Here is a 71,386-nt window from a genome sequence, read left to right as displayed (position 1 = left end):
CCCCACTCTTGATTCTTTGAGAATTAATTTGAAGGAGAGGATCTTGATCTAGGGTTTCACCAAATTGAAAAGTTGATTCCCCTTGTTTCCTTTGTGGATTTTGTTACTCTTGAGGCGAGTCGGCTACAGTCTTGGAGGCTGAGCCGGTCGTGGTATCTATGCCGGCAAAAGCACTAGAACCACGGAGATCTGCTAGATTGCAAAGTGCTCGTGAAGTATTACTGTTAGACACGGGGTAGAAACACCCATGCTCCTATTAACCTAGGCACATTGAGTAGAAACATCAATGCTCCTACCCAGTTCAAACCATTCATTTTATTAGGAAATTGAAATGAGTGAGACCTTCCTTACAGCCCCAATATCTAGTTGCTCATAATTGTCCGTAACCGGGGACACGGCTAAGTACTTAGTTTGACACTCTCGAGAGGTGGTACACTTTACCCACAAGAAATCGACATGTTAATCTCTTGCTGTCATCCAGGTGGAGTAGCAACGGCATCGATTACAGGAATTTTCAGAACATATTCCCCCAAACCACATGAGGGACGCGTTCCAACCTACACTGCTACATACCGATGTCACCTCGGATCCAGGTTCATATTTCTTACATCCATCCTGGCAGAGCCCATAATACCATGTGGTTGTACTGAAAGCTACTACACAGGAAACTAGTCCAGTCTCTGGTTACCCCGGGTGGTTGTTGGGAATATGCCCTAGAGGCAATCATGTATGATGTAATTCTCAATGTATTCATAAATATTATTAAGTTGTCCTTGTTTGAACATCTGATATGTATCATTGAATATGTGATTTGATTGTGGAACTATGTATTCATGTTGTTCATACTAAATTGTCCTTAGTCATTGAGGTTGTGCTGGACACATAACCTAGACTAATGTGAAAGTTGGCTGATGACTCGGTTCCACTTGTCATGGGCATGGTGATGTCATTCCAGCTTACACGGACTCGGTTAAAGAGTTTAGCGAGTCGGACTGACCCATATTGAGATGCAACGAGTAGGTCGTCATTTGCATGTCTCAATCAATGTAATCCTTAGACCTGAGGTTATCGCACAATCCGAGTTGTGGATCACCAACTTAGGTTCTGTCAAACGTTGTTCCGTAACAGGGCAGTTATAAAGGCAGAGTTCGGGTTGACTGAGAATCAAGCTGTGTGATGTGGATAACCAAGATGGGATTTTGCCCCTCCGACTGGAGAGATAATCTCTGGGCCCTCTCGAGTGATATGATTCGGGAAGCATGGCCATGCGCGACTTGGTTAACTGTTAACCGGGTCGATCGACTAAGAGTTAGTCGGATGAATCGTATATCACAGATCGAGAAGAGAGTTGAACTATTAAAGGGATGACGATTAATCGCCTATAGTTCGACAAGGTATATCGTGAGGCAAAAGGGACTAAGACGTATGTCACATTGGAAGGTACGTCGTCATGACTCGATGGTACTTGGGAGTCGGCACGTTCTGCTAGGAGCCGCTACCGATTGATCGATTGTGAGTTGGACTCCAATCGTGTCCAAGTCGCCATGAGCCTGCGGGGTCACACACTTAAGAGCGGGAGCAAGTATTTGGTCGGGTTGGACCCGAACTGGAATTGGGCTGACAATGCGAGTTGGACTCGCAGGGTGGATGGGCCACAAGGCTTGGAGCCCACTTCCACTCGATATATAAGCAGGGGCGTGGGATGCCTAAGGGGCACGGTTTTTCCACTCTCATGCGTTGAGAACCCTAGCCCGATTCAGTTCAACCGTCGCACCGGACCTAGCAGTCCGCCGCCAGAGCTCCTCCTCGCACGTGTGGATACCGGCAGAGGTGCTGTACGTTCAGCACTTCGACGATCGCGGGATTGGATCGGCTGGATCGGATCGAGGGACTGCACTGCATCAAGGCGCCGCATCAATAATCCGCAACTGCGCGTCTAGTGGTAATCCTCGTGGCCTTCTACCTCGGCTAGATCTTGGGAGTTCGCGTAGGAAAAGTTTTTGTTTATCTCTACGCGCCCCTTCAGTGGCATCCCACATTGTGACGCAGGCGCTCCCCGAATCGCACGGGGAGACGATCATGGACGCTCCCGAATCACACGGAGAGACGACTCAGCGGGCCCCATAGAAATGGACCTAACGTCACGACATCCGAAAACTCAAAGCAGCCCACCCAGAAAGGTTCATTGAATTACTTGTTTTGCCATACAATAGGAAAATCATATTGTAATTCAATAGTATCACATTGCAATAACACCACCCTCGTATATTCTCATAGCATAGCATTTTACTACTACGATGGCAATTGGTGGTAAGGTCATGACAAAGGGTATCCTATACTATTAGGACAGATCATAGCTAGCATATATACAATAATAATCCTAACAATGCAACTAATAAAATTTAGTGCATAATAAAATAATGGGATGATGGTCAAAGTGAACTTGCCTGATTAGTGTCTTTGTATTTTTCTTCTTTTCGATACTCACAGTTACCGCACTCCGTATAATCTATCGCGAAGAACAAAAATCAATAATAAATAACTATTCGAGAACTCCAAATCATAACTCCAAATAAAGAACCAAAGGAATATACGAAGTTTAAATTAAATAGTACCTAACTATTGTTAGGCTGTCCTAGGCATAGATCTAAGAGGTAGGAACAAGGTTGGGACAAAAGCGGAGTTGGAACGGTGAAGTCATTGGCTGTTAACAGATACAGTTTTCTAGGGGTCATGGGCTATGGTAGGTGAACTTAAAAAGGTGCACAAAGTGGTCCAAAATCAAGAGTTGGGTGTACTCTTGTCACAACAGAAAGAATGAACTGGTTTGAAAATTTGGATCAACATGTATGGGCTTTGGAACATTGCTAATCAATAAGACAGTGTTAACAGATATAAAGTTTGGTTGGGCATGGACTAGTGCGGCCAAGTCTGGAATTTAAGTCTATAGAAACTGTTATAACTTAGATACTTTGGCTGTTTGGCAAATGGTGTTAAATGGAAGAACATGGGATGAAAAGTATACTACGGTATAGTATTAAGATTGTACTTGCTAACCCAACAAGTCTCATCCCAAAAGGATCTACAGAGAATTAGCTACTGGCTTGCAAAGCTGGCTAGTCTGATTCTGACAGATTAAAAATACTAACTTATACTGAAAATCTACTGGTACTAATGGCTTCAAAAGACAGAGGACCAATGGCATTAATTAAACTATATCTAACAAGCTTTCAAAAGCCACTGGTTTAACCTAAATAAGAGGTGTGAGTCAAAATATACAGGCTTACAAAAAGGGCTAATCTATAACAAAGTTTCTGTAACTAAAGGCTTAGAATTGGCAGTGTGGGAAACTGCTGAAGGTACTGTTTTGCAAGGACGATTCACTAGTGTGGATGAACTTGGAAAGGTGTTAGAAGAGGTCCCGGATTTATATTTGGATTTGACCTTGACATGAAAGAAAGAATAATCTAATTTGGAGTAATGGCTCAAAAGATATAGGTTCCGGAAGGCTAACTAATGTGACAGTGTTAACAGATACGACTTTTGATTGAAGATGCACCTCTGTAGATGAATCCTAAATTGTGCAAGATGTACACTAATGTGTAGAAAATGATCTAATTGATGATATAAAGAAGGTTTGGAACCAAACGGATCAATGGAACAATTTATATTAATTTCGAAATGTGGCTAATCCAGAAACAGCATACTGTGAACAGCAATTTCCAACGAAGATGCCGTACTGAAGATCATGGAGACGGGGTATACAATCTGGTCTGGTCTAGAGAGGTGGACGTGCTCTAACTACAAAGGAAAGATTCGGCCAAAAATGATACACTGATCAAAAGATATGGGCTTCTAAACATGGCTAATCAAAACTGCTGCGGCTGAAAGTTGCTCACCGGAAAAGACACGGAGTTCGCCAGAGTTGAAGGAGGACGGCGATGATGTCGACGTAGGATTCGATGGGGCCGTGGAATACGTCGAGGCGGACACCGTGACGCGGTTTTCGAGGTCGAGGGCGTCTCTGGACGGCGACGGGCGGAGCTCCGGGCGCGGCTTTGGCATGGGGTCGGGGACGGCGCGGCCAATGGCGTCAAGAGGTCACGAAATCTTGTCACAAAGGTACGTAAGGGTCACATGAGTTTACCGGTGAAAGGAATCGAAGAACGGAGGTTTGGGGTGATCTCACCGGCAACAATGGTGGCGGTGACCGGTGGAGGAAGACGTCGACGTAGCCGGCTGTAGAGAGGTTTTGAGGGCAAACTTTCTACATAAGAATGGGAGAGGTGAGGCAAAGGCTCAAAGTGACGTGCTTGGAATCCTTTTATAGTGGCCGAGGAGGGAGATCGGGCGCGGGATGTTGTCGGCCGGCATTCGGAGCACCTCTTTTGGAAACTGCGATTATGAGAGGAAACTTCAAATTGATTTCCTGAATGGGTTCCCGGGATGGTGAGGATTGCTGGGGTGGTTTTCTTTTGAAGAGAGACGTGTGGGAAGGAAAGAAATCGAAGAAAGAAAATATGGAAAGAGGGATTTCCTTCCGTGCAGAGGAGGAAGAACCAGCACTCGTGGCTCGGGCGCTCGGTGGAGATGGGCCGGCCCAATTGGGTCTGTCCATTCTCTTTTTTTTTCTTTTTCTTTTTTTCCATTTCTGTTTTTATTAATAACTTTTGATTCCAAACTCTAAATAAGTCCAAATAAACTCCAGTAAATTTGTAAATTCAAATCCTCCAAAATGTGAACTTTTGGGACTTGAATCATTTCAAAATAAAATAAGTAAAAATACTTTTGCTTATATAAATGTCATTAGGGCTTTATAAGTAATACATAAAATAGATTTTGAAATCTATTATGAAACCTTTGTTTCATAAATTAGTTTAAACTCCAACAAAATATTGGATTGGCATACTTTGCACTAAAACCCTTTCTTAGATAAATACCCATTGGGTTGAACTCCAAATAAAATCTCATATTAATTACATGGTTCACTATATTCCCAAATAGCTTTATAACACAAAATCACAAATCATGTAAACCATCGCACGTTATCCCACTCTCAACGACGGAATAAATGTTGGAATAACATTTGCACATAAGGATGTCACGTTATCCTCTTCTCGAATATTTGATAGTTTTCTCTCGGAAACAAAATGAACACGACAAAGCAAATATTGAGAAAAACATAGGTGAATCATTACATATGTTTTCCAACCATATACTTGGGAAATTCATATTATTTTCTTTCTTTAACATTTAAATAAATATCGAAAATTATTTCTAATTGATTCAAATATTCCAACGATGCTCTCAAATGGTCATGGCATCCAAATTGGAAACTTAGTGTGCTAGTAAATCCTTCAAAAAGAACGTAGAATTTATTTAGATGCAAAGAATAATTCGGTGGAAATCATAAGATGCATATGGGTCCAAAATAGAATAAATTTGAACTTACATAAATGTTCCCAACCATGTTGTATAATTTGGATATTCATATTAATCCACTCTTTTGTTGAATATTCAAACATGGTGTGGAAAAATTTAAATAAGTCCCAAAAATTTCAAATCCTTCAGAAATTCACAACCAAAACATTTCCAAAGCCAATATTTTAATTAAAATAATTATTTTATTTAACATTCTAAAATTGGAAAATTCTGGGATGTTACAACTGACCATAGAAACGTTGCCTTCATTGGAAAGTTCTTGCCTACGAAGCATCCCATGTATCAACCTCGGCCCACAATTCCAACAAGTCATCAACTAATGGTTGCATCAAGACACCTAAATTCTTCCTTGGGTGATCAGGACTAGGTATAACAAGACTAAGGAAAATGTACTCTGGCTTCAAGAGATAAAAACACTGGCCAACATGTATAAGGAGCAGCACCTAAACTGTAAGGTGTAAAACCATCTGTTGATATTACTAGGCGCACATTTCTACGATCACTCCCAAACTCCACCTCAAATTCCTTATCAAAATCTTGCCAAGATTCACCATCACATGGATGGACCATCTTATCAGAATTCGAAGTAGAGTAGGACTGCATGAGTTTTCGTATGTCCTTATGTGCATAAAGCCTTTGTAGTCTATGCTTTAGAGGGAGGTGTCGCAGCACTTTGAAAGGGTCTTATTCTTGCCTTCTTGATAGCGTGCTTCATTGCAGAAGTCACATTTCTCTTTATGCAAATTGTCTTTGTAGTACAACATACATAAGTTCCTACACACATCAATCTTCACATGTGGCATCCCAAGGCCCTCTAAAAGTTTCTTTGAACAGTAGAAGCTTTCACAAAAATTAGATTCTGGAGGCAGCAGTTCATGCAAGATTTTCATGCAGCAATCATAATTTGAAGCTGACATATTGAATCATGATTTCATTTCTAGGAGACGAGATACAACTGATAGTTCAGTGTGTGTTGTTTTCTCATGGACTAATTCATCAGCACTATTTAACATCCTATAGAATGCCTTAGCTGAGGGGTTTGGCTCTTCTTCCATTAGTTGATGATGGGTATTACCAATGTCAGCTACCATATCATCCATATGGTCAATGTCATCACATGAATGATGTATTGGCACTAATCCACTACTGTTAGCAACAAACCTCTCCCCATGTTCAGACCATCTTTCATACCTTTCCTTAAATCCATTTTTGAACAAGTGGGTCTCTACACTGTCCCTAGTTCCTCTGAAATAATTTCTACAGATGCGGCATGGACATTTAATTTTACCATCTTGAACTACACTAGGCAAAGAGAAAGCGTGATTCAAGAATCGACCAGTTTCTGCAATCCATTCATTATCGGGAATTTTATCATGATGCCAACCATTATACAACCAAGCCCGGTCCGCCATTTACCAATTGTTGTGTTTAAAACATTAATTCAAACAGTTCAATGCTACTGTCAACCATTGCACATCATACATAACAGAATCAAAATTAACCGCAGACAAGTCAAAAGTGAAAAATCACACCTGTTGCCTATCGTCTCCCTTCCCAAACTGCTTGACCAGAGAAAAACCTAATCCAGCTGCCTTGCTCCTCTTCGGATGTCGGATTGAACTTAATTTCTAGTACAAGTACCATCCGTGGTGTGTATAACACAAAATTTAGAAGAGAAGGAGGAGTACTTACAGCCAAATTTTACGAGTGGGGGAGGAGGTGGACTGCACCATGCAGCTGCTCCATTCCGGGACGCAGATCTGGGGAGACAGGGGAATTCCGGGACGCCAAATTTTATGAGTGGGGGAGGAGGTGTGAGCACCGGACGAGGTAGGAGAGGGGAGGCAGGGGGCGCGATGGGGAGGCGGGGCCGGTGGAGGAGAGGCAGGGAGGCGCGATGGGGAGGTGGGGGGCGGCACGATGGGGAGGCGGGGACGGCGGAGGAGAGCGGAGACGAGGCTGGTGGAGGAGAGAGAGAGGCGAGGCCGGCGCCCGGGGGAGGAGGGCGGAGGCGGGCTGATGTGGGGAGCGGCGGCGGCTCGGGAGGGAGTGGGGAGTGAGAGTGTGAGGGAGGGAGTCGGGAGGAATCTAGGGTAAGGGAGAGAGAGCCTGGTAAAAAAATGGATTTGAGTCGGGAGGAATTGTTACGCCTGGGCTCAGCGTGGGATCTTGCCTCGTGACTAAACATCCCTATCAGGCCCGCAACTGCCCGATAGGGAAACACATATTCCTGTGCGTGTCGCCGACAGGCAAATATATATTCCTGTGCGTGTCATCTATGTTCACAAGAATAGAAAATCAAAATGAAAGATTACACTTGTTTTATAAAGACCGTGTAGTATATTATTTCATATATGTGACTAAATCAAACCAATTCTTGCTAGTACATTGATTTATAAATTTTGGAATAATATTTTTGGTAATTCTTTTATACAATACTTCCATTGAATAGTTTCAGAAAATCATAAACACATTATTTTATACAAATGGTACCAAATAAAAATTAAATTTAGCACATTTACAACCTTCTATGCGATTCTTATGTTACACTATAGGGCCAAATCATACTATATCCAACGATGAAAAATGTGTCGAAAGTTATTGGATAGAAGAGATGAACTCTAAGTTCGACTTACCTTGAACCATTTGGTAAGTCAAAAGTTTCAAAAACATTTTCAATTCCTATTCCTATCGGTATCCAACCCACGGGAAAATACATATTCCCGTCGGCCAGAAAAAAATCCCGACAGCAATAGAAGATTTCCCTGTCAGCCTGGCGAAAAAACCGACAGGAGGAGATTATATTCCTGTCGTTGTACAGTTGCCCGACAGGAATATATATTTTTCTGTGTGTTTCGAGCCGACCGACAAGAAAATGTTTTGTTCTCCTGTGTGCCATGTAATTCCTGACAGGGAATACTTATATTCCTGTCGGCCGGCTTCGGGCCCGACAGGAATAGAAGTCGCCCAACAGTGATATATCAGTTTGTGGTAGTGGCTCCTCTAGCTAGCTGCATGCTCGTCTATCTCCGAGCTCAGGTCGCCATTAATTGTACAGTTAATTACTTCACTCTGTCACAGTGTAAGTCGGTTTTATTGATGAGATAGTCAGCGCGCGCAGAGAAAGAGAGGTCAGAGAGAGTTTGGGGTGGGCAAGGCAAAACGAGCTGGTTTTAGTTGACATCTGCCTGGGTCAACATCCTGAAAAGCTCTATGCCACTTACAGCAAATTACATAATTACTCCCTTCGACCCGTATTACTTCCGTCAGACTTAGTACTAATTAAAGTAATTACGTACGGAATGAGTGGTATACATGTTATTGTCATGGCATTTATTGTTAGTCTAATAATTAGACCATAGGTAGTCAATACTGGAGTAGGCACAAATCTCACATTCACACAGTTCCTAGAAAAAGCTTGTGCTGCAGCTGATCACTCTTGTCTCTCGTCTCTTCCAAGTAAGCAAAAATACTAATACCTCAGTCCCGAATTGACTGACGATCTATACAAATTGACGTCAGTTAATTTTGGGACGGAAGGGTATTTTAATTTCTATAACCCGACGCCTAGGCCTCTTGCAGTGGGGTCTTTTATCATGTTTTTGGTTCCTTTAATTCGAACTTCTTACATGTAGTACTCCATTAATGATTTTTTAAGCTCAAACTTGTGGTACGTACTGCTCCTCCAAGTACTAGAGTAGTACCTAGCTAGTGGCCAGAGCTAGGTCGTGAAGCCGGCAGGCCGGCCACTCTCGCTACCTTCACATTCCATTATGTCGATCACTTCACTAACCAATCAATGCACTTGGCTTCCTAGCTCCTACGCAAGCTAGCTACAGTCTACTCCGATTCAAATGACCCAAATCGCAACCAAGGGATCGAGAGAGAGAGAAAGAGGGGATTAGTTATCCTAGTTGATAGTGATACGAATTAGTAGTAGTAACTGTTTGACTAATTAAATTAAAAATGGATGGAAATTACGTACGTACACAGCAGCATGCATTAATTAATTTTGCGGCTAATTAAGCTAGAGACATCAACCGTACTTCTCCACTGGCCACTGCTAGCTGGTAGTACAAATTGAGATATATCGCGGCTACCTAGCTACGCTACGCTACGATGCGTGCGCGCGTGCAAGGTACGGCTTGGATCCACCGATGAGCTGAGCTAAGCTAGGAGTAGTAATTTTAATCAGGCGAGCTGCTCGTCCTTGACGGAGGCTCCGGGGAAGAGCTCCAGCGTCTTCAGCGGCGGCCTGCAGAAGGACGTCGTCTCTGCTGCTTCCATCCTCGCCGCGGCCAGCTGCTGCTGGTAGTCGTATCCCGAGCGACACGTGTCGGCCTCTTCCTGGTCCACCACCACTCCGAAGCTCCCCAGCCTCCCCAGCGAGAACTCCGGCGACCCTCCTCCCTGCATCCATTCATTCACAATTAATTGTAACCCATCAGTAAAACAAGCTAGTCAAACAACTCAGTTGAAGTAATTGGACAATGTGGCATGTGTTTCCTAGCTACTCCCTCTGATTAGATAGGAGGGAGTAGTTACCTGCTGCTGGTACTGCAAGAACTGGTTGGGCTGGGCCGGCGCCGGCACCGGAGAGACGCCGCCGGCGCATCGGCTGCTGGGCTGCAGCTGGGCCGGGTAGCAGGCGGCGGCCATGGGCGACGCCGGGAGCAGCTGGTAGTGGTGCTGGTCGAAGCCGCCGGCAGGGCACGCCATTGCCGACGCCGCCGAGTAGTACTGCTGCTGCTGCTGCTGGGCCATGGGATGCCCGGCTCCTCCTCCAGCTGGGCCCCCAAGAAACTGCCCTGCAGCGGCAGCGGCAGCGTAGTAGTGGTGGTGCTGGGCCTGCTGGACCGCGGCGGCGGCGGCGGCGCAGGAGAGAAGGTGGTGGGTCATGCAGAGCCTCCGCCTGAGCTTCTGGCGGTCGCGGGCCTTGTGGTTCTGGAACCAGTAGAAGACGTTCTTCCCCTCGATCCGCCCGTAGTGGGCCAGGTGGGCCGTGATCTGCTGGATCTGCGACGCGTTCGGGGTGCGCAGCCCGCCCCGGTACATCTCCTCCAGCACCATCAGCTGCTCCGCCGTCGGGCACCACCGCGTCGTCCCCGTCGCCGCCGCCGACGACACCGCCGCCACTGCCGCCGCCGCTGGCATTTTGGTTGGAGCTCTAGCTTGTGTCTGTGTGTGTTGTTGGGTGGTGGAGAGACAAAAGGTGTACTAGGAATCTAGGATGGATGGATGGAGAAGAAGAAGGGATTGGAGTTTGTTTGTTGGTTGGTTTGCTCCCTTGGTGTGTGGCAAAGGCAATGGCCGGGGTGGGGGGTTTATATCGGCCGTGTCTAGGGAGAGAAGGAAAGAGAATCTAGCTAGACACAGAGAGAGAAGATAAGATCGATAGAGAGTGTGTAAAGAAGCTACTGTACTGTAGAGAGGAGGAAAGCTAGCCGGGCGTGCATTGATGGAGGGTGTACTGTTGCAGGAAGGATTTTTCGTGATTATAGAATCGATTGCACCATGATGGTGGCCGGCCGTGTCAGATCTCGATCGTTTTCTCTCAGACACAGTTTGGTTTCTGCTTTCTTGTTCTTTGCATGGTCCCTATGTACGTATGTACGTGTAGCTAGAGGCAGAGAGTCGTTATTTGTCATTCCTGGTACATCATATACGTACGTGGTATTACACACGTACGTACGATTCGTGTCTCTGTATTGTCACGCGCGCGCAGAATATACATGCCAGAGGGGTACATGTTTCATGCGTCCGGAGATCCATGCACATGCATGTGAGGTGCAGTTAATCTTATGCCGTATATATGTCGTATACATGTCGCTGACGAAATATATAGACGGTACATGCACGAGCTAATCTATATCTACGGTCAACTTCAAATGACGCTCATCTAGAGTAATTCGATTGTTATATACTTGATATATACTGCCCTGTACAATCATGTATAGAAAATGCCTCCTTTAATTTTTCATTTCCACTGCAGAATTCATTAACCGCCTTGAATGTTTCCGTATCTTAGAGCTCGATTCTTATTTACTCGTAGCATTTCTTCCTCTGATTCCCCGGCCTCGTCACACTCTGCGTGCCAGTGCATCTCAGACAGACCTACTACTCCAGAGGAGTGAGCGAAGAGAGAACGAACAGCAGTAGCTAGCTGGAGGGCTAATTAATTAATTAGAGGGCGGAATTACACGTCGGATTCTGGAGATCCGTCTCGGGTTTCGTGAAAGAAAAAGAAGGAAGAAGGAGAAGAATTGAAGGACGTGTGATTAATTATGAGGCGATGATGTCTGCACGCATGCAAGGCCCGGCGTCTGCCAACCCCACTAAACGCGGCACGCCCATGCACCCCGCCGGGGTTGCATGCTGTGCCAGTGGGTACGTACGTGTCCGTCCTTGGAGCAAAGGGCTGACTAATTGGGGCCTTTTACTTCTGCATGCATAGGGTAGGATAGGCTTTAGTAGCTCTACGGACGTCTTTACGTACCTCCACGTAGCTGCATGCACGCGTCAATAGCTACCCGAGGAGATACTTATACGGTACTCTCCGTAGTATACCGCGACTATACTCGTTCCGTCCAAATAATTACTCCTAATATGATAAATCTAAAAATATAAAAGCGAATTGAGCTTTGAGTATTTTTTTCCCTATGTCATTATTGTCAGATTATAATATTATAGTCTAACAGAAATTTTACTCGAGGATGAAATGCATAGATTTCTGCCTTTTTCTTGGAAGCAAAATTTTCTTTGGTTCTCTCCATCCCTAAATTTGTCTTTTGGCGGGCGTACTACTCAGTCTTCGAATCATGTTGGAAAATACTCCTACTACATTGCTACTAGTAGATTAATTCGGAGTGATCGAGCAAAAAGTCTTATCATTAATTAATCATTACACCTGGAGTCTAGATCATGTTTCCTTTTCTTTTCAGAACTACTAGCTCCTTGTTTATTCTTTTACTTCTATAAAGATTTAATTTCACCACTTTAGAACTGGAGTACATCATGGTTTTGATTTGACAAAAATCGGTGAGACCAGAACAAACATAAATTATATGATTACGTACGTACTGTATATTTAATTATTATGGATCTGAGGGACTACATGTTGTGCTAATTTAGTTTTATATAGAAAAAGAGAAGAGGTTGCGGCCGGGCAGGATCAGTAGTGTCGGTAGAGTTTAATTGAACCGGATGTTGTACTGTATCAGATAGTTAATTACTCTCAGACTGACAAACAAAATTAAGCACACTCAGAGATAGGGAGGAGCTGCTGCGCATACCATAAATAGCAGTTAAGCGGCCAGAAACTAGTGCTTAAAATGGACCACACGACAGCTACTTAACTAACGGCCGGCCGTCGTACGTACCCCTTGCTTTTCGCAAACACAGCCATATAGTCAGATCGAGGCATGCTAATTCATTGTCCTAATCAAACTCCATCATCATATACTACTTTCCCCGTGCATCGATCGTCATAAAAAGATGTGTTCTGAACTTCGATCTGACTTCTGAACATGAGTCGTCTCTGCTTGCCAACTTTCAAAAAAGAAGATGTCCTGCTCGTAACTAATTAAAACATGAGTAATGAGTAGTAGTAATATCCAAATTAAAAGCCATGCATGCTTGAAGGACACATATAAGAGACCCTACTACTCTTAATAAACACTCTTTCCGATCTTAAATTATATATCGCCGTGGTATTACTTTAAATTTGAACTAAAATCATGACAAGAATTTAGGATCAAAGAGAGTGAGTACATGCAGGGACGGAGCCAACTAGTCACTGGCGTCAAATGACACCAATGCTTTTTGCTAATCCCTTTTGAAAATAGAAAAAACCCTTTAAAATTATGTAATGGCATGGATAAAATCTCAAGGGTGAGCCCCTCACGATATATTTTTCTGTCTTCGCCCGGCCCCTGAGTAAATGTCTACCTAGCCTTGTACTTATTTTGATTTGAAACCAAAGGGTGGTTTAAAAGCCTGTAATTTGAAACATCATACTGTACGAGAGTTCGCATTTGACAGGACGATCAGGAAATTAAACCTGCGTGTGCGTAGCTAGGCATCTAGGCGTAGCTACTAGGGTTCCAGAAGATTAATTAGGAATCGACCGGCCAGCCGGCCGGCCGACGATCCTGCTGCTGCAATGCGACACGGAATCCAATCAAAATGCATAAAATGCATGCATTAACGTACGTACGGAGGAAGTAGTATAGTATATATATAGGAGTGCTGTACATCTGCTGCATTGCATTGATCGGTTGGATGGAAATCAGGAAATGTGACGTGTTGTCTGAGAGGAATTGAAGTAAGGCTAGCTTGTACGTATCCAAGAGAGCTACTCCAGCTAGCATGCAGGATACAGGATTGCAGAGCAGGAAGCGTCTAGTCTTGTAAAGTCAGTATGTATCAGAGCGTCACAAACTGGCTGGAGCTGTGGGTGAGAAACCAGCCGCTAGCTAGCTGAATGCCTTGTCCTCTCAATCCATCCCATCCGTCCATCCATCTCTTGATCGAGATGCATCTTGTGAAACGAACCGTACGATTCATGTGTGTATATCTGTTTGTTTGGTTTTCTTTCTTTGCATGCATGGCCTACACTCATTGGCGCATCATTGTGTCGTTGATCTGATCTGATCCCTTATATATGGTGTGACTCTCGGATATATGAGCTTTTGGGGTCCGACAAAGCAAAGTCAACGGTCATCCTTTGAATTCTTTGGAACCTCCTACAATTGGGAGATTTCTACATTGTATATCATCATCGAATAGATGAAGTTGCTACATGCTAGTTAATTAATTAACTTAAGCTACTCTGTCAGCTGTACGTCTTGCATGCACGATAAGCGTATCTACATTGTCCTCTGCTCATTGATCAACTTTGAAAGCAATTTCGATCTAGACATCGATCTACTCAGTACGCAATTAAGGACTGCAGGTACATGTGCTTTTAAAGGCGTGTTAGGAGTCCTATAAATGTGCTTATATCAGCTCTCTGATTAACTAGCTTATGGATCATCGAACATGTGTACACCTCTTGTGGTGCCTAGTTTCTTTATTAATCCCGACATTTTGTTTTCTTGACCCTGCTCAACCCCCCCCCCCCACCCACCCCCCTCCAAACTCAAAAGGATACTAATGTCGTTGCCCGTGTGCGCCCGTGTGAGTTGGAGAGACATAAGAGCTAAGCAGACGCCGATCGCCTAGTCATGATGCGTTCGAAGTCGAATAGACGGATTCAGTTATTTTTTTCTCCATGTGTGCCCTGCCGCGATTCTTGGATTTTTTTTTTCATGCGCTTAATCCTAACCGCCAAATAGCGATTTGGGGGAAGGAATCGCTTAGCTCGCTTCTGGCCATTTGACGGGCCTGGGAGGATTCCTTCTTTACCTATGAGGAGGCCCCATGCATGGCCGCCGAGAGCAGGCGCAGAAGAGAGAGAGACGCAAAAAACATTTGCTGGAGAGGGAGACAGAGCCAGAAGAAAGAAAGACTAATAAATTCAGAATTGAACATTTTGCCGTCCTTACGGAAGGGAACGGTATGGTGCAATTTGAGCCATCCTTGTGTTTAAGTTTGGGAAAGTGAGGTCGTACCCATGCAAAAACCATCTTGTATATATAGACAAAGTCCAAAGCAATCACGACATACTTTGTGTTGCACCACTCAACAGAGAAACAGTGGCGGAACCAGGGGGACAGCAGGAGCCCTGGCCCCCCTAGATCCAGAAATTATGCCTAAGTCCCTCAAAATTTACACTACAGACCATGTATTTTCTGATTTGGCCCCCCAAAAAGCAATATTTTCCTTTCTGGTCCCCCATTCAAAATTTTCACTAGTACAAAACAGGCTATCAGTATCGGTCAAAAAAGGCTATCAGTGGCGTGTGCCTCACACGCCACTTACTTCTGGCCACTAATAGTCGCGCTATCAGTGTCGTGTGCAAGACCCGCCACTAATGGGTGACCCATCACTGTCGGTCAAGACACACCTGCCACCGACGTCCTTCTGCCAACAGTGGCGTGTTCAGTGCACACACAACACTGTTGGGTATTTAGGAAATAAAAAAGATATAATTACATATTATTATTTTATATACACAGTCCATACATTCGATTATTTATTCCATATACAATTCTTAGATCAAATTTTACAGATGAATCAGCGATACACACGAATTGGCACAAAAATTACATGCAGTATCTAGCTTTGTTGAATCCCAAATAAAAAACACCAGCTTTGTTGAATCCCAAATAAAAAAAATAAACTTGATGTGCACACAGTCCACTTAATCATGCAGTCTACTTAAGATCTCCCTTTTCCAAGTCAAGGACCAACACAGTTAGAAGAAATTGAAATAATCGTAAGCATATAAATCACAGGAGATTGGAAATCATAAGAATCGGAGGGAGCTTGGAAGAACTCGAGCTCCATAGTGTCAATCTTCAACAGCAGCTGCCCTCCTCCGTCACCGTCGGCCAAGGGAGAGCTCGTCGCCGACGTCGACCCTGGCTTCCGTAGCGCGTTCATCGGAGGAGGGCGGCCTGAGGAAGGGAGAAGGCGGCCACGCACGGGTCCTCGATGGCGACCACTAGCGGATTTGCAGAGAGAGAGAGAGAGGGAGTGAACTAGGGAGACCTCAGGGGAGGTTGGCTCGTCGACGGTGACCGACCTGAGGCTCCTCGACGTGGCGTGCGCCTGCAGCCACGGTATGCGCGTCCACCCGCGCATCGGAGCAGATCCACCGTCTCCCCTGCGGCCAGCCTCCTCCAGCAGCAGGGAAGGTGGAGACACCGTCGGCCTCCCTCACGCGCCGGTCCGCCAGATCTGGGAGCTCCACGGGGAGGAGAGGTGAGCCGCGGCAGAGCCTGGCGTCCACGCGACGAGGGAGGAGGGCGGCGCCCAGCAGGGAAGAGAAGGGGCGGCGCCCGACGCCCACGCGAAGAGGGAGGAGAGGTGGAGGGAGAGATTACCGTCGGGGGGAGGTGGAGGAGATCGTGGGGAGTTGGCCACTCGAGATGGATAAGGAGAGGAGACGGGAGCAGAGAGAGAAGGGACGGTCCAGATGAAAATAGAGGTTCGGAGATCAACTATCATGGGAGGGACATGTCACCGATCCGGGGGTGCACCGCTCCACCAATAGCATGCAAGCACGTAGACCATGTCCGTTTTACTAGTTTAGACCCATTAGTGTCGGGTAAAAATTATAAAACCGCCACTGATGGTTCTAAAATTTATTTTTTGTCTTTAAAACAGGGAAAAAACTTTTCTTAACAAGGAAACTTGTAAACCTCTTTGGCAACATTGTTTGGCATTGCAATACACACCTTTGTGCAAAAATGAGTACGTTATCTATAACATAGAACTGAATACTACTTTGGTCATTTGCTTTCAAAGCTATAAACATTCATACCTGATAGACCATTTTGTGAAGGATATTTTTGAAATGTTGGCAACTTTTTTTGGCATTGCAATACACACCTTTGTGTAAAAAAAGGGGTAAATAATCATAAACTATGGCAACAAAATTGACAAAAGTTTGGTCATTTAGCTTGAAGCCACAAACATGAACTCTGGTAATTAAATTACAAATTTGTACTACATGAATCATTTGATAAGTGTTATCGTGTTATATTATTGTCTCATCATGTTAAGAAGTAAAAAATTAAGACATTACCAAAAAGAATCACATTTGTTCGATTTTTTATGAATTAGTTATGAATTTTTCAATCTTCAAAGGTCTACAGGAGACACTAGTGGCAGGTTTCTTAGACACGCCACTGATAGGGGCCATCAGTGATGTGTTGAGCAAATACGCCAGGCTATCAGTGGCGGGTTTCTTAGACACACCACTGATAGGGGGCCATCAGTAGCGTGTTGAGCAAACAGGCCACTGATAGCGAGCCATCAGGGGTTTCTTAGACACGCCACTGATATGGGGCCATCAGTGGCGTGTTGAGCAAACACGGCACTGATGAGGGTCGTCTATGACTCGTTTTGTAGTAGTGTTTCTTGGGTCCTCCCCTGCAGAGGAGATTTATGTGTCTTCCATTTCACTAATTTTGCTTAACCAATTGTGTGCGCCGAGCAGGCACCATGATATATCACTAGATCAAATGGCTTCTATGTTGACACTCCACGGGATGAAACTCTGTTTAACTACAGTTTTATAAAGATCACAGCTACAAGAGTTAATTAATGAAAGTACTTACAATTCGGATTTTGACGTTTCAAAATGGCACGTACGTTTGTACGCACGTACGAATGAACGTGCATGCATGCATGCATGCATATATACACGCATGCATGTGCTAGCATTTATAAGTTACATGAACAAAAAAAAAGGGCAAGAACATTCAGAGTGTGAATTAACATGTTAATTGCCCATCTCGCGTACACAGTACACGTACGAATGCATGTACTTTTTGTGTGTACATGTCGCATATATTTGCATGCATGCAAATTAGTTGCACCCCACGTACAACGGTGCACACGCTAGTGCATCATGCGTACCTGCGACAGTAAACTCGATTGAAAATAAAATGTGTAGCTGAGCTGGCCGGGACGAAGCTTATAAAATTTATGTTCGTTTCGGTACGTACTTGGGTCGAAAATATATCAAAGATACACTTGAATGTACACGTACGTGCAGCTAATTACTTGATCTGTACTGCCTAGCTGCGTACTACAACTGCTATACTACAGTACTCAGCTACCTAAGCCGTGTGTATACTGTAGACAAGTAGCGATCGATGGACCTAATGATCCATCCATCACCCATGGAATAAGTTACATTACTTCCTCCGCTTCCTGACTGAACGTTCAGATACATGTAATATTTCGACAATTAATATGGATGTAATATACTTCCTTCGATCTTAAATTGTTATCGAAATATTACATGTATCTAAACGTTTTAAAAAAATATTTGAACAAATTTGAGTCAAAAATTTAGGATTAGAGAAGTATTTATCAATTTATTATATTAATCAATTTATGTGTGTGGAGCTGGATGCATCTGACCATTGATTTGATAGATCGACCAGTGTGGAGGAGTTGACCAAGATGCCATATACCAAAAGTATACTTATAAAGTTGTGGTATTTATTGATAGGTCTAGCCAGTGTAGCCTGCAGCGGCATGCAGCAGTAGTATCATCTTATCAGAGACTAGCTGTGTGTAGTAGGATCCTATATACCAACAGCTACTCTGTCTCTCCCCTTCTCTTGTCTCTCTGCTGCAGTGACTGACTTCATCTCTCTGGGCACTGTCTCTGGGTCTCGGGAATACGATCCATGTACAGTACACAATATGTCATGTGTACTGCTATATGGATGCACAGACACAGACAGCGCATGCACCGGCCTACGACGTCACGCGAGATCGATCTCATCTTCTTCTTCCAGGGATCCACACTGAGGCACAAACCACTGAGCTGAGCCAGTAGTATTATAAATTTCTATTCATTCTTTCTCTTCAATTCCCTGTCCCTGCTCCTGCAGCTTCCTGCTTCCTTCCTTCCTTCCTTTGGCTCGACAAAGTTGACAAAGTTATTGCCTGTCAGAAAGAAACTGCTCACTGCTCACTACACTACAAAGCTAGCTAGCCACCTCCTGTCAGACAGAGAAAGAAATTGTACAAGAGCTAGCTTGTTGTTGCAAACGTACTGATCATATATCAGAATCAAATTGCTCACTTCACTCACCGAACGGCCGTTTCGTTAATTAGTTTCACCATGAAAAAAAGGGCCTTTCAATCGAGATATCATTTGATTATAGATAGAAAAGGGTACAGGAGAACTGAAAGGGCAACAACAAAAAGAGGGCCATTCGATTAGATCGATCTAAAGTTCTCAGCATCAGTACTTACTGATGAATCTGTACGTACGTAAGGTACACTGAGGGGTCGATTGATTCTCAGTTAAGTAGAAAGAAACAAGTGTGTAATTAAAGAGGGAACAGAGACACAACCATAACAACTTTCAGAGGATAGTGCGTACGTACCCTGCAGCCCGAAGATTTCCCAAGTAATTAAGCGGTACTGCTGTACTACTCTGTGGATCGAATGATAATTAAGCACGCATGCTGCAGGGCTTCAGTGAGGCAGTGATCCATCTATAACTAATGTACGAGTATAATATTTTTCTTTCATGTTATCATGCATGATGCGCTGCATTTAGACCCTCGGTAGCCCTCTCTTGGAACATTTCATCTCCCTCTTGATGGTCTCTGTCAGATTGACAATTCCACAAAATATATCGGTCACATGCATGCATGAATTAAATTGTAGAGGTTACCGGAATCTTACCACACTTTTGCTGGTACATTAAACTGTATTGGGTCATTTTCTGTAGAAATTAAGTGTTTGTGACCAAGGAACATTAATTGGTAAATCTTACTACTCCACTGCTAGCTCTACCGCGGAGTGTGTCCCACCTACATGCCACTCCACTGCTGCATGCATCCTAAAAGGTTGAAATGTTTATACCACGGTTACACCACCAATTGCAAAGGCAACCAACTTTATGAGTATCTTTACATCACTGACCTTATCTGATCAGATCAATGGCTAGAGGAGCACCAAGCTAGTGCAATAACTAATTCTTAATTTTTTTAAATAGTGCAATAACTTGACAGAAACAGAACATAGAGGGCATCCTTCTGTCTTGCTGCTCCACTCCCAGCTGCATATATGCAGTCCTAGTAAGTAGGCATTGATTGATTTTGCTGCCATTGCATGCATATACAATTCTTTCTTGAAGGGAATTCAGGCAGTACACTGGTGATCAGTGATTGCTACTGGCTGGCTTGGCTGGAGTAGTATTCACTCACTGACCGCAGCTGCTGATCATCTCCAATTCAAAACAGATTCTTCCCGGCTCCTCTTTTATGGCCCCTGTGTGTGTGCGTAACTGTGAACCCAGCCAAGCCAGCGAACCTAGCTAGCTAGCTAGCTAGCTGTGCATATGCATGCATATTGAAGTCATCTGCATGTGAAATAAACATCTTGTCTCTCTTGTCTTCCATGTTCTCTCTTTTTCTCTTGATCTCACATCCATTAATTCATTCATTGTGTCTCTGTGCAACACTATACACACACATATAGACATGCATGTACACAAGGATATATATGCATGAGATGAGTAGCTAGCTTAGCCTTTGCATGCTTTGCTGTGGTCGAAGTAATATGCGTACAGCTACCATGTACATATAAATATACATGTGCAGCTAGGCTAGCTGCTAGATAGCTACTGTTTTCCTTTAATTAATTTTGTGTTGCTCTTTTCAGGAGAGGCCTCTATAGCTGCACCCTGCTGTGAGATTGAGATCTTGCACCAGAACTTCTAAAAGAAAACACAAAAGCTGTAGGGTTGCAAGTTTTAAAACTAAATGGGATTCAATTCTAGCTACCATGCATGCATGCATCATGCAGCTAGCCATGCATTCCTTTTATTCTTTTGCCCCCTGGTCTTTCTAAAAATAATTTTCGGTTTTCTCTTGTGTCAGCGTATACTCCCTCCGTTCCAAAACATAACGCGTCCACGCATTTCGAGGCCTAACTTTGACCATCAATTACACCAACAAAATGTGAATTATAAGTTATAAAAATTATACCATTAGATTCGTATCTGAAACTACATTCTAATGATACAACTTTTATAATACATGATTCACATTTTGTTGGTCTAATTGATGATCAAAGCAAAATCTCGAAATGTGTGCGTGCTTTATGTTTTGGAACGGAGGGAGTCCCTTTTTCCAGATGAAAGTACGTACAGTGCCCTGCCACATTTATCGAATTTTTTGACATACCTTTCTTATTTGCAAAATTAATGGAAACTTTTTAGAGGATCTATTTTAGATGGAAAATCCAAAAGATAATCCAGAATTGGCTTCTCCGGTATTGTGATCTTGGATAATAAGAACAGAAACAAGCGCGTTTGCAGGAGTAGGCAGGTAGATAGGCATGCATGCAAAGATAGTGTCACGTTCATGTCAACCATTACTAGCACGCGCATGCACGTCAAGCCCGGCGGCCATGCATGCATGCAAGAGCCGGCCGGCAACACCCATGCACACACTGGTCAATGCATGCAGACATCAAAAACAGAGACAGAGAGATGGACGGTCATGGGATAGGGTAACGGCTACCTAGATGCCTGCCCCGTAATAGAAAGGGAAGCGAAGGTAAACCGGCCATATTTTTGGCACACTCAAAGCATCTAAATATTACTAGCTCAATTCATATTAATTGTCTCAAAATTTTCCAAATATGAATGTACGTATTTATGTCTAAAAATGTCTAGATATATATTCCCTCCGTTTCCAAATACTTGTCGTTGTTTTAGTGAAAAACAGCGATAATTATTTAGGGACGGATGAGCATAATATTTTGAAAACTAATATGAATCAAACCAGTAGCACAGAGGAGAGAAAAAAAACATTGTTATATATTTATATATACGCATGCAGATGCAGAGATCGAGGAGTAGGGGAAGCAGAAGACCTGCACCTGGGTCTGCAATCGCTCAGGAAGAAGAAGACAGATCGAGCAGAGTCTACAAAAGGTGACAAAAGCTTTTGTTTTTGCAGGGCCACGTCGTCCACAGTGCTACGTACGCTAGCTACGTCCACACACACTACTAGCATATACAGCATGTAGATATAGGTCGAGTTTACTTATATATATGGCATGTGTTGTACACATCCACATGCACCGCAGATGTTGTGCAGGTAGGAATGCGACCACTCCCTCATCATCTCTTAAATCATCTCTCTCTCCCCACTTTCATTCCTCACTGCCTGCCTTCTCCTCCCCTCACGCCACCTTCTGTGTGTCTGTCTGCCATGGATGGAGGCAGCAGGAAGCTAGCTTGGAGCTTAGTCATAACCATAGCCAGAGCCCAGAGCCCAGAGGAGATCGATCGAAGAGATCACTGGGCACTGGCTGTGCCATGCACGCCGACTACGTAGCCCAACAGTGCATGCGCATGCATCTACAGAAGGACAGAGAGTGATACCTAGCTAGCTGGAGTAGCTAGCTGCTGTCTGTCTCTACCCAACCCATTCATAAACATTCCAAGTGTTGTCATCTCATCTCCATTGCCAACAACCATTCCTTCTTTCCTTCATTCATTCTCAACAGTAAAAAAAACGCCTTCTTTTACAATTGCAAGCCTTCATTGACTTTGCTCTGCTTCCTCTCCAGCTTTTCTCACCCCTCCTGCTGCCGGAGCCGGATACATACATGCTTACATACATACTCCCCTTTGATTATACTAGTATTTGGAAACAAACATTACAGTAATTGGATACTTGAATCTGCCCAAATTCTTACGATTGGATATACTACTAGCTTCCTGTTCATCCATTGACTAGTAATGAACCCACACAATTAATCCCTCTCGATCGAACCCAGTCGCTGGAGCTCTCTGCGGTGGAGTGCAGACTGTAATTAATTATGGGAACTCAAGTGTACGTAGTTATGGTGTGGGTGGATTAGTTAGCCTTGCGCCATAACTGAAAACTGCAACCATGCAGTAATTGTATTGATTTCGTTTGCCTGGCCGGCCACTTGATTCATTAGTACTACTACTAGTAACCGTAACAATCGCTCTTGGTCTCAATCACTGGGCCTCTGCAGCCTGTCTGTGATGATTATGGACAGACAAGTGCTGAGAAGAGCTACTCCCTCCGACGAAATTATTTGTCGAAATATTACATGTATTTAGACACTTTTAAACATAGATACATCCATATTTGAACAAATTTGGAACAAATAATATGGGGGAGAGGGAGCAGCAGAGTTCGCAGTTAATGGAGGGGATGATTGTGATTGCCTTAGAAAAACTAACTGGAAATACTAACTGATTGCCATACCGGTCAGTGTTTGCTTTTCATGTGGTGCATCAGTGCAAGTTTTTTTTTGTGAGCAGCGTGTATAGGCACAAAAACACTATTTGCCGATCGGTCACAACCGACGGCCGAAAAGCACCAGCAGTTACTTTTTTTTTTTGAGGGGAGCACCAGCAGTTACTGTTCACCACTTCTGACCCTAACAAATGGTCTAGTTTTAACATAAAAGGTTAAGCTGATGGGCCTCACTTTCGGCTCGTTAGTGGTGAAATACACAACGTTCATGGGCCAAAATAACTGCCTGTCAGTGCAAAAATATCTGCTCTTCAACGGCCCAAAAGCCCATCCATGCACCTTTGCCCAGTCACATGTATGGGCTTTTGGGCCGTTGAAGTGCAAAAATATATTATATACATTGATAGAATATATACTTTCTTATTGCTTCAACTCTACTTAACATTCATGGCCTCCCTTTTATGCCCAAGGAAAATGCATCCGTGCTCAATATTCCTGACCTCGGTACTCGTGATGGACAGAGACAATGACAATGAAGCTGAATATCACACTTGCTGTGATGGTATGATTAGTTTTCCAAGTCTGGATCGATGGGAAGACTTTTTGTTCTTACAACAATGAACTGGGCATAGGTCTTGTCCTCATGCTGTTTTGATGCTGACCTCGGTACTCGTGATGGTATGCTTTTGATGCCTTGTAACTTCAGTGCAGAGTATTTTGTGTTTGCCGGTCTCTGGGAGAACCTAGCCATAGTTATAGTGTTGTGGGGAGTTTGCTGAAACTTAAGATGGTGCTTTTTTTTCTAGAGATTTTTGTGTGTATCAAGAACTATGGGGTGTTGAAATTCATCCTGTGTAATTTTCGTTAAATTGCATGTTTGAATCCATTTACATTGTTTGATTTTTGGACTAAACTACTCAGCGGACGTGACCACGGAACTTAACGTACGGCGCCCCCTGTCCCTCCCCGTCACGCGCTTGAACCGTCGCACGCGCTACCTGCTCGCCCACGCGGCCCAGCAGCAGCAACTCCCTCACCTGCAGTGCATTGGCCCAGCAGCACGTTGTCACCCTTATGAAACGCATCGCAACTGAGCCTCAAAAGCAAGTTATTAGCTTGGCTCCAGACTAGCTAGCTTTACTGCTTTTGATTTTTTTTCTTGTTCTAAAGTTAGCAGCCCGTTTAAAAAAAAGCTACAGACAACATGCGCACAACGAACTACTCGTGCCGCTGCGTTCCGCCCATCTTGCGCTTCGTTTTTTTTTTACGCGACTAGCTGGCAAGGTGTGCAACCTTGCGCTAGCGTGCAGCGTCCGTGTTAGGTGATTTGGATGTACTTCTATGATTTGAAAATGACATCTTTACTTGTTGAAACATTCCAATATATGACTTGTTTGTATGAAGTTATAGTCACTCGTTTACCAGGTTAATATCCCTTGCTTATTAGGTTGTAGTCACTCGTTTAACAGGTTATAGTCACCCGCTTACCAGGTTAATTATAGTCACTCGTTCACCGGGTTTACCAGGTTATAGGCACTCACTTATCAAGTTAAAATCACTCGTTTACCAGGTAAAAATCACTCGTTTACCAAGTTATAGTCACTCGTTTACCACGTTAATATCGCATGTTTATCAGGTTAATGTTACTCGCTTACCATGTTAACTCGTTTACCAAGTTAATATCACTCGGTTAGCAGGTTATAGTCACTTGTTTACCACATTAATATAACTTGTTCACAAGGTTAGATGGTCACACAACTTGATTATACATTTTCACGAGCCGACGTCGTGGAAGGCAAAGAAGAAGAAGCCGGTGGCGGGAAACAAGATGAAGAGCTTCGTCTTCGTGTCCGATGATCTCATCCACTTCCGCGTCACCATCGAGGCCGACAGCCATCTCCTCCGGGTCAGGACCTGCTCTGCTACTCCATGCGGCCACGCGAACTGCTCTCTCGCCCCCGCCTGCTCCACCGCCGTTGTTTCGTGACGGCCTGCTAGCGCGCTGCTCCAAAGTCACGCTTTGCTCCGCCGCTGCAGCCGTGCCCCGCTCCGCTGCCACAACCCTTCTCAGCAGTCGCGCCCCACCGCAGCAACCCTCCGGCACAAATCAAATCAAAATCATGCGTGTAAACCTTACCTCATCTCCTCGAGGCTACTAGTTCATCGTCGTCTTCTCCGGCGCCGGTGAGGAAGCTGAGCGCCATGACGATGTCAGCGTGTCCTCCTCCTGCAAGCACATGGCGGCCACGGCCACCGCCCGCTTCACCTCCTTCCCGGCCACCTCTCCTTGCCGGAGCCTTGGGTCAAGCAGCTCGTCGTGGCGCTTGCTGGCGACCAACTGCGGGGCCCAAGCGACGAGGCTGCTCACGCCACCGGACCCGTGACCCTCCGCCGCGCCTTGCGCCGCAACTGTTGCGCCAACCCCCACGAGCAGAGGCGATGCCGGGGGAGAGGAAGAAGCCGTTGCCGCCACCCCTCGCGCCCTTCGCTGCTGCGGCCCCTGCCCCGGGGGAAAAGCGACACGCGCTGCTGGCTGCCTGCTCGATAGGTGTGCCCGAATCTCATAGAAGCGCCGCAGGTTATGACAACGGTGGACACGTCTGCGCGTTAGATTGACCGTTGATTTTTTTACTTCAAGTTTAATGAAGTAATTATCATTCCTCCTTTTGATCGCCGACTTTTTTAAAGGACCTTTTCCTCTCTAGCATGATTAGTCTTTTTCTAACGGGCTAGCATGATTAGTGAGCAGAGAGACTCGCCGGAGAAGCCCAGCAGCGTTTCGTCGCAGGCTTCAGTCTAGGAGGTCCAGAAAGAAAAAGAAAAAAAAAAGGTAAAGGAAAACGGAAAGGGAATAGGAAAATAAAACCGAAACCCAGTAAGACTCGAAAGCGGAAAGCCTGTAGCAATATATATATTGGCTGGCCAGTGAGGCGCGATCGTCACCGATATCAAGCTGACACGTGTACCTTTTTGTATGGCCGAAAAACTGACTGTTACCGAAATGAAAATCAGCTTAGCTGCTAATTAGACACTCCCCTAAGTGAATTGGAAACTGAAGGAGAAGGCAACGATCTGTCGGGGAGCATGGCGGTGTGCAATGGGTCACGTGTCCAGTCAGTGCTGCTGGGGCGGCCAGCCGACGCCGTACCTCGCCGGATCTCGATCTCCGTGCCGGTCACGTAGCCGACGAAGAGGAGCGCCAGCCCTTCGAAAACCATTAATTGCCGTTATATACTTCGAGTAACTTTAGTTTAAGCACAGCTCATATACTTGAGTATTGTCCTAGCTGGTGGACATTCATGAGCGCCAGTGCACGCATGTACATCGCCATCAACAGGAAGTCGCGCGGTCAGTGCTGCTGGGCGGTCGCGTAACATCCATATTATTTTTACAACTTTTGTCCCTCAAAATGCCACTAAATTAAATCAAGTCGCCGGTTGTCATAAATCCCGTACACTCGCGCATTTCCAAAACAGAGCTCACATCCCGGATTAAACATAGACCATTGGTTCATCTTCGTCTTATGGCTTTTAATCTTGTATGGTACTTCAAAATAACTCTTAAAGTGTACCACTCCTAACTATCATGGACTACCTTAATATTAGAGCTCTTTTACGGTACCGCGGAATAAACAGGGACCGTCTATCCATCTCAGTCTAATGACCAGTTTTATCTGGTACTCCAACACAAGTCTTATGGCGTACGAGCTCTAAAAACGTAAACAACAAACCGATTAAATTTTCTGCTTCTACGTGTAGGTCACTTAGGAAATAATCTGGTGCGCGCTTAACAATAAAAATCAAACTATAATGCCCCTCGATGTCAAACAAATAAATAAAGGAAATAAATTATGCCGACCCTTCATGATCCATTCTTTGAAGAACCCTAGATTAATCCTAATCAACACGTATGTTCTTCTCGAGATGGCAGCTCCGGCGCTGGAGCTGCACATGGCAGTGCATTCACGCAGGTCATCCGTTGGCATGGCTGGCGCTAGTCGGCCATCGATCGGCTTCTTGTCAGGCCTGAGCTTCTTGCATCGACCATGCCTATTTATCTGAATTTTGTGTTGCACTGTCGATCATCAATAGTACGTCTTGCATCTATGTGTTCCACTGTCGATCAAAATTTCTTGACTACTTAGAGTTATCCCTTCAATTAGGTGTAGATCTCCGTTTGGATGGATTGATCTGCACACATTTGATCTGATCGATAGTTGCGTGAGTTCTTTCCATGCTGGGCGGAGAAAAAGATGCGTGGATTGAATTGGCTAGGTAGTTTATGCAGTTGAATATGACATTGGTGCTGAGAGAACCAAAATTCATGGAAACATTCTTCAGGAACTTTTGATCAACTGCGATGAGGCCTGATTGATAATCCATCACATAGTTGCTCGTGGCGGCGGCTGTTTTCAGAAACTAGGCTGGCTTTTAGGTTAAGCAAAACAGATAAAATAAATTATAAAAAGTCCATAATACCCTTGGATATCAAGGGCTGGTTTTAGATGGTACTCCACACCACCTTAGGGGAGTGCCAAGGTACCGTAATTTTTCTCTAATATTAGGGATAAAACAGTGATCTGTAATAGCCCGTCACCAAGTTAGGAACTGTTTTGTTTTTTAGGGGTATGAAGAATTGAAGAGGACCTTACCGCGCCATACCTAAACCTTATTCGCCAATGTCAAGAGCTGCGGTGGATGGAGAGGAGCTCCTCCAGTGTGAGCTCACCATGGATGTAGACTTAATTAGAGCAGCCACAACGTACATGCACACACGCCTTCTCGCCTGGTAACGTTCGCCTCCTGAGATGCGTGTATTCCTCTTCACCTGCGTGTATGGGTGAAATGAACGGGGAGGCATCCGCCGGATCGAGGGATGTTAGTATTAATTCACGCACTCACGTAGATTAGCTAGTGTGATTTGCTTTCTGTTAGAGTTTGTTACGGTGCCGTCCAAACTTTCAACTCGATGCATGAGAGGAAACAATTGCTCTTTTTACCTGTTTTTTGCTGCATATGGTTTAGCTCCCACGGGAAGAGAATCGTTGAGAACTCTGCTTCTGTTCTTTGAGATATCGACCGTTGGTTTTCTTAGAGACATCAAGCGTTGGTGTACGACATGTGTCTGGATCGCGTTGCAGCCCGCGGAGGCCCACAGCCCAAACGCCTGGCCCACAAGCATATGCTGGCACAAATGTATGCTAGTTCTCATCTCATTTCTCAACTCTACTTACATGGATGCAAGCCGCCTAGCCCACAAGCATACGATGGCACAAAAAAAAACTCTCTATACTTTTCACAAAGAATCATTTTGAGGTCAAACTTTGACCAACAATTTGACCAATAATATATAAATTATATGTTATAAATTTTATATCATTCGAAACATTTTTACATACGAATCTACTGATATAATTTCCGTAGCACGTAACCTTTAAATCATTGGTCTAATTGTTGATCAAAATAAAATCTTGAAATGTGTGACTATCATTCTTAATTTGTGAAATGTAGGGAGTAATATGGATGTTACAAACAAATGTAAATGGAGACACTAGTCTCTTCACCAAATAAAAATGCAACTGCCTTAAGAAAGAAGAACTTGAAGATTGATGGCCGTGTGTGTCATCACTAGACAATGGTAATTTCTCCATATCGCACCCCACAGGATATCATCTTTCTTGATCATAACCGTCGAGCCGATTGGACCAATGGAAGATTTGACTTCTATGACCAAGGGCATCATTTCTCCATTAACATTTTTTCATGTTTCAAGTTTCAACATGTTGACTAGGCTATGCCGTTGTGCAGTAGTCTTGACACCGGATTTCCACTTTGACATCCTGGATGACTCCATCCACACGCTCGGATTTCTGAGTAGCATCTCGGATTTCTGAGTAGCATCGAACCACCACAATGGCCGTGCGCAACGAACCGCTGAGTAAAGACATCCTCGCGGTAAGAATTGTTGATCTTGGAAGCTAGAGCAACAACTAACTTCTGGATAAGAATCAACATATGTGCCGAGACCCAAAAACAGAAGCAAGCTCTCACAAGGTTTTTATCATACGGTAAAGTTGCCTAATCTTCCTCCACACCTCTTCTTGCCTTTTGACTTGTTTGGTCTACTCCGATATCTCAAAGAATTAAACAAATTGGATAGGAAAAGGTGTTTGTAATTTGTAAATGGTATGGACGCATATTTGCTAGCATAATCTAGCTCACTCTTATATTATCTCTCGACTCATCTCATGGCTCATGCCGTTCATGGTGTTTATATATTGCCCCCATTCTGTTGGGCAGCCATGCTAGCTAGCTAGCTATTTCTGTTTCAGCATGTATTGAGTGTGATTCTAACTTCTCCAAAGCGATGCACATGCCAATAAGCAACTAGGCCCTACCGATCGAGAGCTAAAGGAACCACGAGTATTAACATTTGCATTTGCAAGGAACAGTTCATTACGGTTGAATGATCAACTCATTCAATGGCTGCTGTCTTTGGTAGGCCGACGCACGATCTCCATAATGGGCTGGGCCTGCCGCTAAGTGGGCCAGCCGCGCGTTCAGGGGAAATGGCTCTGCCGCGCTGGCCGATGCTGGATCCTAGCCTGCAACTCCTCTGGCAGAGGCGAGGAGACACCTGAAGTGCTTAGTAAATTGTGTTATTACCCTAAAAAAAAGTAAATTGTGTTATTCCACTTAAAAAAAAAGTAAATTGTGTTATACTCCGTACTTATCATTCATTCTCTCTAGCATACTAGCAAATCGCACGTAGTGCATTAAGTTCTAAAATTCTATAGCGATCTCAAATGAAAATGAACACATAATTAATGGAGAACGGGAGATCGAAGTGTAATTAACACATGCCTAATTAATAAGATGCGTATCATGCATGTACTCCGTAACATTCTATTGAAGGAGTTGATTACCCAGACCAGGCTCGAAACTGTGTACCGAGGTGATAATATTGGAAAAATATGCCAAAAACTTGAAAATGGGGGCTATAGCCCATAAAAACGGTTAAACCTTGATTTTCTGGACCTCAAGAAAATGTTTGAAATCGTGTAATTTGGGTTGAAGATATCAAAAATCGATCAAAAATCTAAAAAAAAAATTGTGCTAACCTCACGCGAGAGCCTGAGAAAACAGATCAATCGAGGAGAGTCGTACTAGCGCGAGCAAATGAAGCAACAAACAAACATCATGTTCGCCGTAGCTCTGAAGATAATTGGACCAATAGAAGATTTGACCCCTATCAAGCGCACCGTGAAGCACCAAGGCCATCGATCTTTTCCTGCTCATATCCCTTCAGGTTTCAACACGTAAGTGGGCTGTTCTACGCCGTTGTGCAATTGTCTTGCCCTTGGATTTGCGCTCCAACATCCATCCCCATGCTCTGATTTCCAAGCAGCATGGACCAGACGTAATAGGTGATGTCGTGGAACCACCGAGTGAAATCATACTCACCATCAGAGGGGCTGCATTTTGCGAGCTAAATGCAACAACTGACTGCTAAACAAGGATTAGAAATTTTTCCGTGACAACAAGAAATTGCTTGATATATTTTTATCATACGCGGCGGTTGCATTATCTTTCCCCACCCCTCTTCTGGCCTCTAGTCTTGTTTGGTCTACTCCCATATCTCAAACTAAACAATTCAACTTGGATAGGAATAGGTGTTATACTAAATGGCATGGATGCATATATACTATAGCATAATCTCAATCTTTATATTATCTCCTTATTCTTGTCTCATGGCTCATGCACAGTTGTTTATATATTGCCCCCATTCTCTTGGCAGGCATGCTATTTCTGTTTCAGGATGTATTGAGTAAGCAACTGGCGCACTACAGAGCTAAAGGAACCACGTGCTTTAACATTTGTATTTGTAACGAACAGCTCATTACAGTCAAATGAACAATTCATTCAATGGGTGTCTACACGGAAATAGTATGCCAGTCAGCCAGTGAATGGCAACACAATATGTATGAGACCATCTCGCTCTATATGATTTACCTTTTTTCAGGGAAGAAGGTGAGATAGATGAGAGCTAGTTCTCAATTTCTCATCATACTTCTGCATTCTTGAAATAATATTGTAGCCAGAAACAAATGGTTTTTCTAGCTAGTATATGGCATGGAAGTGTGCGACTGGTAGCAAATCGCACATAGTGCACTAAGTACTAAAATTCTATATATATCGATCTCAAATGAAAATGAACACATAATTAATGGAGAACGGGAGATCGAAGTGTAATTAACTCATGTCTAATTAATAAGATGCGGATCATGCATGTACTCCGTGACATTCTATTGAATGCCCTTGTTCCAGCACAGACTGAATGGCCTGGCCTATTTATGTTTCAGCGCATGTAGACGGTGCTGCTTTGAAGAATCAATATTGAGCTATATTGTTAGAAAAGATCGCGAAGGTCTTAATTTCATCGTAACAGAGTTTTGGTTAATTATTTATCGAATTATATAAAAATGCAATGCCTTTCAAAGACAGAAGAACATACGTGTGTGTCATCGAGAGGAGTAGGTTCCTCGGATCCACCACACGTCCAACCTGTTATTTGTCTACGTATCATTGGTGTTCTTTGCTGGATTCAGTCTTTTAGGACGATTTCGGTTAACTTTCTGTTAACTCGTCCATACATATTTTCCTCATTGACCAACAATATATTCTCACCTGCAGCGTGAGCTGCAAAGGCCTCTATTGCTCTCTTACATCTCTCCGGGTTATGTCTCCATACACTTTCTAGCCACTCGCCGGACTTCCGCCCTGCAATCGTCGATCACTCCAGCCCCCCATGCTCAGATTTACCAGCCGCATCAACCTACCCGGTCCATCGACGTCGAGGAAGAAATGAGTCAAGTCCTCCTCACCATGAGAATGGACTCCGCTAGTCTGGAAAGAAACCAACATTTGTGCTGAGACTCACGAGAGCTTTTGCCTGATTTTGGTGATAGGGTACAGTTGCATCATCTTTCTCCACCTGTCTTCTCGCCTCTCAACTTGTTTGGTCTACTCCCATATCTCAACTAATTATAAACATGCAACTTGGATAGGAAAATGGTGTTTGTACATGGTACAGATGCGTATACATGACTAGCATAATCCCAAGCTAACTCATAATCCCAAAATGCAAATCCAAGTCACTTATTTTGGAACGGAGTGTACTATTATCTCCTTCCTCTCATCTCATGGCCGCATGCGCATGTGGTGCTTATATATATATATATATATTGCCGCCAGCATTCTCTTGGCAAGGCATTAATTGTATTTCTGTTCCAGCACGTAATGAGTGTGATTCAAGTGATCCATAAAGAGATTTTCCCTGGTGGTTTATTCCAACTAGCTTGTTCCAAATGGGATACACATGCCAATAAGCAACTGGCCCTACTGATCGAGAGCTAAAAAGGAACCACGAGTTTTAACATTTGTATTTGCAAGGAACAGTTCATTACGGTTGAATGATCAACTCATTCAATGGCTGCTCTCTACATGGAAATAGTATGCCAGAGAGAATGAATGACAAGTAACACAATTTATTAAGCACTTCAGGAAATAGTCTCCTCGCCTCTGCCAGAGGAGTTGCAGGCTAGGATCCAGCATCGGCGAGCGCGGCAGAGCCATTTCCACGGATTCCGGGAACGATTCAAACCGCGCTTCACTGGTTGGGCCCCCTGAACGCGCGGCTGGCCCGATTATCGGCTGGCCCGGCCCATTATGGCGATCGTGCGTCGGCCGACCATACCATGGAGGCGGTGATCCACCTCCTTGGGATGATCAAAATTCATGTGAAAACTCTTCTTCCGTTCCTGCTGCTTGCCTAAGATGTGTCCGGTAGAATGTTTCCAGTTGTCTTCACACATGCTCTGCTTTTTCAGTTGAGGTGAAATAAACACTTTCCATGAGTTTGCAACTTCTTCTTCGCGGAATTAGAAGTATATGTATATATGTGCATATCTCACACTTTGACTGTAGCATTAGCACTTTAGCAGCCAGCTAGATCAGCAAGTAAACGGTTGGAAACAGTTTTCTCTATCAAACGACTGGTACAATTGCACAATTGGTTCTTTTTCATGACTACGAGCCTTCTTGTTTGTAAATGTTGAGCTTATGAGACCGATTGACATAAAGTGTCACCGGCAGACTGTCTTGTATACTCAAATTGTTGGGGTTTCAATTCTTGCATTTCTGGCTTCAAGCTGGCTAAACAAATTGGAACGGAGTTTTACGGTACTTCCATGCATTGAATTGAGATGGGAACAAGAAAAATGGTACGGAGGTGGCTGGTGAAGGACATGGATTAACTTCGCCCCTGAGGTGCAGAACATGCAGCAGCCAGCGAGATGGAAGAGGGAGGGGTGCATGTGTACGACGTACAGGCATCAGGATCGAAGAGGAATCAGCCCTCGATCTGAAATGAACAAGGGGCATGGAGATAAAATGTGAATTGCGGGGTATTTGCCACCGTTCTGTTGGAATACGGTGCTGTAAAAACTCTTATGATTTTTTATTACATGCTAAATTTACACCCTCCTTCTCCATCTCCCAGCTGGACTCTCAACTTGGATGACTTTGTTCTACTCCAATATCTTAATATTCAAACAACTTGGATATATGTAAATATGTTGGCTAAATGACATTTGTAACTGACATACCTATGCAATTAATCTCTCGATTAGTGACAGGGTATATATAGATAATGTTGCCATGCATTCTCTTGGACAAGCAGCGAAGCATGCTATTTCTGTTCCAGCACATGCTGAGAGTGAATTGCTCACACGATTGGACTGATATGATCCCCCAAATGCAACACACATGCCACTAAGTAACTGCGCCACTAGTGAGCTAAAGGACCTGCGTGCATTAACATTTGTATTTGCAGGCAGGCAACAACTCGTAGTGAAAGGATGAGTACTCACACATTCAACGCGTGTTCGTGTCCTCATAATCAAAGTTCATGCTCTTGCTTCGCTGCCTTTCGCAACGACACAGACGCGTTGAGAGCAGTGTCCTCTTCTATGGTGTTCTGGAACCACAATCTCAATCTCAACGGTCAAGCTTTTGTCTAGCCACTGCAGGCAGATGACCTAGATGTGCTGCATAAAGGTATCTTGGAGGCGATTCAGGCTTGTGGTGGTGTCACTAGCTCAATGTTGTTTTTCTTCTTCGACTAGTTCTCTAGTGGATTCAGGGCGTGACAACAGAAATGGCCATGTTTTGCTCGAAGCTGAAGGCATTTGTGCTTGTATATGATTAATTATCTGTATTTGTTGTCCTCAACTAATAATTATATATTTTCTGCAAAAAAGATCAGTCACGTTGATAGTAGTCACTCATCATTTCCTAAAACTCCATTCTAGCCTATTTCCGGGATCGTATGCACCAGCTTTCCCGTCAAATTTCTTGTCAACTGTGACCACATTTCGTGTGGCTGGATAGAGTTTATTACCCATACGAGCTTGTCAGCAGATCTCGATGTCACGCCCTTGCAGGGATACCTGCAAATTGCACTTGCTGATGATACTTGCAAATTGTGGACAGTTCTTAGTAGATGTTCGAACTATTGTAGCTCATTTCTCCATTGTTTATCCTTTGCATGTGAGACTCGATGCGTCCATTTTAAGGAATAGAAAAGAGAGAAAAAAACTTTCAACCACCAGCAACAGCACCCTGCCTTTGATCAAGTGGAAAACTAATTAACCAGTTAACAAAAAAAGAAGAAGCAGCATGTTTCAAATTTAAACAGCAGTATCTACCGGCATACATTGAATGTGAATAGCTTGTTTGGTATTCACCGGAACAGCTAAACTCACCGCAACAATACTCCTATGTTAGTTTTTCCATCAAATTTGGTGGTACAAAAAGTTGTTTAGTCAAATTGTACTAAGTGATTACACTTTGCATATGACTCGAATTGACTTTACTTCTGCCTACCGATGCCCATTGCGCCGACCAGAGAGACCCAATGTCTATGCTCTGTCTCCGCTCCTGAAATATGAAATTGGTCTCCTAGTGCGAGAGCTAAACCACGAAGGGAAATACTCCATCACATCGTTTTGGTTTTCGACCAAGGCAGGTGCGTGCGTAATCTTTTGACAATTTTGCATGCCAGCCAACAACAGCAAAGACCGTGCATGATTTATAATCGCATCCAGACCTTCACTATCCGCCTCTTCACTGCTATCGGCTTGGGCTGAATTTGGTGTGCTCCAGTGTCTCAAAGTTTAAACAATTGAATGGGAAACCGTACATGTTCATAAATGCAATATACAGATAAATACCAGCATAATCTCCCAGGCTCACTCACTTAGCTGGTTCATCTCATCTCTCATGCCATGGGGGATTATATATTGCTGCCATTCTCTTGGGCAGGCAGGCATGCTATTGTTATTCAGCACGTACAGAGTGTGAACTGGTCATTCTAACTTCTCCCAGATGCTGATAACCATGTGTGCCCTAAATGAAAAATAGTATATTTACATTTATATTTGCAGCGAACAACCCATTGTAATCGAATGACCAAACTCACACGTCCATGTGTGCTCTAAATGAAAATAGTATGACTAACTCAAGAGAATGACAACAATTTGTACATATATATACCACTACAAGGGTAGTCATATTGGCACACTCTTATCTTAGAACATCAATTCTAGCTTGCTAGCCTACTTCCCAGCTAGATCATATGGATTGGACCACATCTTGTGCAGCTGCATATATATATGCATGGTTTACCACCTATCCATACACAAAGTGCTACTCTCTCCGTTTCTAAAGGTAAGAAGTTATAATTTTGTTATAAGTCAAACTTTTTTAAGTTTGACCAACTTTATTGAAAAATATATCAACATCTAAAACATCAAATAAATATACTATGAAAATATACACCATGGTGGATTTAATAAAACTAATTTAGAGTTGTATATGTTTGTTTGTGCAGTTGGATTGGACCAAGGCTATAGCAAGCCTAGCACAGGACTTAGGCCCAGGTCGTCCCAACATGTCTGAGTTATCATCTGAGTGCTCATGCCATCATGGACGTTGCTACCGGTACACTTAATTTGGTTGTGGCGAATACTATACTAGTGCTGATGGCCAAGGTTTTCTTACTCATGAGCTGGCCGATGTTAATAAGAAAAATGAAGTATGGTCGATTAAAGACCAATGCCAGAAAATTGGCAACAATTCATCCAAAGAAAGATTTAGAAAGAATGATCACAACAAAAACAATTGACAAAGCACATTTTAGCAATAGTGATCTAAACATTATGCAGTTACGACTATCTAGCATCGGATGATCTCCTGTCGAAGTTAGTCTCTCCATTTCGATCTGATCCTCTGCTTGCAAAGATACTCTGCTTTCGTTTAAGCCCAGCAGAGACACATAGCACCCTGCTGGCCTGGGTCCTGGGAAGCCCAGCAGTTCACCTCCCGAGATTTTATTTAGTCGGACGGCCCAAATGTCCAGCCCAGAAACCCACACTACGTACGTGATGTGCGCAGCTGCGCAGCATGCATGTCTACATGTTTTTACGAGAGAACTCTAATGCCAATAAGTAAGTAACATCCATGCACAGCCATGGAACAAGGAAGCGTGGTTTAGCCTAATTCACATTCGACTGGTTCCTCCTAATCTTCTATATCTAGTTAGAGACCCACTATTTGATTTCTCTCAACATGCAAGTAATCCACATTATCACATCATTAATATGTTCACACCTCTCTCAACATGCAAGCATGCCAGATCATCACATCATTACTATGTTCACACCTCTTATGTTCACACCTATTTAGTGAGAAACTCATATTTGTTGCACATGCATGCACGATATTTTTTTCATCATGCTATCCTCACTATGTGAAGAATCTATCATACAATTTCATTCTATGTTTGAGTTTTGGATATTCTTTCGTTGGTACTCAATTTCACTCATGTATATTAACTAAAAATTTCCGCAACATCGTGAGAGACATCATCTAGTTCAATAATGTGGTCGCTCCTCGACTTCAACGGCCCCATGCCGACATCCTGCTCACATCGTTTCATGTTTCCGCAAGTGGATAGGGCCGAGCCGCGGCTGCCTTCAAATCGACCTATTACCATCGGGGTGTCGTTAGCTTCTCCACCATGATGCTCAGGTTCTAAGAAATGTCGGCCCCGTCAAGATTTTTGGCAATGGTCGTCGGTCTGAGGAGGTAGACTTAAGATTAAATGTAGCTCAAGACGATGGGGAACGGCTGAGAATGAACCGGCAAATATGCCAAGTTTGGAGGCAAGATCTTGCATGATTTTTGTCATGAGCCACTTCTTCATCCCTTTTATCCACCTCTTTCCATGCTACTTTAGTTGGCTAAGTTTGGAGTCCTCCAATATCTCAAAGCTAAACTTTGGATAGGAAAATGTGAGTGACCTAATTAGTATCATAGATGTAACCATACCGTCTCATGTGGCATGGTATATATATAGACCTCGTGGGCAGGCATGCTATTTCCGTTCCAGCAGGTACAGGGTGTGAATTGCTCACTTTATTCGAGTGACCAACTAGTGAGCTAATGGAAGAACCACAAGTGTTAAGATTTGTATTTGTAGGCTGCCGTTCATTCTAATGGAATGATCGATCAACTCACACTTAATGCGTGCTCATTCTAGATGGAAATAATTAACATGCTCGCAGAAAATTACAAGATAGTCTGTACATATATATACCATGGCAGGAGATGGAGCTGCAAAGTGTGCTCGAAGAAATTATGCTACTGGATCGTGAAACTACTCACATGTACCAAGGTTATTAGGTTATTTGTTTTGAGACATTGGAGTCCACCAAATTGAGTCAAGTCCATGGTTACCTTGCTTGCCCAGTTTGTTTGTCTACCATTTTCTGCATAAGTTAGTTGCGATCACGTATCGTGCCACTGGATAACGGACACAACGTGGACTGCTTGGCATTACATTGGATATAGGTTTCAGAACGTGTATCGATTGATGCGGAGGTCGGTGGTTCTTCCCCTTTTCAAGAGAAAATAGTTAGGTTTCACTACTTGCAAATTAATTTGGCCCGCTTCTCTGGTGCGTGGATCAGCTGAAGCTGATACTGGCCGGGTGCTCAGGCGAGGCACATTGGAGTGGCGTGGTGCAGCTAGCATGCAAATTAATTTGGCAGTCTAATGGTGGTCCACAGGTTAATAAGAATATAATTTTATAGTAACAGTTAACATGTTTTCGCGTCATAATTATTTCAGGCCGAGTAGTATTGATGACGTGCGAACGTGTTTAATTTGTCCATGTCTGATCTTATGTAAGACCATTTTATGTAAGTTATACGAAAAAAGAATAAGGAGAGAAAAAAAATACATAAGCTACTCCCACGCGCCAGTTGGTGTTTCTGACAAGCGGGCCACCATTTTAGCATAGGCCCAATAGTTCAGTTGCACAATGATATTGTATAGCCATTCTTTTAAAGTCTGCTAAACAAAAGCCTGTTTTACATGCACATTGCGCATGCATGCAACAACAGCCAGCAGGCCAATCTTCATTCGCTCGTGCCATCCTGCTCGATATCATCCAGAAGGCCGATCTTCCATCTCCGCTGCTCGATCAGCCGCGCCAGCTGGCCCGCCGCGGCGATGGCACTGGTAGCAGCCGCCGCAGCAGCTGCATCCGCGGACGATGTAGCAGACGGCGAATGTGGCGAGGGACGCCAGGCACACTAGCGCGGCGATGATGTCGGGGGCGCTGCTGCAGTGACAGGCGCCCCCCTCGATCGCCGGCCTCCCTCGCGGATGATGATCGCTTGTTGTCCGCCGAGCTATCGCCTCCTTTTTATTTACTTGCTCTAATTTGTCACCTTTTTTTTAGGAAATTGGAGGCATCTATCTCGATGTCATCGAAGTGTGCTTTGTCTCGTATAAATTAAATTCCTTAACATGTGAAATATCAAATTAATTAAAAAGTGTTTTAGGAAATGGTTGGATTGTTTGATGGACGATGAGGAGAGGAGGCTCCGCTGGGGCGGCCCACCTTGTCGGATCGAGCTCATTCTGCGTCCCGAGAATCGATGAGCAGCACGACTCGTTCGAACACCATGGTTATGATGCCCCCTTCTTCTTTCTTCTCTCCACAGAAATCTCGCCACCTCGCCCCTCTCTCTCAAACACCCCACGGCCCATGGCAGCCGGAACGGGTGCCAGATCCTGAGCAGTGCGTCGGCGTCGAGGCGCGGCACGGCGGCAACGGACGTGTCCAGCTCGACCTCGCACATTCTCTCCGCCGAGGTCATCCTGTCCCTCTCCTCATTCTACACTCTGCCGCGGCGGGACGGGGCAAGAACTCCACGGCGGCGGGACGGGGACGAGGAGGCCGTTCCGGTGCGCCGAGGAACGGGGTGCCGCTTGGAACACAACCCAGACGCGGGACGAGGAGGCCGTGCTCCTCCGCGTGGTGGCCGGAACAGGAGCGTCTTCCCGAGTCCGTGGACTTCCGCTTGAGCTACTCCGTGGACGCCTCTGTAGACTTCCGCTGGATCTCCTCCGTGGATGCTCTGTTACTACTAATGCCGCCGTCCTCCATGACGGAAAGAGATGCAAGGTAGAAGACGGTCCTGCCAATGCTTCCATCGGATCTTGCCGGTGTGGGGAGAGAGAGGAGATGGCTGGGAGAGAGGAGAGGGGCATCTGGCTGGGACAGAGGAGAGGCGAGGTGGAAGTCCCACGCGTGTGGGCTCCAACGTGCAGTAGCTTTTAGGCTATACCGATTTTCTAGTTGGCCTTTATGTTGAAAGACCGGGTGTATAAAAGGAGGGGTTAGAATTGCGAGGCTGGTGGGACGGTTGAGATATCCGGTGCGGTCATGGCCCAGTGCAAGAAAACGTACATTTCTCATGTGTGCGCCTGTTATTCTGATTTCTTCAATTCCCTATTTTATATTGGTGATATGTTTGAATGGATGGATGCACTCCTTGAAACCTAAATTTGGATCCAGAATAGAGTGATCTGCTCACCTGGCAAGTTTTAAGTAGTTTGCTACATGTGGCTTCAGTTTCTGTAGCTGCAGCTATTTCTGTTATTCATCTAGTCATCTAACCACTGAGATTTATTTATTTTCGAGCAACTGAGAGGAGCACTTCCTTTTCACTAAGAATGTTAACAGATATTTACAAGCAGAGGGGCATGTATTTTTCAGAGGAAACGAGCAAAAATCCCACAAAACAGACACACAACAACACCACTCCTGATCGTGCGATGGACTCTGAGGAACCAAACCAAAACCACGGCGCGTTGTCTAAGATGCTCAAACGCCATGCATCTGCTCTGTATAGCCACGATGGAAATCAAGCCTTGACGGAGTGGGCAACCCCACGTCGCTTTTGACTGATGCGGGTGCTGCGGATTCTGCGGGCGCTCTGCGTATAGACCCGCTTTCGCCCTCAAAAGTTGGCGAGCACCGCCAAACCAGAACGAGCAGCATGAAGACGAGGAACAGGCAGCCATGCAGGCCAACGGTTTATCTTGGCACACCATCTGAGAGCATTATTGGTGGAAATGACATTAGGCCATTGGATGGATGGAATTTGGTGGTCTCCAATATCTCAAAACGGTACGAATTTGGTAATATGTCTTGAATCAAATAGCATAACCTAAGCATTGTTGCTTCCAGTAATGACATGATGTGGTATATATATACACATATGTGTCACACCAACAATATTGGCTAGAGTTTGGCGCGGATACTATTTTCATGTGTAAGTGCACCTTTTAGTGTGAACTGGTCACGTTATTACAATGCGTTGCTATTTTCCGTACTGAAGTAGTATGTTAAAATGCAGTTGCTTTACATATCAATCGTATGTGGGACCATCTGTGAAAAAATAAAACAAGATGTCAAGATTTCACTCTAGAAATAGGCATCCTCAGAGATTTATTTATATAAATCAGGTAATTTATGGCTATGTTTCGCAGTGGTTATAAAATTTTCGTGGACTGCATATATTGGTGTATTATACCATTGCTTCAGAACAATATGCATCTACCGGTTATCCAGAAACCCTCTCTATATACCTCTCTACTTTGTTTACTTTGTTGTTTACCATAACCCCCTTGCATACACCTATTCAAGCTGTGAAGCTAACTGTCGGTAACTCAGGCACTTCGCTAAAGATGGAAGGTACGCCGTGAAAGTGGCACAAACCAGGATATCCTATAGTTTGGAAAAAGGCATTAGCCAATCCCAGGAACGGAGCGTAGAAGGTATGAGTTCGACACTCGGTTAGCCCATAAGCTTTAAGGAGGAGAAGACTAGCTGGCATTGGCTCTTTGCTTTAGGGACAGAGTCGATCAATGGGATGACGGAAAATGGCAGAGAATGTAGAAGATAGCCACAGACAAAGGCTTTCGGCAAAGAAGGTTTCGACAGAATAAGCTGTGAGGTTGGATTGGGAATGTTTTCATGACAACCTCGTTGACAGATAATTTGGTTCTTTTGAAACATAAAAAAGAAGTGAATTTGCACTATTTGGTAGGGTTTCAATGGGACACAAAAAATCAGATTTTCGTCAGTTTGTCACACGTTTTAGGATAAGTTTTTTCTCTTAACGCAAATATACTGAAATAAAGTGTTTGACAGCGAGTCCCAAAGTGTTTGATAGCTGAGTCCAATGGGACGAGCCAACCTGTAAGGTCCTGTGCGGTTTTGCCCATTCATTGGTCCATGTCAGACACTCTTTTTTACCCCCAGGCCTCTCAAATCCATCTAATTCTTGCTCATTGGCCTTCTCCATCTCCCGCTACGACTCAGGCTCTAGCCGGGCGGTGCCTTGTCCCCCTCCACCCCCGCCGGTGGATCGCGGGCCGGATATGAGACCACCCAGCAGACCGTGTCCGCCACTTCCTCTCCCTGACAGTGACAGGGCCAACCCAGGTGCCTCCAGAGCGACCCATATGCACAGTATGCCTTCCTTGTAACCTTCTGCTTAGCACCGACATGAACGCCCATAGCCGTCGCTGCCCGCAATCCCCGTCGGCCATGTCTTCATCTGCTGCGGCAAGCACATGTACATGGCGGCGTCCCTGCACAAATGGGGACACTCTCTCCTTAGCAAAGGAGTCTCCAAGTGAACCAGGCCACTCCTCGTCGTCAGCCTTTTTTCTATTTTCTGCCGTGCGCCGCCGCTTCTTCTCCGAGATGGTTATGGCCACCATCGCTTCATAGGCATGACCTTCTCCTCCTTATCTGTGGCTGCCATCATCATCGGTGTCATTCACATCCATCGTTTCATAGGTGTTGTTCGTAGTGGAGGTCCTCGTGATCCTTTCCATTTGGTCTCTATTAATCCCTTTGCTCCCAGAGTCCAGTTGTCAGATTTTTTTAATCCGGAGCGTCGTGGGCCGGCTAATTCCTGTGAAATTTACGATCAAGATGGAATTCTCGGCATTAATTGGTGATATATATGACCATACGTTTATTTCCAAGATCATACACGAGTTTCACTTGAAAAACTAACACGAAATTGGTCGAGCAGGAATGTAATCCCTATTTTCAGTGGAATCAATTGTTCTTTACCCTCAAAACTAAACAAAAGTAACTAACGTCTCCTCATGTACTTCGGGATTCCATGTTATGTAGCAGTCATCTTACTGTTGTCATGAATTCTTTCCATGCTAATTATAAGTGAACCCATCTGCTATATGTATGTAATCTTCGTGCTATCCAGATCCATCGGTACCCAACATGGACGATGCAATGTTATTCAGCTCATCTCAGGGAGATAATTTCTAAACTGGTGGATGGCGACCACCGCCGTGTAGCCCAGCATCACATACAGAGGCCCAGCCAAAAGGGACAGCACAAAGATGCCGGACGTCCAGTGCTAAGCCAGCACAAGCAACAACAAGAAAAGAAATGGCCCGAATAGAAACGCCATGGAACTGTTTGATGGACGGAATTTGGTGGTCTCCAATATCTCACGGTGAAAAGAATTAGATATGCTTTGGATCAAATTGCATGGCTTCTAGCACATTTGCTGGTTGATGTGGTGCACATATACATATGTGCTGCCAACATTGGCTAGAGTTCGGCATACAAATTCCATGTGTACAGTGCACTTTTAGTGTGAAATTGATCATGTTATACAATGCATTGGTGTTTTCCGTACTACTCCATAGTAGTATGTTACAATGCAGTTGCTTAGTTGACATGCCAATCGTATGTGGGACCATTTGTGGAAAAACAACAAAATACCACTGTATAAATAGGCATCCTAATGACAACCTCGATGACAGATCATTTGCGCAGACAAGATACATGGATAGATAAATAAAACCCTCCAAAGTAAAATCCTATCTGGTCAATTAGGATGGACATTGCTTAAGGTTCCTCCTGATAAGGATAGCAACAATCATGTTAGTGTTCTTTTTCATTGAAAAAGCAGCAGAGCAATTACAATGCAGAGCAATATTACATGATGCCAACAACTCAGCATAAAATGTATGATGTGTGCAAAAATCTTTGGGCTGAACTTCGGAGCATGCCAGTATACCACATATAACTCTTTCTAAAAATGATTTTTTGTTTCTCTGTATGAGACAAACAAGGAACCTTGCAGCCAGACATAATCAACTTTACAACAGTATAGAGCATGAATGGGTGTATCTACACTAGCGTGTAACAAACCAACAAAACAGAACAATTGAAAGACAAAAAATAAATCAAGAAAACATCAACGACAACACTGCCGCTGTCCAAGTTTGCACTTCAGCTCAGCGAGCTCGCATTTCACATAAGTGAGACAAACAGATGTTCCATATAAAATCGTCATCCATCCATGAAACAATCATAGTCAACGATTAACAGATCCTTCAAGGCGTCTAATACCAAAACAACATGTCGTTCATAAAAAACAGATAGCATAACATCTTAACTGGACATATGCCCATCAAGACCATAATCGCATCCACAAGCAGGGCGCATAAACTGGGGAAAAGGTTCCAGAATTCAGGGAGACGAGTTTCCTGTTGGCGAGCCTGAGCCCTGACGGACGTCAACATCGTCATTGCCATTGCCCCTTGGACTTGGGCTGACACCATCAACATTGCCTCTAGGACTTGGGCTACCATTGTTGCCCCTTGGACTTGGGCTGCCCCTGTTGTCCTTAGTAGGGCTTTGGCTCCTGTCTTTGCCCCTCAGACTAGGGCTGCGCCCATTGGCCACAGGACTACGGTAGCCATTAGAAGGGCTCCTGCTTGTCTCCCTCCCCCGAGGGCTATCAACATTGTGCTTTACTTCTGGGGAGAGTGATCGCCTTGGGCTCCGACTGCCATCAGGCGTGGGGCTGCGATCCATTTCCTTTGCTTCTGGGGAGAGAGATCTCCTGGGGCTCCTGCTGTAGCTAAGGCTCCTTGATCTCCTCTCATCATGCTCCCGACGGCGCCCCCTGGGAGATTCAGACAAAGATCTGGACCGAGATCGGCTGATTACAAGAAACAGATGTTAGAAGGAAGCTGGCTGATAAACAGAATACCTAATAGCAAACAGATCAAATAAGCAAACAACTCAAGAGTAACAGGTGGCTCGCTCTGCATACCTGTAATAACTCTGGCTTCTGCTGTAGCTCCTACTGCGGGCACGTCCACGGCGTGGAGATGGGGATCGTGAATAACTTCTCTCGCGCCTAGTAGAAGACATACATCAACAAAAATAATGTATAAGAATACCGATACTGAGACACAGCAATCCCCCGATGCTACTAAAAGTATTGCAACGGAGGTGAAAATTGTCGATCAATACCTGAGACTTCTCGGACTATTCTGGCAATTCCTTTCTATATGGCCCCTTTCTCCACAGCGGTAGCATTTGTTCTTCCAGTCACCAGCCTTACAGTCTCGGGCCCAATGACCATCAATACCACAGTTAAAACAACGCCCTGTTCCTGGAGGCGGCCCTCTTCCCATATATTCACGTTCACGTGAACCACCTGGACCACGTGGAATCTGAAAACATAATGTGTTTCAAGAGACAGCACAATAAAATTCTTAGTGGCTTCATACAGAGAGAAGAAAAAAGATCATCACTATGATTATGCCCAGGAAGAACTTACCCCTTTAGCAAACTCAACAATAATGCGGCTACCATCAACATCCCTGCCATCTAGGTTGTATTGTGCATCATCAGCATCACGAGGATCACTGTATTCCTGTTAGGTAATTGGCAAGAAGAAAAACAGGAGACCTCATATGTGAACAAAATAGACCACAGACAAGTATGCTAGCAACTTAAAGGAGAATAATAAGGCTGAGGGGAGTGAAATTCACATACAATAAATGCATAGTCGCGCTTCAACTCCACTTCGCGTATTCTGCGCAAACGGTTGCCACAAACAGTAAGCCATCATGACTTAAGTACTCAAATGCATCACCATCTTGCAACTTCCACTAAAACAGTCAATAACATTACACCAAGGGCACCCTTCACCAAAGTCCGCCACAAACTTTGGAACAATGGCCACCAATTCCACCAAGGGCACCCCTCCACCACATACCTCCCGGATTGTGTTAAAAACCGAAAAACCTTCAACAAGATCATTCAAGTTAAACACACAACACCTAGGAGTCAAACTTCTAGAGCATACAGATGAAATAACAGAGGACACCAAACACTAGTTTGGAAAGACTCATACTGAACCCAACAGCTCTAGTAAGCCAAAAAAACCTTCAACAAGATGATTCCAGCTAGACACACACACACGACCTAGGAGTCAAACTTCTGCAGCATACATGAAGAAATAACAAAACACAACAAACACAGGCTTGGAAAGACTCATAGTGAACCAAACAGCTGCTATAACCCGCCCAGGAACAAGGGTGTTAAGGACCCCCTTGATAATGGTTTACTCTACATATCAAAGGACATGAATCCTACAGTCATGAAAGGTTACAGTTTAAGAAACGAACAGCCTAACTTGTTCGACGGAATTTAACGATACCAAGCACTTATAATATGAACTGTTCATAGTAAGTACTAGAGAGAAATGGGTGCGCTTAACAACCTTCACGGTTAAAAAAACTTATTTTGAAGCTAAGCATAACCCAAGTTTGTTGTCACAAATTCTGTTACTACAGAGAACTTTCAACAAACTCGTACACTCATGATACTGTCATTACCTGCCATATCTGCTGAAAAGATATTCTAGGTCACGTGTACGAGTGCGGGAGGACAATCTACCAACATACAAGCGTGATTTCCCATAACGGTCATCATAGCGAGGCATCTCCTGGAAACAAGAAAACACTCCATCAGTCTTTTCACAAAGTGAATAATCTATGTTCTCACTCATAATTATTTCATTCCCTAATTTTGGGGCCAAGAAAGAACAATGTCTGCTCCAGTGACTATTAAGTAACTATAGGGATGAAAATCATAGCCAGACATGCAGTTGCAAAATATTTAAAATATATCTATGCAATATTTGACAAACAGTATATCTTTTACTTGATAACAAGTCTTTTTTCTGACTCACTATTTTAAATATGTCTTACTGTTTAACTACTATGCACTCAACTAGTAAGTACCCATTCCTTCCTCACACAATCTAACAAAAGTATGTAAAACTTGAAGGGCCCTGATCCCATTTGTGAGAAGAACAGCTAATCAAATTGAATCACTAGACCCTCAAAAAAATTGCAACGAGCAGGTAACAAGGTTCAGCTCCCAGATAATTGTGAGCAATAGTACATGTTCAATTACATCCACATGGATTTGGTTGTTTAATGATGAGACGTCAAAACATGGAACTGGAAGTTTAAAAGCAACACAACAAACAAACAGATTTACTAACTTAACTGTGACTGATCACTACATGGAACCTCAGGGCTTAGCAGTTGTGCCAAAATTTACACATTTACTACATCACCTTAGTCACATGCTGAAGCTTTCTCCTTCATGTACTGGCTCGCAACAATAGTACAAATACTACAGACGGCTGTATCCTACAGAACTAGAGGCTATTATCCAAATTTCCAACTAAGGACATCTCCGTATGAAATTCATGCCAGTAAATCCTCCCGTTAATCCAGACAGAAAAATTCACCGCAGGTTATCCCAAAATTTCAAATCCGAGTAATCCAAACAGGGCATCTCACACGCAACAAAAGCGTAACCAAATCACCGCACGACGCACCAACAGAACCGAATTCCTAACCTCGCCAGCCCTTGATCCGACTAGATCCGACCAAAATTCGCGAAATCCGCAACCGGAAACACGCAGATCGAGCGCTCTGCACGAGAACCTAGAAACCGCAACGATTAACGCAAGGAAACACCGTCGCACCCAGACGATCGCGCGGAGACATGGATGGAATGAACGAATAGTTGGGGAATTCGAAGGAGAAGCGGTGGGATCTCGAACCTTGAGCAGGAGCGGCCGCAGCAGAACCCTAGGTCGGCGCCGGGAGGCTGTCCTTGCCGTAGATAAGAGGGGGACAGGTGAGGACTGGAGAGAGTTCGCGAAACCGGCAGAAGCGAAGCCTGGGGTGCGGAAATTTAAAGGGCCTGGCGGATCGAGACGGACGGACCGGATTCGTCCACGTGTCGTACGGACGGATGGGATTCGGTCGAGCCCGACGTGTTGCCTGGCGGACACGCCTTTCCCGGTTTACGTCTCCGTAGTTGGATCCCTCCCATGTGGGTTATACCATGCTTCTATGTTTTTCTGAAAAGCAAAGGCTTTGGATTAGTTCGCCATCGCTGAAATATGTTGAGCCCAACTTATTCTATAATCTGTTACGAAAAAATATTCACGAAAATGAAGAAAGAAATAAAGTTGGTTACTAGACAAAAAGACATGTCATACGTCTCAGAACCTCGAGCATCATAGTGGGTATTACGTACTTCATGATCACCACATGTAATTCTATGCAATTGGATACATGCCCCACTCCTAACGTGCAATGACGTGACTCCTCAATTGTTTGCCTTTTGTTTCATTTACAAGCCGGTTGTTGTCGAACTTCTGCCTACTTGTCTCCAATAGTATTCTGTTTTCTTTCCATTGCCGTCAATGGAATCAACGGAATGTTTTATCCAGGGATTTCTAAGCCATGTGTTCTCCTCATATGTCAAATTGGTACGCACCACTTTGCTCCCATCTTCTTCGCTGCTATCAGATACCTCTTCAACATGAGCATGTTCTTCTCTTCCACATTGTGGAGTGCCTACTTGTTATCCATATGACGATGTGTTGCCTGGACCTCTAGGCAGAGAAAAAGTGGCGACAATCCAGTTGCTGCATGGCTAAATACTCCATGTGGTGAGTACTCCATCCTCCCTTGATGTTGCAGACCTTGACAGATTGATGGAGTTTGAGCATACATTGATAGTCGTTGGGAGAAGCAAAGGGGACGGAAATTCTGTAAGAAATGGGATGGTGAATTTGTGTGATGCTACGGTTGTGGGTAGTTTGGAGTATTTTTTTTATCACTTTGGGCATCCCTATACCACAATGTATACGGATGATCTTAAAGACACCTTTATGTGTTATAGACAACTTGTGGTGCACATTGTGGATGGGCTAGGATAGGACTAGGAGCAGTGCTACACACACACTCTCGATGTTTTATGCACGATCAAGGAATCTTATAGAAAAACATCACACACACGGGAGCCAAACCATCATGGAGCCAGACCCGGGGATAAGATCATAAGAAATTGACAAACGGAGAGAACTCTAGGAGTTCGAACAAAATCAACTCAAGAACACTTCGCAAAAAAAAAAAATTAACTCAAAAAACAAAACTAGGATTGTATCTTTAAAAATATCCGGATTCAGAATTCTGATATTCTAGGGAGTATCTAGTAAGTACGCACTTAACAAGCTGCCTAACTCGGAAAGAAGCGATTGCGTGGGAAGCAACACGCGGCACGCGACCTGCGCCGGCAGCCGCGACCTGCCCGGATCGGAAAACCGAAAGCCGATCCCGGCACACACACAGACACCACTCGCTCCTCCGATCCTTCCTATAAATCCACCCCAGTACGCAGCAGCAGTACACCTGCCTCCCAAACCCAAACCCAAACCCAAACGCCAAAACCATCCTAGCTTAGCCTGACACCCCCAAGCTAGCACCAACATCACCATGCCGACCTCCGGCGGCCACGTCGCCGTCGACGTCGCGGACCCGGCTTCCGCGGCGGCGGCGGCTTCCCTCCCACCGGTGCCGTACGTGCTGTCCTTCACGGACCTCTCCTACAGCGTCAAGAAGCCCCGGGGCCCCACCGGCCATCTCCTCCCGCCCCGCGGCAGCAACCGCCTGGCCTCCGCCACGGACTCCCCCTTCCCGTCCTCTCTCACGCCGGCCTCGAACACGAAGGCCCTCCTCTCCGGCATCTCCGGCTCCGCAGTCAGCGGCGAGCTCTTCGCGATCATGGGGGCCAGCGGCTCGGGGAAATCCACCCTGCTCGACGCGCTCGCCGGCCGCATCTCCCGTGACAGCCTCCACGGCGCCGTCTCCCTCAACGGCGAGCCGCTCCACGGCCGCCGCCTGCGGGCCATCTCCGCCTACGTGATGCAGGACGACCTCCTCTACCCGATGCTCACCGTCCGGGAGACGCTCCAGTTCGCCGCCGAGTTCCGCCTCCCGCGCTCCCTGCCCAAATCCAAGAAGCGGGCCCGCGTGGACGCCCTGATCGACCAGCTGGGCCTGGCGCGGGCCGCGGACACCGTCATCGGCGACGAGGCCCACCGCGGGGTGTCCGGCGGGGAGCGCCGCCGCGTGTCCATCGGGGTCGACATCGTCCACGACCCGATCCTCCTCTTCCTCGACGAGCCGACCTCCGGGCTGGACTCCACCAGCGCGTTCATGGTGGTCCAGGTGCTGAGGAACATCGCGCAGAGCGGGAGTGTGGTCGTGATGACGATCCATCAGCCGAGTGCGAGGATCCTGGCGATTCTGGACAAGCTCATGCTGCTCTCCCGTGGGCGGACTGTGTACGCGGGGAGTCCGGCCGGGTTGAAGCCCTTCTTCTCCGAGTACGGCGAGCCGATCCCGGACAACGAGAACCCGGCCGAGTTCGCGCTCGACACCATCCGCGAGCTCGAGCGCCAGGAGCCCCACGGGTCGTCCCCGCTCGCGGAGTTCAACGCCACGTGGCAGGCCGCGCACAGCTCGCTCGTCGTCCCCGCCAACAAGGCCGCCACCCCCATGTCGCTGGAGCAAGCCATCGCCGAGAGCGTCTTCCGCGGCAAGCTCGTCGCCGGCAGCACTTCATCCTCGTCAACAACAACATCGTCTCCATCATCATCGGTGCCGACGTACGCGAACCCGCTGGCAATCGAGGTCTGGGTGCTGATCAAGCGCTCATTCACCAACACGCGCCGCCTGCCGGAGCTCTTCTGGATGCGGCTGGCGACGATCATGGTGACCGGCTTCATCCTGGCGACGATCTTCTTCCGGCTCGACGACACGCCCAAGGGGGTCCAGGAGCGTATGGGGTTCTTCGCCATGGGGATGTCCACCATGTTCTACGTCTGCGCCGACGCGCTGCCGGTGTTCGTCCAGGAGCGCCACATCTACCTCCGGGAGACGGCGCACAACGCCTACCGCAGCGCCTCCTACGTGCTGGCCAACGCCGTCGTCTCCTTCCCGCCGCTCGTCGTCCTCGCGCTCGCCTTCGCCGTCACCACCTTCTTCGCCGTCGGGCTGTCCGGCGGCGCGCCGTCCTTCGGCTTCTTCGCCCTCATCATCCTCGCTTCTCTCTGGGCCGGGAGCGGCTTCGTCACGTTCCTCTCGGCCGTCGTGCCGCACGTCATGCTCGGCTACACGGTGGTTGTGGCGATCCTGGCATACTTCTTGCTCTTCTCCGGGTTCTTCATCAACCGCGACAGGATCCCGGATTACTGGATCTGGTTCCATTACATCTCGCTCGTCAAGTACCCGTACCAGGCCGTGCTGCAGAACGAGTTCGGGGACGCTGCGAGATGCTTTGCGAGGGGCGTGCAGATGTTCGACGGGACCCCCATTGGGGGATTGCCGGAGTCGGTGAAGATGAAGGTGCTCGGCGCCATTGGGAACACGCTGGGGACCAAGCTCACGGCGCATACTTGCGTTACTACCGGCGCTGACGTGCTGGCGCATCAGGCAGTCACTGATATTGGGAAGTGGATGAGTTTATTGGTGACTGCCGGGTTTGGGTTCTTCTTCAGGGCGCTCTTCTACGTCGTCTTGCTCCTCGGCAGCAAGAACAAGAGGAAGTAGATTGATAGAGCTCGGCCTTTTTTATCGATCCATCAATGGAGATACATGTATGTATGTATACATGGTATTGATTTGTTTTTCTTTTCTTTTTTGTTGAGTAGACCGAACGGGTAATGTATGTGAATTGTTCAGTTTTATTGTTTTGTTATAAATACGTCAATACATACATATATACGTTACATTCATGTGTTAGTACATCATTGGAATTGGACATTTTGGTTCTGCTTCCCAGCAAAACTGAATTTGCTTGCATGGAGGACTGTTTTTTAAGAGTTGCTGGTGGATCTTCTTCAGGCGCTTTTGCAGTGTTTGGTCGTCAGTGTTAGACTAAGACCTGTGTCCTAAGACCATACTTTGTCACTAATGAAAAAAATCACATGTCTGCTTGTCTCAGCCATCTGAATGCTTATAATAATACCCCTCACTTCCTTTCAGAGAGCTTACAGTTTCCTATTTGATATATTACCCGTCTGTTGCAATGTCTTAACCACACCTGTAGTAGTACTATTAATTTTCCAGACAACTTCCTCTGCTTCCTTCTGAAGAAGTTGGTGCAATCTGTCAACGTATTGTCAGGGGAAGGCAACAAGAACCCCTGGAAATTATATATCTCACCAAATTAGGCACACCCAACCTCCAGAATCTTACCACAAAATGACCTTCTTGTACCTACTAAGTAAATCCAAACATATAGGTTTGAAAGAGAAGTAAATTCAAACATTTACAGCTTCTTCTGACTGACGCGTGATTCCTTGTCGTATGACAAAGACAGTAGAGAAACTCTGCAATTCTGCAACCGTATCTAGCTAATCTGTACACGACAAGTACGTACATACCTGTGGTCAAACACCTGTATATACTGACAGTCTGACAGTAACAAACACTCACTGGAGCCAAGTCAAACACGAGGCAGTGCTCATATAAATCTGGCTGCAGGTTTGGTCTGAATTCACAAGAAGAGAAATTTTTCTTGGTGGAATCACTCCAGGGAGAGACAGGTGGTGACAAGATGCCAAGGCCAAACTGATGAGATCTTCAGATATATCCGTCTATCTACCAACCATCTACCTTTATATCTCTCCTCATCTCCTGGATCACGTTTCTGGATGGGGGATGAACTGCCATTGGCCGTGTGCTATACTATGGGCTACCTCTGATGGCCCCTGCAAACCAAACAACATTTTTGTTCATTTGTTTAATCCTAGAAGACTGAAAATAGTAAAGAGGCTTACTAAAAAGGCAAAAATTAACCTGTGTGGATGAGATATCAGCAGATGTAAGTAGTAGTACTGTCCTCACGTCTTCTCATCATGGATGGATGGAGCCGTTCTGTTGATTGATTAAAACTGATTAGGTGGCTTATTAATTTGGACTGGTGATCAGTTATTGCTGCATGTGAAAGAAAGGGAAAAGGCAGTCGGCATGTTCGATCGGAGCATGGGCCTTCGATTCGAATATATCCCTGTTAGGCCTTCAAGAGCACACAGTGCTCTTCTGATTGTGCAAGATATATCGTACTGTGTCTAGACCATCTTATTAATTCTTAATAATTCTAATGAGTTATCTTGGAATTTAGAATCAAATAAAAAATCCTATATTACGCTCAAGGAAAGTAGATGGAGATAGGAGCTTATACTCTCAAAAAAAAATACACCAGTTTATTAAATTTTAAAAATATTTTTTTCTTGCATCGGGAAATATATACATATATATATATATATATATATATATATATATATATTTTTCAAGATATATAATGTCCGTTAGGCACCTAATCCTTATGGTGTCCGTGTCAACAAACAATTCGAAATACCTCGACTTTTTCAGAACAGGTCCGAGTCAAATAGCAATGATTCGAAGCACTTCTTTTTCCATTACACTATTTCGGAAACCTAAGGACTCGATCGTATGGATATGGAAAATACAGGATTTCCGATCCTAGCGGGAAAAGGAGGGAAACGGATACTCAATTTAAAGTGAGTAAACATAATTCCATACCCGATCTCATAGATCCCTATAGAATTCTGTGGAAAGCCGTATTCGATGAAAGTCGTATGTACGGCTTGGAGGGAGATCTTTCCTATCTTTCGAGATCCACCCTACAATATGGGGTCAAAAAGCTAAAAAAATAAGTGATTTTAGCCCTTATAAAAAGAAAACGGATTCTTGAACCTCTTTCACGCTCATGTCACGTCGAGGTACTGCAGGCTCTATCCATTTATTCACTATACCCAGAAAATAGTAAATTTTCTCAGTCCATGCAGAGGTGGGGTTATCCTCGTTTTCGGAAAAACAAAATTATCATACTGCAGATGTCGTCCCTTTTTAATTTGTATTTTTCCAGAGAATGTTTTTTCTCTCTCGCTCAGTTTTTTTGCGATTACAAAAGATCACCATCACACCCATGCTTGGTGAAGAGAGGAAGCATGGCGTTAATTTTTCCTGATGAGTTGGAGATGTCAGAGTAGTTAGCTGGTGCTCCGTACTAGAAAGATATCGATCCATTCATGTGCACTTGGCATAAATGAAGCACGTGTATTGCTTTGCAGGAGTCTATATATGTACTAATGTGCATATGGCCAAATAAATCAGAGGCGAGCCTAACCACATACGGTTGCAACCAAACTGATGTATACATGTGTATATATAATCTCCGTAGAATGTATACATGCCCGTGTTAGTACTAATTAAACAGCTCCGTCCACCCGTATGCACATGCCACAGGTGTGACGTGTGAGGTCTCTGTTTCAACAAGTCGCCTGAATTGCCTGCCTGAAACAAAGTCTTGATAACACAAAAGCTGCCTAACTGCACTGCGTATCAGTGATGGGCAGGGCAATCAATTGACCTGCACGATCGGTTCAACAACGCAAGCACCGTTGTTAGCCAAAGCACTTTGCTGGCTGAGACGTTGCCGTCCGCACTTACGGTACCCGTGGACTACTCCTACTACGCGTCACATTTATGCAAAAAGGCATGGAAACCCCCTATGATTTATGCATCCATGCGTGCCAAATGAATGTGCCAGCAACGACACACGGCCGACTTGTTCCTTTTTCCTCGGTCTCCGTACCTGTGTATGTACTGTTGTTGCTAGTGGTGCATTCATGTCGCTAGCTGCCGGCCGGCCGGTGGTGGTGCGATGATGCAAGTGTGCAACCATGCCCTCGATCGTCCTTGACAGGTAGTAGATCGGCATTCAAGAGTGACGGGCATCAATTAATGGCGGCGAAGAACTTGTGTGGCTGGTGCTAGCTGCTGATGGAGAGCTCAGTCTCACGCGGCGGGGAGCCGAGGAGGGGGAAGGGGATGGGTTTAATGCCAGTCAGTTAGTTGGTCGGCAGCATGCGTGCGCGTGTGTATCAGTGTTTGTGTTTTGGGTTAGTACTATCTCTCCTCGACGATATGGACCGTATTAGCTTTACTTTGACCAATAATTTTACGACAAAATACTCTTAATATATAATTATATGAGATAGATTCATGTATATCCATTATATTTCTACTCAAAGATATTTATTTATCGTTATGATTTTGATCACGCACGTATCCATGAAATAATTTGGTGCGTATCCATGAAATAATTTGTGATCAAAAGATTGGTCAACCGAATTCTAGTATGGCTCCTGTCTGTGAGGAAGTGTAAAAGTTGCGGCCGTTGCTGTTTCTGGGAGCCTGGGAGTACACTGAGCAGTACTTACTCCGTGTGAGTGTGACGTGCTGGACACGTTGGGAGGAGGGTCGAGTCCAGGAAGGTCTGCGCCACGTGGCCGGCAGCGACTCCGGCCGCCGCACGCCGCGCCGCGGATCAAGGAGGAACTGGCGCGGTTTGGCTTACGGGGAGGATGTGACACTGATACACAGCGCTAGCACGAGCGCCCCCGCATTGACTTTGACTTGACCTGCCGGCCAGCCGGCCTCGCAAAATTGCCCGATCGGGACAACAACGAGATGTTGCACGAAGAAAGTGCCAGGGTTCAGATGCTTTCCGGCACGCAAGATTGGACTTTTCGAACATGGGTTTCGGGGCTGATTTGCACCCCGTGCTGGGGCTGCGAATGACCGTGTGGGCTACTAATTGGGCCAAACTTCTTTGAGTTTCGTTGGGATGTAGTACTCCGTATTCACCTTTTCTATCCAGCCTCTCCTCTAGCAAGGCCCAGAGTCCATCCACTGTGGCCCAACATAGTCCAGAACCCCCTAAAACAGAACTCCACAAGATCCTTGAAAAAGAAAAACTCCAGAAAGCAGTACCCAGTTTCAACAGTAACAACAAACATGACCATCTGGAAGCAAAGAAGAAAAAATTAATCTGATTCCAGTTTCCACCTGCTTCAGTTGAGTGAATGAACTGTCATAAGGGGAATATATATTATTATCCTCATAAGCAAGAGATTTCGGCACATTTTTGCAATTTCGAAAGAAAAGGGAAATTACAAGAGACAAAATGCATTGGATCAACATATAGAGGTTATGTTTTCTTTAGTATTCATGTGGGCCTCCTGTTGTTCAGTGCTAGCATGCTATTCTTCCTTGCATCCTTCTGTCGTCAGAATCTAGACACAAGATACAAATAAGCAGACCAATTATACAATTGCCAGACTAGATAGCTTCAAATATTCTTTATGGTGCCACAACAATCATGCAGATCTTGCAGCCTGATTTCATCGAGGGGCCTGAGGATGATTGCTGGGCAGTGGCTTCTGTTTTCGAGTGCTTGATATACCTGCTGCATTGTTGGCCGGGCTTTCGGGCAGACTTGCAGGCAGGCAAAGGCCACCAGAGCAACCAAAATAACATCCTTCTCATCGACTGTTGACGGTGCTGCGATGCGTTGATCTAGGATATCCTTGAGCTTTGTTGTCTGCTCTGTTCGGCAAAAGAATGGAAGGAGCAGATCCCCTGGGTGCTTTCCCATCACAACTTCCAGCGCAATCACGCCGAAGCTGTACACGTCGCACTTCTCTGTCAACACCATAGTAGATGACAGTTCTATAATAAGAAAGAAAATTAGTTTCAGCTTGAGAAACTTCACATTTTCATATGGAAGTTTAAAAATGGATTAAGCCCATGTACCTGGGGCTATATAGCCACATGTCCCTGCAAAGATAGTGCTCCAGCTTGAGCAACCGTGCTTCAGCTTCCTCGCCATGCCAAAGTCTGAGACATGAGCTTTGAAATCTAGGTCTAGAAGGACATTGCTGCTTTTGATGTCACGATGCACAATTGGGTCATCGCAATCATGGTGCAAGTAGGAGAGAGCTTGAGCTACGTCCTTCACAACAGCAACTCTCTTGGGCCCATCCAGCTCCTTCGCTAGCTCATGATCATGCAAAATGGACGATAAGCTCCCCCTCTCGATAAGATCGTACACCAGGAATTTGCACTGGGAGTGGGAACAGAAGCCGTACAGCTTGACGATGCACCGGTGCCTGATTTTCGTCAAGACTTCAATCTCGGTGTGAAATGTTCCTTCGTCGCTGTATTCTTCCATCGAGTGGAGAAGCTTGACAGCAAAGATAATCCCACCTTTGAGCTCAACTCTGAAGACAGATCCATACCCTCCAATGCCAATGCAATATTTCTGATGGAAGTTTTCTGTTGCACTGAGTATGTCTTCGAATGCGATCTTCCCATCGAAATTCCATATGGAAAATATATCTCCATACTTTCTCTCACTAGTAGTTTTCATGAGTTTTCTTCTCCGCCAGACAATCGTGATGCTTGCTATGAGGCATGTAAAGCAAAAGGGAACAAAAACAGCAGGAAGGAGCATCCTTAGATGTTTCATGTCTTGTTGTTCTTTATCGAGCTTCGGTGCTTCACATCGCGGTGTGCAATTATACACATTGTCACATAAATCCATATTATGGTCAAGTGACATCAAGGGTGCAGACATATATGTAGGAATTGTGCCACACAAACTGTTATATGACAAATCTAACATATACAATTGGTTAAGATGGGAAAAAGTCTCTGGGATGGCACCACTTAAATTATTTCTACTCAAATCCAGCTCATATAGGTCTCCAAGATACCCAAGTTCTTGTGGTATTTGTCCTGTCAATAAGTTGTTTGATATGAGCAACGACGATAAAGATCGACAGTGTCCTATCTGAGGTGGAATGGTTCCTACAAATTGATTGCTACTTAGATTCAGATGTGAGAGATGAACAAGAGACCCTAACTCTGGTGGTAATATGCCATTAAGCTGATTGGACTCAAGTGCCAGTGTTTCTAGTGAGGTCAATTTTGAAAAGGTCAACAGTATGGAACAATGTATTTGATTGTTAGAAAGATCCAGGTATCGTAAACTCGTTAGATTCCCTATGCTTCCAATGGAACCCATGATTTGATTGTTGGAAAGATCTAAGAATTCTAGACTCGTTAGATTTCCAATGCTTCTAGAAATAGACCCAGTGATATGATTGTTGGAAAGATCTAAGGATTCTAGACTAGCCAGGTTTACCAAATCGGATGGTATCAGCCCAGTAGTTAAGCTGTTGTGGCTTAAATACAGCTTCTTTAAGTTGCCTAGTGTGCCTACTGTACAAGTCATGGATCCTTGAGACAACAAATTGTAAGAGAGATCGAGGGAGGTTAGTTTTGTTAGATTACAAATGGATGGTGGGATGCTTCCGGATATGGTATTTCTGGAGAGATCTAAGAAAGAGAGGTTGGCAAGAGCGCCAATGCTTGATGGGATTTCGTCCGAGAGAGCATTGCTACTGAGGTCAAGATGGGCGAGTCGAGGCAAGCCTGCAAAATTAATCATCTTTAAATTGAGTAGCAAGACAATATGAGCAGATAAGCTTTAAGCTAAAGGCCTACAAAATTTAAACTGATTAAATTTCCGAAATTATGAGGCCCGGAAATGATAGATCAAGCGAGGTAGACCGTGACACGTCAGCATTCCTGATAGTAATCCTACTAAAGGGCACTAACGACCGGGATTGGAGAGTTGAAGGTGCCAAATTCAGGGATTTGAAGGTCAGGGTTAGATGTGGTCCACCTCAATAAGAACAAGGTTTAAAATGGACTATACTCTTTGTACAATTACCTGTTAATGGTGGGATAGATCCATTGAGGTCGTAATTCTTGGATAGATCCAAGAATGAGAGCCCGGCAAGAGCACCAATGCTTGATGGGATTGGGCCAGACAAAATGGAATAACTGAGGTCCAGATAAACAAGATGAGGCAAGTCTTCAAATCGAAGACCGTCCAAACTGCCACGAATGTAATACCACTTAAGAGAAATTTGAGACACAACTAAGACAGCATCACCCTGGTCACGGCCATGAGGCATGGTGGTGCTGCATGTAACGCCGGTCCAGTTACAGGGGCTGGTTCCCTTTTTCCATGATTCCAGATCATAGGGCCATCCATCGCCTACGCTAGATCTCCATTGCAGAAGTGCTTCTGCCTCCCGATCTAGTGGTGACCGCGTAAAAGTTGAGGCACAAAAAAGGCGTGGCAAGGCAAGCAGCAACAGCAGCAGCTCCAGGGCAAGGAGAAGGCCCATCTTGTGTAGGTGTAGTGTAGGTGAAGCTTCAAGACCAAGACACACATATTAACTATATAGTCTGTTGATCTTGTTGAATGTTCAAAAGAAAGTGATTGCTGAGGCTTGCCGTGCATCCCATGCTTGGCCAGATTGTGGAACTGATTACCCGAAGCACCGTGTGCAAGACGTTCTTTACGTTCTGCTCTACACAAGCATGCATCGTTGACCAGATGTTTTCCAAGGAACGAAGACCACCTCTCCTACGGAACACCAGCCCCCTCAGTCCTGAATACAGCTGGTGCCGCTAGATAACGATTTATTTTAGAGTAATAGGTACCAGATGCAAGAATTGCAGGCCCTCGATACAATTACTAAACCTTTCAACCGCGCTGGTGCCGCTAGCACGGCCAACATTCTCTTCTCTTCATGGCCCTTCCTTTCATCATTCAGGTGGCCATGGGGGACGAGTGCTGATTGACCGCAACGCACCTGTAATTAGCATCGAATCGACTTATGTAAGATAATTCTACTGGATTGGATTCGATGAAGCTGCGTACTGGCACTGGTACCTGCTGATGGCACCTCCCGTTTGAAGTCCTTCCTGGAGGCGGTTGAGAGGGATGAGGTCGCCGGAGAACGCGAACAGCATCGAGCTGGGGGCGGCTCGGTTAGCCTGTTCGAGACTTCCAGCGGCGGCGGAGGGTGCCCGCGGATGCGGCGGCGTGCCAAGGAAAAGGCAGAGACGGCGCAGGTTGTGAGCATACTGAGGGGATTCGGCTCAGTTTGCCCATTCGAGCAGCGGCGGAGGGAGCCCGGAGTTGCGGCGGCGCAGGGCAAAGGGGATGACCGGAAGAGGAAGAAGAGAGAGAAGGTACATAATGGGAAACGATGACACGTGGGGCTGGGACCCCAACGAGATAGTATGAGCAAAAGGCCCATGGCATGTGGGTCCTCATTGCAGAAGTGTTGAGCTGCCACATCGGCTACACACATGGCATGACAAAACGGCTCTTTTCAATAGCCATGACAATTGTCAAACCTCTCGAAAGAATAAGTTTGTTTCTTCCATCATATGCAATCAAACAAAATTTGATAGAAATCTTATTGATTATAGTCTTTTAAGTGGGCACCACATACGAATCAAAGCAGCATCGTGCCATCGTGTGATTTTTAGAATAAGTTAAAAAATTCTAAAAAAAATCTAGGAATCAAACAATTAACCATCAATGAAAAGAATCATTCAGCTCTTTGAGACATTTATAAAAATCTTTTAATTCAAAGAAACTGCTGTGTTTTTCTTATCTCTAGGAGTGTTTTTCTTATCTCCAGGAGCATCAACGGTTGTCCTCTGTCGTCTGATTATTGCCCAATGTACAACACTACTTTAGTATAATAGCATGTACTCCTTGGGTGTCAAAACATAAGATTTCTAAACTTTGTACAAAGTTAAACTTTTTAAACTTTGATTAAGTTTATTAGAAAGAAATCAACATATAAATTGTCAAATCAAGACCTCCGGACTTATTATACTTCCTCCATCTAACTAAGAACCTATCAACTTTGACTAAATTTGAATGCATTTATACACTAAGTCATGTTTAGATACATTTAAAATTTGACAAATTGGTTCAACAAACGTAATATATGTTGTATAAGTTTGGTCATGATCCATAATAAATGTCACTGGATTAGCGGCACTTATTATGGATCGGAGCGAGTACATCTTATATTTCGAAGAAGAGGATGAACCGTACACGAATTCATATCATAGCGATGCACCCTCTCTTCGCTCCCCGCCTTGCTTGCAGTATGGACTAAGCTTACGAACTACCAGAAAAGATCAACTGAGCTGCAAAAGGCCAAAAAGGAAAGAAAAGATAAAAACTTTTGGCCATGAATCATGATGGTGTTCGACATTGTTGTGCTGCCGTGCTAATGAGTCTCCAGATTAGTTTTTTCCCCTAGATGTGTTCATGAGTCAGTGGAGTGCTATATACTCTCTGCAAGGTTTTGGAGGGAGGACACGTCATCAGCCTCTGCCTTTGACAAGAGTGATCATGTATGATTGACACTCCATGCAGGCACACTGGCAAGTTAATTAGTGGCGTGCATGCATGGCGACCACAATGATAATCTTCTGTTCATGTGCCATCTGTGTTGCTCTTGCATGATGGGGATTCAGGGATGGCCACTCGATTCCAGTTCATCTAGTGCTTCACCCATGTCCTGCCTGCCTTGATCTCTGAGTTACTTAATTTGTTGCTCTGCTTGTAACTGACAGTTAATCTCATATTTTCTGATATTAACGACTGGTCAAGTAAGTAGTTCATCTGCCTGTAATTGACAGTTAGTCTTATATTTTTCTGATATTAACAACTGGTCAAATAAGTACTCCTCGGATCATAAGTTCTTGACTCAAATTTGCCCAAATAAGGATATATCTATTCTTAAAAAACGTCTAAATGCATGTAATATTTCGACAACAATTTAGAATCGGTGGGAGTAGTTCATTTGCTTGATGATCAAAGCCTTTCTTGTTTCTTCAGAAGAACAGAGCTATATTCAGGGGCCCTTTTTCTGAAGGAAAAACATTGGATTCATTAACCAACTAAAAAAACAGAACAATATGACCCGCTATTTAGTTTGCAACACTGAAATGCATCACTAGTGTGGTACTACTAGATTAACCACGATGGGAAAAGGATACGCAGCTTTCATTCAAAGTTTGGCTCCTTGATTCAGGGGAATGCAGAGTCTTACTTGCAGTTCAAGATGAAATCTGAATCATTCTGTAGAAAAGAAAGTTACCTGGTCGACTAAGTTTGTTGATGAAAAAGGTTCTCAAAAGATGGTTAATGATAAGTCCTCCGTCGACACCTCCAATACCACATACGGGTCTAGTCAATGAGTCTGACACACTTCTTGCCAGTAAAAAAAAACCGACAGTAGATTAATTGTCAGGTTCAGGTTATGATTGTGTGGTTTGTGCCTAAAAAAGCGCAGATGATGATTTTCACTTGACAGTGCATTGACTCCACATGGATCACTGAACATCACTTTTACCATCTGATCTTATTGTTCATCAGAAAGTAACACACATCAAGATTGTTTTTTATTTTATTTTCGAAAAGGAGGATAACCCTCAATACACATCAAAATATCTGTAAAATCAAATGGATCACTAGGATTGTTTGGCTTCTGTAGCTACAAGTCTTCTGTAACCTGTTATCTGAATTCTGAGAAACATGCTGCTCCAAATTCCATCAGCAAAAGACAGCCGAGGGACCTGGCTCTTTCAGTGCTGGGAATTAGCAAAAGTCTGCCTCTCCTGAGTCATGACTTTTACCTATGAATCCTACTGCTGCTGTCCCTTTCCTTGCCTCAGCTCTACTGATGACTTAAAACTGATCAATCAGCAGCTACTAACTAGCTAGCCTAATATAATGCTATAGACTAACATAAACATATACAGTATGCCATGTCCCTAGCTACATCGACCCAGCCCATATGATAACATGAAATTCTACATCCCTAGCTAGCCTGATACTATACGGCAGGAGTATTAATTTGTTAACAGTAAACGATCAGCATGGTGCCTCGGTACACGTGCCGGCATATGCGTGCATATAATCAGTCCTTAAACCTTAACCACAAGTGCTAATCATGCATGACAACCCATGCCTTGCTATAGTCGCTACTTGCTAGTGCCTATGCCTGTCAGGAGCTCCGCATTTGTATGCTGAACTCATTACCCATATATAAGTTTGTTTTATCTTGAATTAGTGCATATTACCAAAGTTTTGGTCACCCCTTTTTTTTTAGTGTCTATTTCACGGTCGACAATCGTAGCCATTTAATAAAGATTTTCTTATTCATCAGACCTATATTAATCTTACACGAATCTCAATGATCGAATTAAAAGTTTGTTATCATCGACTAAGAAATCCTCTCTCCGTCCTAAAATAAGTGATGTGTCTATACAATTCCACGTCACTTAATTTGGGATAGAGAGATGAGTTATTTCTCAGTCGCCTAAAAATAGCAAAACCCTTTTTTTTACTAGATATAGCTAGAAGGCCACAAGATTTGACCTCCATGACATCCATGCAGGGCCGACCAGTAGCCAGGATGGCATCCATGAGCTAGCATTGCAGCACTAGCCAGGAGCATGGGACACAAAGGTGGTGAGTGATGATGGTGCATGGCGCATGACATGATTCACACAGCAAGAAAATGGCACCACCTTTCCTTGCAACCAAAGCCAACCAACTCACACTCCCTCACATGCATCCATGCACGCTGCCAATGCCACTCACTCTCTGTCTCTTATATACCCCACTCACACTCGCAACCACCGCAGAGATCGATGAGCTGAGCTGAGCCGAGCTTCGTCCTTAGCTCCGGCGAGTGGCAGGTCGAATCGAACAATGGCGGGCGGGTGCAAGTCGGCGATCGGGTGCGTGGACGCCCGGGTGCCGGTGCGGGCCAGCTACGTGAGCCTCTACAAGTGGCCAGAGTCCGACGCCGAGTTCGTCCGCTCCGTCGCCATGGCGCGCCGCCACCACCACCACCCGCCGGATCAGAGCCCCGCCGCCGCCGCCATGGCCGACGGGGTCGGCAGGAGCCCGCGGGTGGTGGACAGCTACTCGTGCCGGCAGATGTATCTTCGCAGCTACACCTTCTCCACGCGCAAGGAGACCGTGCCGGAGCGCACCATGGCGTGCCTCGCCCGCGTCCGGACACGCGTCTTCCCCAGCCGCGGCGGATCCGACGCCGGAAGCTCCTCCTCCGTCGGCGGCAGCGCCAGAGGCTTCGCCGCCGCCGCCAACGCCGCCGGGAGGGATGAAGAGGAGGAGGATGATGAAGGGAGCGGGACGAGGAGGAAGCGTCGGCGGAGGAGGAGGAAGAAGAAGAAGAAGGGGCCGTGTGCCGTGGTGAGGCGGCTGCAGGAGGCGTCGCTCGCCGTCTTCCGCCGCCTGCTCGCGTGCACCGCCACCGTCGACGTCGCCGAGCCACCGTCCCGGTGATCGATGGAATGCATGCCTGTGTGGTTGGCCATGGCTGCCACTGCAGCCAGCTGTTGCCTATGTATTTTTCGCGTGTTCGTTAATTTTCTGGAGTAATTAATAAGTAATGAATTAATTATTTATTCCACAAGAGTTACTATTACAGTACAGTACAGTACAGCAGCAGCAGTAGTAACTTCCGCTCGTAGGAAATGCGCAGTATAATATCGGATCATCAGATTGTAATAAGTTATCTCTGCTCGTGTTGCTTGTTTCTTGTTACATATGAATAATTCTGCACACCGGCCTGCTTTGTTTAGTGGGCTTAATTTGAGCTGTTCATCCGGTTTATGTACACGTACACGTTTGTTTGGCCATGAATACTTAACCAATGCGTAATGTCGATCATCAGCTTGTATAAGTTATTTTGGCTTTTGTTATTGATTCCTTGTTATGAACACTACCTGAAGAACGGCTATCATTGAGCGGTCGCCACTCATAAACATCTGACATTTACCACTGCCTGTCCCTTTTTTCCTCAAAAAACCATCGCTTAAAATTGCAGCATTGGCAAAAAACGAGAAGTGGAACAAAATTAGCCAGAAGAAGAAACTCATGTTTGGATCAAGAAAAAGTCAATTGGCTTACATGGTTTCGGATTGCAGATTAAAATGAATCAGGCCCCAAATCTGGCGTAGGAGGAAGAAGAAGAGGAGATGGTCCATCTAAGCCCGCTCGCACCGTCGGCGCCGCCGCCCTCGCGCCTCCCACCGGCGACGACGGTTATGATCGGTACGTTTTCTCTACCATTGATACGGATTATTCCGCGTCCCCATGAACCTGGTCCGGTCGGGGGCATTCTCGGTGCGGCGCCTCCTGTTTTGGGTGCGGTGCCACCACGTAGGGGTGTGGACACCATTGCTCCACGTCCTTCCATGGTGCAGCCGACGCTGGCGCACTTGTAGATAAGCCTTTGCGATCCCCTTCGCCATCCATTCGCACCACTTCCCCACGAGTTCTAGGGTTTTCCCTGGAGTCGCTTTTCTCCCACTTCTCGCGGTGGCCTTCGCTACCTACTCCTAGGGTTGGAGATCCGGCGTCGGTCTGGAGGGGGGTGAGGTCGGGTGATTGTAGAACGTATGCGCAAGTTGCGCCGCCGCCTCCTGAGGTGCGGAGATCTACCATGGTGGCGGCGAGGGGTGGTTATGGCCAATGACGTGAGGGGTTTGGCGCCGGTCGTGGCCGCGGCGCGAATCGTGGCCGTGGTCGTGGCCTGGTGTGGGAACGAAACACCGAGGTTGCGCATGGGCAGACGGAGTCGCATCATGGCGAGGATACTTGGAGCCCCCCGGCTGCAGATGCGGAGGAGGCGGCTGGATCGACACTCGAGACAACGTCGACTGGTTTGCAAGGGGTGGCAGCCCCTCGTCGTCCACCCCGCTCTCCAGGTAAAGCGCAGCGTGAGGAACAAGTTCGTGAGGGGCAGATCCATGATCTCTTTGCTGGAACGTGTGCGAAGTGTGGTTTCCTTGGTCACAAGGTGCGAGAATGCTCTGTCCATTTCCTGGAAGATTACACTGCTCCTATGTGTGGTTTCCAGTCGCCAAATCAGGGTTTCTTCTTCATCCCTCCGATCCCCTCTGAGAAATCTACGAAAGACAAGAACTCCTTTGTGATTATCATTGTGGTTGAGGGTGTTGCTACTGCACGACAGATTGAGAATGCTTTTAACGCAATTTTTGCGGGCACATAGCATTGTTCGGCACGTCTTGTTGGCCCTGGCAAGTTCACTATGAGGTTCCCTAATGCTAAAAAAGTGGAGGAGTATTCTAATTTCAAGGGGTTTAGCTTGTGCCACTCTACTGCTAAGATTGATATTGATCCTTGGTCCCCTTCCGTTGGTGCTAAAGGAGAGATCCAACAGGCTTGGGCCAAAGTTAGTAACATCCCTACTGACATGCGGTCTAAAGCAGTGCTTGCATATGTGGAATCCTTGGTTGGTGTTACTAAGGAGATTGATAAATCTTTGATGTATAAACCTGAGTACGTTCGTCACAAGATTGCTTGCCCTGATGTGTACAGCATGCCACCTACTGCTGAGGGATACATTGGTGACTGTCTCTATGATTTCTTTTATGAGCTTGATTCTGTTGTGGTGGGTCCTAAGAATGGGGAAGATAAATATGTTTTGGTCTCCACTGATGATGATCAGATGCATACCCCTAAAAGACACAAACCCAATGACCCTCTTCCAAGAGCTCCTAGGGGGTGGGGAGGCTCTACTTCCTTTCAGGGGGGAAAAGTACCACTGTGAATGTGCAAGAAGATGAGGAGGATGATAGTGAAGAGGAATGCTCTGGTCTCCCGATTGACACTATTGCTAAGGAAGCTGAAGATCAGTATCAGCATGCTATCATGCCTGTGGTCAACTATATGCAAGCTGGTGTGATGCCACATGTCCCCCTGAATCTGAGTATCTCTGCTTGGTTGAAACGTGACCGGGTTTTGTTTGGTGATGTGAGTGGTGGTTCCTCTATTGGTGCTAAAGGAATGCTGAATTGCATGTTTCCTATGCTTGATCTGACACATGCTCCCCCTTATCAGTGTGAGAGACTTGAGTTCGATGGCACCCTGGAATCATCTGCTCAGGTAAAGAGATTCTCCTTTTCTGAAGATGAGGGGCCGTTCTCCCAAGAGTCTCAGACTTCAAGTGAGCATGGACAGTTGCCTACTGTTGCACAAAACAAGAAAAACGCTGCTCCTATTCGTTTCAGTAGCCGGTTGCAGCAGAAGGGACAAGTGCCAGTGCTGCGCAAGCCGAAGGCGCTCCTGAAGAAGAACTTAGAAGGTATTGTCCCTATAAACTCCTTTGCCGCACTTGATGATTCTGTTATAATCTCTCGTGCTCAGGCGTTAGGGGATTTGATCCCTGATGATGATTTTGCTTGTGTGGATGTTTTGCGTGAGTTAGAAACTGCGCGTGCTTCTCTTAAGATGCATATTTTTATCCCTGTTCTTGAGTCTGCTACTTCTTCTTCTCCCTCTACTCCTAGTGTGGAGATTGATGACACTGCTATGCATACGAGCAGGAGGACGATTTTATTTTGGTCCAATCTAGGAAAACGAGAAAGTCCAAGGCTAGACTGAGTTCAGTCGGAGTCATTGGCCCCAGCAGTGCTGGGACTGCTAAGTCTGGTGTGTCTATACAGCCTGGGCCTGTAAAGATCACTAGACAGAAAGGGGGGTGTCGAAAAAACTCATGATTAGTGGTCTTTTCTGGAATTGTAGGGGAAGTGGGAAGAAATGTGTGGGCACCTGTATTAGGGAACTTATCTGGGAACATGCGCTTGATTTCATTTGTCTTCAAGAAACCAAGAAACATAAAATTACTTCTGCTCTCCTTCGTAGATTTGATCCTGCCAGTGCCTTTTTCTGGTCTTGGCTTCCTTCTCAGGGAAGATCTGGGGGGATTATGGTGGGGGTTCTTTATAACTCCTTTGATGTTCAGGCTTCTAAAATTGGTAATTATGTGGTTCAAATCAATTTGTGGGACAAACATCTTAGATGTAGGTGGAATCTCCTGACTGTTTATGGAGCTGCACATGATGAGTTTAAGGATGATTTCCTTTCTGAGTTGGTTGATTTTCTTATTGGACAAGATGCTCCCTTCCTTATCGGGGGAGATTTTAACTTGATTAGACACCCTGGGAAGAAGAATCAGAATTATGTACATTCTCAGTTTACTGATTCCTTTAATGCCATTATCAATGTCTATAATCTCAGAGAGATTGTAATGACTGCTGGCAAGTATACTTGGTCTAATTGTCAAGAAAATCCTACTTTGGTGAAATTAGACAGAGTGTTGATGTCTCCTGAATGGGAAGATCTGTTTCCTATTGTGACTGTTAGAAAACTTCCTAAGTCCCTTTCTGATCATAATGCTTTGCTCCTAACCTCTAGAACTACTTTAAATAAAAATAATGCTAGTTTTAGATTTGATCTTGCTTGGTTGCAACATGATGATTTCCTTCCAAAAGTTATGAAATTTGGCAACAACCTATTCGAGCTAAAACCATTTTGGATATTCTTCAAATCAAGTTGAAAAGATGCAAGAAACATTTTAAAGGGTGGGGTGCTAGTTTATTTGGCCATATTAGAAAACAAAAACATGACATGAAGAAAGAGTTGGTGTTGGAAGCCTTGGAGGAGGAAGGTCTTATGTTGCTGGATTTCAGTTGTAGGAAAGTGGAGCTCATGGCATTTTTACTCAAACTGTATGCTGATGAAGAACTATATTGGTTTCAGAGATCACATCAAAACTGGTTCCTTGAAGGAGATAATAGTTCCAATATTTTTCATAAAATTGCAAATGGAAGGAAGAGAAAAAACAATATTTTTTCCCTTGAAATTGAGGAAGAGACTATTTCTGGTCCTGTTATCCTCCTAAATCATGCTACTGAGTATTATAAAAAAAAAATTGGACCTGCCCCTAATCCCTGTCCTGTTAATGTGAACCCTTCTCTTTGGGATGTTTCTGAAAATGTTTCTGTGGAGGAGAACATCATTTTGACACAACCTTTTTCTGAGGATGAAATTAAAAGTGCTCTCTTCTCTATGAAGAAGAATAAAGCACCTGGCCCAGGTGCCTTTCCAATTGAATTCTTCCAAGCTGGATTTGATTCATGAAAATTGATTTGTTGTATATGTTCCATGAATTTCATTGTGGGAGGTTAGATATTCAAAGGCTGAATTATGGGGTTATCACTCTTTTGCCCAAGCTTAAGGATGCTACTAACATTCAACAATTTCGCCCTATATGTCTGCTTAACTATTTATATAAACCCATTACAAAAGTGTTGACCATTAGGCTGGGCTTAGTTATGCATAGACTTATTAGTATTCATCAGAATGCCTTCATTCCTGGGAGATATATTGTGGATGGGATACTTTCTCTGCATGAGATTATGCATGAAATAAAGAGGAGAAATGAGGATGTTGTATTCTTGAAACTTGACTTTGAGAAGGCCTATGATAAGGTGAGCTAGCCTTTTCTGATTGCTTGTATTGGGGCTAGGGGTTTCTGTCCCCAATGGGTGACCTGGATTAGACAGGTGTTATACAATGTGACTGTTTGTGTGAAAATGAATAATAATAATATGGGTCCTTATTTCCAGAGTCATAAGGGAGTGAGACAAGGGGATCCCCTCTCCCCTTATTTGTTCAATTTTGCTGCTGACTGCCTTACAAGAATGGTGTTTAGAGCTCAGTCCTTAAATCTCATTCAGAGTTTAATTCCTCATCTTTTCCCTCCTGGAGTGGCAATATTATAATATGCTGATGACACTATTCTGTGTTTTTCCCATGACTTTGAACAAGCTGTAAACCTTAAACTGCTTCTATACACTTTTCAGTTGATGTCTGGTCTCAAAATCAATTTCTTAAAAAGTGAGTTATATTTGGTGGGGTGTAATAGGTTGCTCAGTAATACTCTGATTTGTTTGGTTGTAATGTTGGTGAGATCCCCTTTACTTATCTTGGTGTTCCTGTGGGGGGATCCAGACTACTCAACAAACACTGGGATTTCCTATGTGCTAAAATTGCTAAGAGATTGGAAGCCTGGAGAGGAGGTATCCTCTCTTCTGGTGGCAGGGCTGTGCTGATTAAATCCTGCTTAGAAAGTGTCCCTACTTACCATATGGCCATGTATAGGTTGCCTAAAGGAGTGGTGAAAAAGATTGATAAATCAAGAAAAACCTTCTTTTGACAAGGTGATAGTAACAAGAAAAAATACCATTTGGTCAATTGGAGAAGGGTATGTAGACCAAAACATAAAGGTGGGATTGGTTTCAGGAGATTGGACTATTACAATACTAGATTGCTTTGTAAGTGGTGGTGGCGCCTAGAACATAATGTTGGCATGTGGCAAGATATTGTTAAAAAAAAATTTGGAGCATCATTATGTTAGTACTGTGACTATTAAAATGTCTGATTCCCTCTGTTGGAAAGATGTTATGCAAGTTAAACATGTTTACCTGACAGGAAGATACTTTTCCATTGGTTCTGGACAACACGCATTGTTCTGGGAAAACGAATGGACTGGGGGGCTACTATTTGTAGCATGCATACTGAGCTCTATTTATTCTGTGATCATAAAAAAGTGACTGTTTCATTTATGAAAGAAAACTGGAACCTCATAACTTTCACCAGATGGCTTCATGGGGATTTGGCTGTGCAGTGGGATGGCTTGAAAAACTTACTGGATCAGCTTCCCCTTACTGATCATGATGACTTGGTGCTTTGGAAATGGGCTCCTAATAAAAAGTTCTCTGTTAATTCCATCTATAAACACCTCTGCAGGACTGTGGTTGGTTCTGACTATTCTTTTATATGGAAAGCTAAACTTCCTTTGAAAATTAAAATCTTTTTGTGGCAAATGTTTTTGGGGGCTATTCTTACTAAAGATGTTATGAAACGCAGGAACTGGCTTGGGAACCCAAAATGTTTTTCTGTCACAATGATGAAACTATTCTGCACTTATTTTTTGAATGCACTGTGGTCAAGTTTGTTTGGGGTTGCATTGGTCACTTCCTGGGTACGATGGAGATCCCTAAGAATCATTGGCAGTTTTTTGTCTGGTTGGGGCGCCTGTTGTGCATGAATAACATATGTTTTGTTGAAGGATTAGCCGTTGTGTGTTGAGCAATATGGAAAACTCAAAATGCAGTTTGTTTTGAGAAAAAAGTGTTGAGGCACCCTGAATGCCGTTATTTTCTCTTTGTGTGATTTGCTTCAGTACTGGACGGGGTTGCAGATGGAGCCGAGATGTCAGCACATGATGGATGGGGCGCGTGGATTGCTGCAGGAGACGATGGTGATGCTGAGAAGAGATCGAGCGGCTGGGGGCTCTGATGCACGACTGGATGGCGTTGCTATGAGATAACTGCCGGTTGTGAACAAGTTCTTCAGCTGGTTCGTTTTTGGAGGAAGCGTTGGTTAAAACTTTGCTATTTGGCCTGTGTGTAGATCGTAATGAAGCGTATATCTTGGGCTGGTTGCTCTTCCTGAAACATGTTTCCTTCTGTTTGCTGTAGCGGCAGGTTTTTGTCCCATGGCAAAATAACCGAGCCGGTTATGGCGCAGTGGGTTTCCTGCCGAGTTAGGGCCTTTCCCCCTTATTTTCTCTCTGCTTAAAACTGCTGTAATGACTGAACTTGATGTTTCCGTCGTTTGAAATGAAAAATGGGGTAGCCCAAATTGAAAAAAACCAATGCAGCTGAACTTCTGGTACATCATCACTT

General features: G+C 44.8%; 5 protein-coding genes and 1 long non-coding RNA gene across 7 annotated transcripts; 3 read left to right on the top strand and 3 right to left on the bottom strand.

Annotated features, from left to right (window-relative positions):
* Positions 1 to 9,372: 9,372 nt before the first annotated feature.
* LOC100842843 (putative WUSCHEL-related homeobox 2) lies at positions 9,373 to 10,756 on the bottom strand. Its single transcript, XM_003566593.4, has 2 exons — positions 9,988 to 10,756; positions 9,373 to 9,852 (listed from the first exon to the last, which is right to left on the bottom strand). Exons 1-2 carry the CDS (start codon positions 10,594 to 10,596, stop codon positions 9,634 to 9,636), a joined length of 828 nt encoding a protein of 275 aa, XP_003566641.3. The 5' UTR covers positions 10,597 to 10,756; the 3' UTR covers positions 9,373 to 9,633.
* A 25,222-nt stretch (positions 10,757 to 35,978) lies between these two features.
* Positions 35,979 to 36,630, top strand: LOC112271182. The gene is made up of 2 exons (XR_002964151.1): positions 35,979 to 36,115; positions 36,279 to 36,630. It is a non-coding gene; the product is annotated as an uncharacterized LOC112271182 (long non-coding RNA).
* A 7,446-nt stretch (positions 36,631 to 44,076) lies between these two features.
* Positions 44,077 to 47,869, bottom strand: LOC100826232 (serine/arginine-rich splicing factor RS2Z33). Its single transcript, XM_003568974.4, has 7 exons — positions 47,734 to 47,869; positions 46,490 to 46,599; positions 45,645 to 45,684; positions 45,427 to 45,522; positions 45,117 to 45,319; positions 44,914 to 45,000; positions 44,077 to 44,799 (listed from the first exon to the last, which is right to left on the bottom strand). Exons 2-7 carry the CDS (start codon positions 46,594 to 46,596, stop codon positions 44,325 to 44,327), a joined length of 1,008 nt encoding a protein of 335 aa, XP_003569022.1. The 5' UTR covers positions 46,597 to 46,599; positions 47,734 to 47,869; the 3' UTR covers positions 44,077 to 44,324.
* A 1,434-nt stretch (positions 47,870 to 49,303) lies between these two features.
* Positions 49,304 to 51,769, top strand: LOC100825918 (ABC transporter G family member 1). Its single transcript, XM_003568973.4, has one exon. The coding sequence runs from the start codon at positions 49,460 to 49,462 to the stop codon at positions 51,575 to 51,577; it is 2,118 nt and encodes a 705-aa protein (XP_003569021.1). The 5' UTR covers positions 49,304 to 49,459; the 3' UTR covers positions 51,578 to 51,769.
* A 4,155-nt stretch (positions 51,770 to 55,924) lies between these two features.
* LOC100842539 (probable leucine-rich repeat receptor-like protein kinase At1g35710) lies at positions 55,925 to 59,963 on the bottom strand. 2 transcript variants are annotated; one of them, XM_014899495.2, is made up of 4 exons: positions 59,652 to 59,963; positions 58,638 to 59,571; positions 56,654 to 58,336; positions 55,925 to 56,569 (listed from the first exon to the last, which is right to left on the bottom strand). In XM_014899495.2, exons 2-4 carry the CDS (start codon positions 59,098 to 59,100, stop codon positions 56,190 to 56,192), a joined length of 2,526 nt encoding a protein of 841 aa, XP_014754981.1. In that variant the 5' UTR covers positions 59,101 to 59,571; positions 59,652 to 59,963; the 3' UTR covers positions 55,925 to 56,189. The 2 variants fall into 2 exon arrangements, with proteins under 2 accessions (XP_014754981.1, XP_010231777.1); XM_010233475.3 differs by having other exon boundaries at positions 59,460 to 59,571.
* A 3,431-nt stretch (positions 59,964 to 63,394) lies between these two features.
* Positions 63,395 to 64,422, top strand: LOC100842225. Its single transcript, XM_014898814.2, has one exon. It carries the CDS (start codon positions 63,510 to 63,512, stop codon positions 64,107 to 64,109), a length of 600 nt encoding a protein of 199 aa, XP_014754300.1. The 5' UTR covers positions 63,395 to 63,509; the 3' UTR covers positions 64,110 to 64,422.
* Positions 64,423 to 71,386: the final 6,964 nt, after the last annotated feature.

Source organism: Brachypodium distachyon, chromosome 2, assembly GCF_000005505.3.
Source record: "Brachypodium distachyon strain Bd21 chromosome 2, Brachypodium_distachyon_v3.0, whole genome shotgun sequence".
Taxonomy (NCBI): Eukaryota; Viridiplantae; Streptophyta; class Magnoliopsida; order Poales; family Poaceae; genus Brachypodium; species Brachypodium distachyon.
Note: the sequence above shows the minus strand (reverse complement) of the source record. Positions and strands in the feature narration are given on the sequence as shown.

Bases quoted from the DNA above. Each gene is read 5' to 3' on its own strand.
- LOC100825918 (XM_003568973.4), top strand. From the start codon at position 49,460: ATGCCGACCTCCGGCGGCCACGTCGCCGTCGACGTCGCGGACCCGGCT.
- LOC100842539 (XM_014899495.2), bottom strand. From the start codon at position 59,100: ATGGGCCTTCTCCTTGCCCTGGAGCTGCTGCTGTTGCTGCTTGCCTTG. The intron at 58,337-58,637 runs GTAATTGTACAA...TTAATTTTGCAG, and splicing joins ATCTATCCCACCATTAACAG to GCTTGCCTCGACTCGCCCAT. The intron at 56,570-56,653 runs GTACATGGGCTT...TTCTTATTATAG, and splicing joins ATGTGGCTATATAGCCCCAG to AACTGTCATCTACTATGGTG.
- LOC100842843 (XM_003566593.4), bottom strand. From the start codon at position 10,596: ATGCCAGCGGCGGCGGCAGTGGCGGCGGTGTCGTCGGCGGCGGCGACG. The intron at 9,853-9,987 runs GTAACTACTCCC...GAATGGATGCAG, and splicing joins TCTTGCAGTACCAGCAGCAG to GGAGGAGGGTCGCCGGAGTT.
- LOC100826232 (XM_003568974.4), bottom strand. From the start codon at position 46,596: ATGCCTCGCTATGATGACCGTTATGGGAAATCACGCTTGTATGTTGGT. The intron at 45,523-45,644 runs GTATGTGAATTT...ATTACCTAACAG, and splicing joins AGCGCGACTATGCATTTATT to GAATACAGTGATCCTCGTGA. The intron at 45,001-45,116 runs GTATTGATCGAC...GTCTTCTACTAG, and splicing joins AATAGTCCGAGAAGTCTCAG to GCGCGAGAGAAGTTATTCAC.
- LOC100842225 (XM_014898814.2), top strand. From the start codon at position 63,510: ATGGCGGGCGGGTGCAAGTCGGCGATCGGGTGCGTGGACGCCCGGGTG.